The 72,089-nt window shown below is 33.3% G+C and overlaps 6 protein-coding genes, 1 non-coding gene and 1 pseudogene across 9 annotated transcripts; 5 read left to right on the plus strand and 3 right to left on the minus strand.

Annotated features, from left to right (window-relative positions):
- Positions 1-465: 465 nt before the first annotated feature.
- On the minus strand, positions 466-9,206 carry LOC107958925 (FIP1[V]-like protein; annotated as a pseudogene).
- Positions 9,207-16,652: 7,446 nt separating this feature from the next.
- Positions 16,653-20,991, plus strand: LOC107958927 (trafficking protein particle complex subunit 5). 2 transcript variants are annotated; one of them, XM_016894844.2, is made up of 9 exons: positions 16,653-16,799; positions 17,983-18,057; positions 18,526-18,614; positions 18,780-18,843; positions 19,178-19,255; positions 19,428-19,504; positions 19,605-19,671; positions 19,754-19,861; positions 20,719-20,991. In XM_016894844.2, exons 2-9 carry the CDS (start codon positions 17,986-17,988, stop codon positions 20,746-20,748), a joined length of 585 nt encoding a protein of 194 aa, XP_016750333.1. In that variant the 5' UTR covers positions 16,653-16,799; positions 17,983-17,985; the 3' UTR covers positions 20,749-20,991. The 2 variants fall into 2 exon arrangements, with proteins under 2 accessions (XP_016750333.1, XP_040968900.1); XM_041112966.1 differs by having other exon boundaries at positions 16,726-16,799; positions 17,939-18,057.
- Positions 20,992-21,172: 181 nt separating this feature from the next.
- On the plus strand, positions 21,173-21,246 carry TRNAT-AGU (transfer RNA threonine (anticodon AGU)). The gene has a single exon. It is a non-coding gene; the product is annotated as a tRNA-Thr (tRNA).
- Positions 21,247-21,311: 65 nt separating this feature from the next.
- Positions 21,312-23,231, plus strand: LOC107958928 (40S ribosomal protein S12). The gene is made up of 5 exons (XM_016894845.2): positions 21,312-21,460; positions 21,618-21,654; positions 22,165-22,453; positions 22,805-22,870; positions 22,998-23,231. The coding sequence occupies exons 2-5, from the start codon at positions 21,647-21,649 to the stop codon at positions 23,049-23,051; spliced, it is 417 nt and encodes a 138-aa protein (XP_016750334.1). The 5' UTR covers positions 21,312-21,460; positions 21,618-21,646; the 3' UTR covers positions 23,052-23,231.
- A 1,513-nt stretch (positions 23,232-24,744) lies between these two features.
- Positions 24,745-27,611, plus strand: LOC107958926 (NADP-dependent glyceraldehyde-3-phosphate dehydrogenase). The gene is made up of 8 exons (XM_016894842.2): positions 24,745-25,180; positions 25,483-25,676; positions 25,780-25,908; positions 26,012-26,131; positions 26,231-26,367; positions 26,443-26,598; positions 26,688-27,183; positions 27,277-27,611. The coding sequence occupies exons 1-8, from the start codon at positions 25,036-25,038 to the stop codon at positions 27,388-27,390; spliced, it is 1,491 nt and encodes a 496-aa protein (XP_016750331.2). The 5' UTR covers positions 24,745-25,035; the 3' UTR covers positions 27,391-27,611.
- A 14,353-nt stretch (positions 27,612-41,964) lies between these two features.
- Positions 41,965-45,226, plus strand: LOC107958930 (bHLH transcription factor RHL1). The gene is made up of 7 exons (XM_016894846.2): positions 41,965-42,715; positions 42,832-42,939; positions 43,045-43,206; positions 43,350-43,415; positions 43,738-43,803; positions 43,994-44,062; positions 44,514-45,226. Exons 1-7 carry the CDS (start codon positions 42,233-42,235, stop codon positions 44,910-44,912), a joined length of 1,353 nt encoding a protein of 450 aa, XP_016750335.1. The 5' UTR covers positions 41,965-42,232; the 3' UTR covers positions 44,913-45,226.
- A 1,962-nt stretch (positions 45,227-47,188) lies between these two features.
- Positions 47,189-48,545, minus strand: LOC107958931 (cytochrome c oxidase assembly factor 6). Of its 2 annotated transcripts, XM_016894847.2 has the most exons (4): positions 48,334-48,545; positions 48,082-48,219; positions 47,897-47,972; positions 47,189-47,535 (listed from the first exon to the last, which is right to left on the minus strand). In XM_016894847.2, the coding sequence occupies exons 1-4, from the start codon at positions 48,415-48,417 to the stop codon at positions 47,528-47,530; spliced, it is 306 nt and encodes a 101-aa protein (XP_016750336.1). In that variant the 5' UTR covers positions 48,418-48,545; the 3' UTR covers positions 47,189-47,527. The 2 variants fall into 2 exon arrangements, with proteins under 2 accessions (XP_016750336.1, XP_040968901.1); XM_041112967.1 differs by having other exon boundaries at positions 47,189-47,972.
- Positions 48,546-65,447: 16,902 nt separating this feature from the next.
- Positions 65,448-67,313, minus strand: LOC107958932 (CBL-interacting serine/threonine-protein kinase 6-like). Its single transcript, NM_001327682.2, has one exon. It carries the CDS (start codon positions 66,909-66,911, stop codon positions 65,616-65,618), a length of 1,296 nt encoding a protein of 431 aa, NP_001314611.2. The 5' UTR covers positions 66,912-67,313; the 3' UTR covers positions 65,448-65,615.
- Between the last annotated feature and the right edge of the window lie 4,776 nt (positions 67,314-72,089).

Genomic DNA, 72,089 nt, shown 5'->3' on the forward strand with positions numbered 1-72,089 from the left:
TAATTTTATAATATTTTTTAAATTTTTGAAGTTAAATTCAAGATCAGATTGATAAATTTTGTAAATATTGTGAGTAAAATTTATTAATTTTTTTATAATTAAGATTAAACTAATCGAATATATAAAATGTTAAAGGACTAAATTTGTTATTTCACCGATCAAAAAATAATTGCGTCATTATTACAAGTAGTGACAAAAAAATATAAGCCTTAACTTATCTATGGAAAGTGATTAAAATAATTTTTTTTTTTGAAATAAATGACCATGTAGAGGTTAAAATCAAACAATGTAAAGATGCAAAACAAATCCCAAAGTCAATGAAATATTTTATGGTGCAAAGGTTAAAATCAAATTAGAAGGCCCCAATTGTCAAATTTTTAATTGAATTATAAATTAATTTAAAAAATTCCAAATTTCAAATTTAGTTTAAATCCAAATTCACTGAATTAAAGAATTTGGCACAACTAATTTGAAAGCCTCTCTATTTATTTTCATTCTGACAAATGGAAGTGTTTATGAATATGGTTTAGTGGTTTACATCGCAATAGGAAGACTGAACACTGCCTATAATTGGATCTAAATCACTCAAAACAAAAATATTCCCCTTTTATCACTTTTTCTGTAAGCTGTTTCTCAAGTACAAAAGGAGGTCATAAGAATGAAAAAACAAAAAAGGGCAAGTGATTAGGATCTACTGAAGCTAATAGTACCAACCATTCATCCATCTTCTCCAAGTGTCTTCACAAGCCATTGTTGCAAATGTAAAGCATCTCATATGCTCATTGCTGGGTAGCACCAATTTTTTCTTCAAAGCTGCATTAAGCATAGAAAACAAGTTCCTCAATTAGCCCCTGAAGCCTTCAGCTTCTACACAGGTGACGGGGCCAGAAGAAAAGGGACCTCCCTCATCACACCCAGAGTTTATATCATATAATCTGAGCAGATCACCATAATTTTACACTAAATGGAATAGGTGCCACCATTTGTGATTGGTTCAGTGTTACATTCTCATGTTATTGGGGGAAAAAAGCATATGGTGGCAACATTGTTAGGATCATTCGTGATACGACTAAAACCTTGGTTCATGCCTATTCCTGGATCCCTTATGGTAACCATTTCAAAATATATGGTGTAGCCGAACCTTTGAGGTTTCCATAGTTGAAGAATCTGGGCTGCTACACCTTGCAACACAGACAGCAACAATGTAAGCTACTAATTCCAGTATTAGTTGCTGACCCACCTTCGTTTTTCGGGCTGGCCTCTCCTGTTTAATATCTGAATCGGAGGGAGTTCTTTCAGTCTTGGCCGAAGGCATCGCCTCGCTCTCCATCCTTTTTATTGCAACCGTATCTTTTTCATGGGCATTGGAAGTTTAAACCTCTCACTTCGTTTCTTCAGCTTCTCAACAGTGTCAGATGGTCTTGTATCAGCATCCCTAATTTCTAGCTCACAAACACCATTATCGTCCGACACAGAATGATGATTCTCAGCAGGTTCAATAGACTTACTGGATTCATCCGAGATTTTGTACGATCCTGAAGATCCCACATTATTAATATTTTCAATCTCCTTTAACTTCGAGGAAGTTGATGACTTGCTGTTGATATTGTAATCCCTCTTCTCATGGCTTGTCCAACGTTCCAATTTGGAGGGCCCTCGTTTCAACTCTTGCTGTTCACCATCTGAAGATGCATCTTCTCTATGTTTCCGGGAAGAGTTATACACTGGGTTCTCACTCTTCTCAGCACTTTTCAAGCCCTAACCAAGGCAAATGGTAATAATAATGATAAAAACAAAATATAATTGTTATAACTATAATAACAATGTTAATAGATTTGTCCTGCACCAAGGTCATTCCATGATTTAATCGAGAAGGGATGCTGCAATATAATACACCATCTTTATGTTTATGATGGCAAAGGGAAAGCTATGTTGCTCGGACTTTTCATTTTCACGCATGTATGAAACCAACATCTAACATATGATTCTCCAAATATAAGAAAATCGTATAAAAAATTTAATATACCCGTATTGGATACAATACCCATATCCAAACATGGATATGAGGTATGATTCTCCAAATGGCAACTTTCATCTGAAATCCAGCCTACCGTCAATATAACTTATTAGTTTCTCTCAAAAGTACAACTTTTACACATTAAAATGGAATGCCAAAAGGAGAGTAATTTTTCAATAGAGTTAAAAAAAGAACTTCTAAGGAATCCTTTCCCACCAAATCCCCCTGATTTGGAAGGTTCAAAAAAATGAAAAGTTGAAAGGTCTTCCCCCTCCCCCTTCCGAAACAGGAGAACAACAGAATTCACTTTGCAAGCCTAAAAAATAACAGAGATGATTACACCAGGTCTACGGTAAATTAAAAATATTGCTTGCTGAAACTGTTGCCCAAACTGATTGCATGATCATGGAAACAGGGATGACATGGTGTGTTCTTCTTGCAGCATTGTGAAAAAATTGAAAAGACAATAGAGCTAATGACGAGGACGATAAGATTGGTCTCATAGTGAGACTAATGCTACTTGTTAAATCCTCAGCACATGTATCAAGGATGGAGTAATTGAAACCAGGATCTCTGTTTTCGAAGAAACTGCATCAACTTTCAATAGACGATTTATCTTTATATAAGCATGCACATGTATAGGCTCATTTCCAGAAATTTGCTGCATATTTTTCTCCTTATTACTAAAGAAATATTATGTCCTTGAGTCTATAAAACATACCGTTTCATTGTTGAGACCACTTAAATCTTCATTACTTCTCTTGGCAGAACCAAAAGTGATTGGACCTCCACCTTCAGATTCTCTAGTCTTCCAAACATTTTCTTTACGTTTCTTCTCATGCCCCCTTCGGCTATCAGAACCATTGACGGCATGGTCACTCCGAGTGCTTGACCTTTCCTGCCTGGACTTTATCTCATCATTACTGAATTGATGTCCCTGTGAATATGGATCTTCGTGCCCTCTGTGGTGCGAGTAACCTTCATCATCATTCCGATCCCTTCTTTTTACCTGTTCACTGTTGCGTACTGCCTCTTTAAGTTGGTATTCTTTTTCAGAAACTCTATGTTCATCCTTTTCCCTAGTATGGCCAACCCATGCTTTGTCTTCCAAACCACAGCCACTCCTGACAGTACCCCGAACTTCTTTCTCCTGTTTTGATAAACTTTTGTCATGTGATTGCTTTAGCTTGTGCCATTCATCCCTCTCCATCCGCTTCTCAACTCTCTCTCTGTGCAACCAGACCTCACCTTTGTGCCTAACTGAATGGTGTTCGTCAAAATTGTCTCTAATTCTTTGTTGCTCATCTCTCTTACGCTGGTCTAAAATTTCATCCCTTTCTTGCTTTTTGCACCTGCTGCTAGATTCTCTCTGTCCGTGCAAGATCTCCTCTTTGTCAGCATTGACCCTCCTCAGATAATCCTCATCTTTCCTTCTTTTGTTGTGGTAATCATCGGCTGCATGATACCTACTCTTCGAATTATCATCTCTTTCCCTAAGTCTTGTACTAACATCCTTATCACGATGAACTTTATAACTGCCATTAACAAACTGTTTTCTAGAAGGTGGATAACCATCTCTTTCAGTCCTTTCATTTCCTCGAACCTTAGTCCTGTTCCTAGAACCCATTTCATCATCATGTCCTCTCTTAAAGTCCTCAGATCTATTTTTTCTGCTGTAAAGATCATCTTCTCCCCATTGCCAAGTACCATCAGTGTTGTCACACTCCCTTCGCCTATCAAAACCCTCTGTTTTAATGGGAAAATCATGTGACAAGTTAGCATCAAAGTCTCTAAGAGGATAAGAATCCTCTCCTGGAGTACCTGTCATGCGATTTCTCTCAATCTCAAGTCTCCCATCACAATATTTTCTCTGGGAACTATGATCATGTTCATCAAGATTCTTCCTGACATTCCCAACACGAGATGAATGTCCACCCTGAACGACCTCCTCCTCAGCACTCTCTGGTCGTTTCTGATAATCCCTGCTGCTGCCAGATCTTGTTTTGCTGTGTTCACTACTTCTTGCAGCCCTAGAATCCTCACCATCATCAGCATTGTGAAGCTTCCTTTGCTCCAGTTGAAAACGATTTTTTCCATTGTTCAAGGGATTGAGTGAACTCCCATCTTTATAGGTGCCATTTAACAGCTCCTTTTCAACAGGGCTTCCATCAGTTGGCTCAAGCTCATCATCAACACCATCCATACGCTCCACACTTATCTCCCTAGCATCTCTAACTAAGAAAGGAGATTTACCATCCATGCTTTCAACAGATTCTTCCTCATGTCCATCACTGAACTTATCCTGTTTACCTTGAATACGTGTCTCATGAGGGGATATTTCACCTGCTCTTCCCCGTCGTTGCCTGTGTGAAAAAGAGGGTTAATGGCATTATTCATGACAGTGTACTGTGTAGTATAAATTACCACCTCAAAAATAAACTAAAACATCAAGGTAATGAAAACCATAAAAAAGAGTAACATTCATACTCAATGTCACAACAAGCCTTTCACCCCAACTTGTATTTCTCACTTACTAACTATGAAATATCATAAAGGCATGGGATTCATGAATGTAATGGGCTCATTAAAAACAAAAATGTGTTAATGATGGCAGCAACATGAATTCATTTCTCTTCACAACCAAACATCTAGGAAATAATCCATCTGCTTAAAGGAAACAAACAATGTTGAAAACAACTACAGCTAAATATAAGTCAAAGACAGTAAAAGCATATCTATGTAAAAGCTTCTTCTTTTTTCCTACTTGAAAAATGCAAGCGGAAAGCTTATAAATCAGAACACAACCAAAACTAAGCAAATGTAGGGTCTTCAAGGTGGACAATACTTCACTACTCCACTTGAAGTAGCGTTGTAACACTCATGAGAATATTAACTTTATCCAAAAGAAATGATAATAAATTAATTCAAGGTTCATACCTCTCTTCGGGAGGAACCTCAAAGTTTCCACTAGGATGCATAGGACTCTGACCCCTAGATCCAGGACCATCTGGACGCAATGCTTCTGCAGGGAAGGGCAAAATCTTATCATCTTCAGGCACATTACTCTGGGCAGAATTAATAGCCCTCTTTCCAATTAATTTTCTCTTTCGACTATTATAAGAATCTGGAAAACCATCAAAACATTCATTATCTTCATGTGCAACTTCAGCTTCAGATACAAGATCTCCTATAAGATACTCCCTTGACAGTTCATTTTCTGTTTGGTCTTCAACACCATTCTGTGTGGAGGAATCATTGTCTAGAGTATCCTGACAGATAATCTGTTTACACAACTAAGAGTTAAACAATTTTCCAGTCTATCAATACTAAATAAGACTTGGACTAAGTGCAAATGAAACAAGGTTGACAGCTAACCTCAATAATTGCATCTAAATCACGGAGACGAGGTGGCCGTGTATCAATGGAGGGGAGGCGTTCCCCACAGCCTCCCTCCACTTGTATTGCTCTCCCAGTTGGCTGGTACAGTAAATTGAGAAAAAAAGTAGTTATTGAACAGAAAGAAATAACACAACCGGTCTAGAATACATGGAATTGTTCAGTACACTCATAAGCAAAAAGTTAGTTAATATTGGAGAACAAGGGTAGAGAAGATACAGACACAGATATCTAGCAGATATCTTAAAGCTAAGATATCAAAAAGGGTAGAGATGATACCCATAAGTATGGTTGAAGAATCAACATCTAAAAGGATGCTTTTACAATTATAATGCATGTACTATAAAACTAGCAACTGAAGCTTACAAGTGGTGGTCGAAGTTAGTTAATATTGGAGAACAAGGGTAGAGAAGATACAGACACAGAGATCTAGCAGATATCTTAAAGCTAAGATATCAAAAAGGGTAGAGATGATACCCATAATAAGTATGGTTGAAGAATCAACATCTAAAAGGATGCTTTTACAATTATAATGCATGTACTATAAAACTAGCAACTGAAGCTTACAAGTGGTGGTCGAATTCGAGCAGTTCCTTTGGTAACGTCATTTTGTCCGCCATCCAACTTTCCAAGATTAGCAGCACCAGCTCGAACCTCTTGCCCAGTTGCTGCTGCCAATTCTGGAGGCAAATCAGGATCATAACCCTAAAAGAAACCAAGAAAATTATAACAGAACCGCAGAAGTCATACCATACCATTATCCAAGTATTTAAATATTAAATGGGAACATTTTTTCAGATATTCATAAGCACCTACTTACCTGCTCTGTTCGCCCACTTTCATAAACGCGAATTTTGCTTTGCATGGTCGTCTCCAAGCGGTGTTGTTCCTACAAGATTTTAAAACCCAACCTTCTTAGACCTTAGTTCCTACAAGCATGAATAAGTTATCATTGAAACAATTACCAGTTGTTTGCAATAGTCTTTCCAGCCCTCCTCATTTAGACCAAAGTTGAAGAAGTCAGACAGATCAACACCAGAATGCTTCCATGGCTTGTCCTCAAAACTATCAATGTCAACATTGAATATGGTTCTGGAATCCACAAGGGTTAATAAAAAATTAGTCCTGCTAGAACAAAAAATAAATAAATAACTAGTCATGCAAAACCAAAAATTATGTTAAAACAGTCTGCACATGATACTAGAAGAATAAAACATAAGAAAGTACGACTGAAGCCAAACAGCATCCTGCAACAAGCAATTTGTCTCCATTTTCAGCTTCCACAAGCCATAATAAATTGGATATAGTATAAGATAATTATAGATATTAATCAATTACTTGTGAGAAGGAAGTGTAAATTCCAGCCCTCCACGCCCTGCCATATTGTTAACCCCTCCAGGCATTCCAAAACTAGGATGGAAACCTTTTTGCATAGGAGTACCAGTTTTCATTCCATGTGGTCTCCAATCACCTCTACCACAACCAGCCGTAACACTCATGATTGGACGAACCTGAGCTGAGGCAGATCCAGGACCACTAGCAATGGTTCCAGGCATTGATGCTGCACCAGGTCTTAGATACTGCATGTTCCAGAAAAGAGATTACGGCATTAATCAGAAATCCAAGTGAACAAGCATTGCAATTTTAATCTTCTACTATAAAAATTGCAGTTTACAACAGAGTATGGGACCAGTGACATATATGCAGTGAACTTTCCACTGGATAACACAATCATGAATAAGGTAAAGTTTTGCATCATATCACCAAATATTAATAAGAGACTGATAAATCAGGAACTTAAGCTAAATGAAAATAAGAAATCCACTTCATAGTATGCACCAAGGTAATAAACTAATCAAGAAACAAGGATATCGAATGATGCACTGATCATAAGACAATTGATAAGGTTGTAGTACACACACGTGCAACCAAAATGTCAATTACAAGAACAAATCTCAAGCTGCAAATAACTAAAACTCTGTGATATAACCAATTACTTGGGTTAAGAAAATCGGATCAAGTGCAAAAATGAGTTAGAACAAGTATAAGAGAAGTGTATTTCCAGCAAATGTTATGTAGTTGATGTCGCATTTCAAGAAACAGAAAACATTGTGTGTTCAATTTGCAGAGTATAACTATAATGTTATTATGCAAAATTCCATCTCTTTTAACAATATATTGATTGCACTTCTCTTTGCAGTAGCATCTGGATTTCTGTTTGAGCACAGATTACTTGACGGACATATAAACAAATAGTTTAAAACATAATTGTTTGTATTCAACAGCTCCTGCAATGAATTATTGGTGTAGGAGACACGTGAAAGATCAACAGACATATCTTCACGTATTGCATAAAAAGAAACACATTAACTAATGTGTACCTCGTCTTCAAAGGGATTACCATTGAAATAATTAGCTAATGTACCCCATAACGTTTGAAAATCAAAATTTATGACCAAACCCTTGTTTTTTTATTGCATCAGCCAACAATATGTGGAAAACTTTTGACCCGTTTTGTAAGTGAATTTTCGAGTGAAGCAATACCACTCTGGTCTTGATATTCATAGACTTCTGATCACACTACAAGCACCATCATAGGCTGGCCAAACAGACCGAAGGATTGTTTTACGGATAATCATGGTGACTTCTGAGTGCAACTTTATGATCTTCGATATTCAAATATAACATCAAAATATAATCTCCATTCGAATATTTGCCACTTGGCCAAAAAAATGGAAGAAGATACAAATGCTGTATACATCATTTCTTTCAGTACAAAGGTTACAGAAAAATAACTGTACTATATCCTAATCATTCATCAAATAATTGGGGCATATGACAAACAAAAACCCCATTTTTGTCCAAAATTCTCCAAATTGTTTGATTCAACAACAACATCGACATGTTAACACACTGACCTTAAACTGAGAATGGAACGGATGGTACCCATGATCGCTGTAACCAATTTTCGGCGCAACCACACTTCCTCCTCCACCGCAGGCGGTGCCAACCTTAGCTGCTTCTCCCCCTTCTTTCTTCTCCCCATCCGCCGCCTGGCATCCTTCTTCACCCCATTCATGCTCCTCCGTCCCTTGGTTTGCATCTGCGTCAGCCACTATCACAAGTGGGTCCTCGTCTTCGTCGTCATCGTCATCTTCGCCAATCATTCCTCCCCTTTCCATATCCATCAAGCCGAGGTTGTTGTCGTTCAACACTATCTGTAGATCATCTTCACTGTCACTATCACAACCATCGCCTTCATCGGCTTCCGCTTCACCGCCTCGAATTCCAATACCACTTTCGTTAGCATTCCATCCGGACTCTTCATGAGGAACCGGTTCGGTTAAACCCGGGAATATCGGGTCATCATAGCGGGTAGCTTCAATTCCATTACTACCCCCTTCTTCGATATCGAAATTAACGTCTTGGCCATCCGCCGGTTCGTGTTTAGAATCGAGAAACATTGGTGCAGGAGCTGAACCGCGGTTGAGATCGATTGGATGGTGGAGATGTGGGGGTGGAGGGAAAGGGTAGTGAGGTTGGGGAGCAGCGGATGACATCGTGGTAGTTGATGAGAAAGGGTGAAGAACGTCGGAGTAGAGATCTCCGAACTCATCGTCATCTTCCATTGGAAGATGAAATGAAAGTAAAGAAGAGAGGCTGAGATAGATACAAATAAAAGGGAGGAGAGTGTTAGGGAAAGGGTTTTGATTCGATCTCGCTTTTGTTATTACGATTTTACATGCATGACTTCTGTTTGTCCCTTCTTTCTTCTGCTTTTTTATCCCATATGTTTGATGTTTTAATTTAATACACCCTGCCAATTTGATTCAATGGGTAATGCATATACTTTTTTACATAACCCTTCAATTTTATAAAAAAATTATTTTTTAATTTGTGTTTTTTTATTAAAGTAACATGAAAAGGTTAATGTTATTTAATTTTAATGGCATGCATATTGATTTATTGATTGATATATAGGTATTTAATTAAATTTTAAAAGTTAAAAAATATAAAAGTATTTTTTAAATATTTTTAATAATTTAATATTTTAATTAAATGTTGGCATCTCATTCATATGACGATCTATGTGAATGTTCAACAAAAGCTAATAAAATATTAACTTTTCTATCTATTTTTTATGATTTGACAAAAAATACAAGTGTAATAAACTAAAAGAGATAAAATTTTAAATAAATAACTAAAATAATATTTTTTTATAAAATTGAAGGGCTAAAAAATCCTTTATGCTATGTTTTTCTTATCATTTTCTCTCTTCCTCCTTAACATGGTAAAAAGATGTTTAAAATTTTGTATACTCAATACATGCTTACTTGAGTATTGTGTGATTAAAACATCCATATTTGAGTATTGTGTGATTTTATTTAAAGTTTATTGGTTTTGGTTTGAGATTTTTAATTTTATTTTTCAAAATTTTTTAGTTATTTTCATGATTTTTTCTTGTTTTCCCTTCGAAGAAATTAAGAAAATTGATTTAATTTATAACTTTGAATTCGTGGAGTTATGAAGAGATTGTCATGCATTGATAGTGAAGATGATGAACATGGGATCCGAATCCATATCACATGTGATGAAGACTATAAATATCTGTTTTTTGTCACCAATAGTACTGACAATGGTATTGAAAAATAGAAGCATTCCCTGCAAAAGGGCTTCTTGAGCGCATCGTTTTTAGGTAATAACAACCACGATTTGGGATAACTTCCATATTAGGAAAGTTGTGGGGTTAAACCTAGTAAGATTAGTAGGATTCTTGGATTTGCCCCACTTTTAAGATGTCTTAGAAAGTAAAGTTTGGAGGCTTAAATACGTGTATTGTTAAGAGGTCGTTTCGTAAATTTTCTCTAGAAAACATATGTTTCCTCTCCCTCTTCTCATAAAACAAACAACACATTTGCATTTAAGTGTGTAAAGTAACACTTTTATTGTCAAAATGTATTACGTATTCATAACTCTCATGTAATTTGTAATAGCTCAAATTTCAGCGATGTCAAAAATAGTGGTTCGAGACCACCAAATTCGAAAAATGAACTCAGATTATATTATTTAATATTTATGAGCCAAATGTAGTTTTTAAAAGATTTTTGAAATAGTAAATTATGTTTTATAAAGATTTATTTGGTCAAGAAATTGAGAAAAAAAGTATCGAGATCTCGGTGTTATAAGCCGAGTCATAAATATTTTTATAAATATTTACGGAGTGCCAATAAGGTAGTATTAAAATTTTGTTAGAAAATTTTGACGTTTGGGTGATTAATTAAATAAAAAGAACTAAATTGAAAAAGGTGTAAAAGTTGCTAGAAGGATTAAATAGCTCAATTGTCAAATGAGGAAGAACCTAAAGTGAAAATAAGCCCAAATGAGATATTTTGAGTGGCAATAACTGAGAAAAATCAGGAAATGGGTGAAATAAGGGCAAAATTAGAAAGTTGCCAAAATTAGCTAAATAAAAATGGGACCAAATTGGAATATCTAGAATTCTCTTCATTTTCATCAGCTGAAAAACAGCCATGGAAGAGGGTTCAAGCTGTTTTTCATGCTTTAGCTTCATGTAAGTTTAATTCTTGCTTTCTCCTTGAAATTTCTAAGATTTCGGACTTTTACAATTGGGTCTAACTTACTATGTCATTAGTTTTTTATTCCATGGCTAATTTTTTAAGTTGCTATGAATGAGTGCTAGAAGCATATGATGAATAAATATAGAATTGGAGCTTTAATTTTGATATATGATGATTTTATCAAGTAAAATTGATGGAAATTGATTTTAGGACCTAATTATGAAAGAGATTGGAATTAAGGTCTAGTGCTAAAGTTCTGATTTTCAGGGGTTATGAAGTAGTTTAAAATGAGAGACTAAAGTATTAATTGAGAAAAATTAGCTCAGTTGAGGGGTTAATTGAGCAAGGACTGAATTGTATGAACTATGAAATTTGGGTAAAATGGAAATCAACATTTTGCATTTAAACTGTTTTAGACAGCAACAGTAGTCTAACTTTGAAAAATCACCAAAAATTGTAAAAATTAAATGAGAGGATGAATAAAATATGAAATTAAATCTTATTGAGTCTAATTTCTTATAGAAGAAACAATGTAAGCAATGGAATTGTAAATCATAAGATGTAATAAATTTTGTGAGATAATGTCAGAATGATTTCTGGTTCCGCTGTTCTAACTTTGGAAAATCATAAAAAATTGAAAAAAAATAATTATGGGCTTAAATTTATATTTTTAGAATCCTGAATGAGTCTATTTTCAAGATAAACAAACAGAAACATTATTCGAAGGGTCGAAACTGTTAGACAGTAGAACAAGGGTGACTTTAAAGAATAAACTGTACTTATTGGCTAAACCAAAAATTCTGAAAATTTTATCGTAAGAAGATATGTAAGTCTAATTTCAGGGAAAATTAGTGGATCTTAATTTGGAGCTCCATAGCTCAAGTTAAAAATAATTTAGTGACCATGACACGAATGGACAGCTTTGGAATATAAATATAAGTAAATAGTGAAATTATAGATAATGTTACTTATAAGTGTGTTATATACATTAAGGATGTGGAATGGAGAGGAGGAGGAGGAAAATATGTGAGTGACTTATGCATAAATTGATAATATGCTCGATTATATTTGGTAAATGTTAAACTTTGTTAAAATGAAAAATGTTATAAATTCATGTTTGAATTAAATGTTATATATGTTAAAGAATAATTTGAATATTTGATATTGCCTAATAAATGAATATCCGATATCGCTTAGTAAATGTCAAGCCAAATATATATAATAATAATAATAAAGGTTATCAGTGGAACATGTGTGAAAGAATGTGGTAAATATTTTCATGGTTATTGTTGAACTCATTCACATGAATCTGTCATTTGAAATTGTGATAGACAGGAAGATATAGTGAATGACATGCTTATGTATGGTTATATATTTGATATATGGAGACATGAGACTATGATATATGAACATGAAATATATTTTATAAATGTGTTCGTTCATAATTATAAAATTGTGCAACTCAAGTGTACTATTTGTATAAAGATAGTATTTCAAATGATTTGATGAATAAAGCTCCAATGTGAGATAGTCCGAAATCAAGACAAATTGTTATGAAAGCGTATTTAAAATACATAGATATGATTGTTATAAGTTATGTGAATAAATGATGTGTAAAGATATATGCATATGAGAAATTTAATGAAAGTTGAGCCCATACATGTTTCTTGATATTTATATGAATTATATGACAAATAATGTGATAAGAATATGTATTAGGGCTCATGATCAATACGAATAATTATGCTTTGCATAATTATGTTGAATATAGAGAAGCGGTAAGTTAATTACCATGTTATACGAATTTATTAAATATTACATGTTTATTTTGTTTTACTTTTTTCCCTAATTAATAATGATTCGATAAGCTCTGGTAATGCCTCGAGCCTTGTTCCGATGACGGATATGGGTAGGGGGTGTTACATAATTTGTTATTATATTTACTTATTATATACTTTTCTTCCACTATTTGTGTTCAAATAACTTCTTTCTCTTCCACTATCCATTTTTTGTCACTCATTCACCTCATTTCCTTAATAATTTTCCTTTGGTTACTTCATTTAAGGTTATAGATAAATGACCAAATGTTTAATCTCGGGTTTTTTTTTGAGATATATTCGAAAAGTAAAGTATTCTCTAAATTATTTCATAACTTCCATTTTTTTATCATACATTGCTTTCATCACCATTGTTGATATAAGTGTATGATAAATGGAAAGAAAGTGGTGGTAACAAAGAGGTTAGTTCACTTAAATAAGCAGAAAGTTAAAAAAGGAGGGGAGTAGAGGAGGAGTAAAGGTGATAGAGATTGAGTGTAGCAAGCAAGTGCTTAGGGTTGCTGAGAAGGCGAAGATCCTTTCCTCATTATTCTTCTAGGCATTTATAGGGAGGGTCGCGTGCTCAATTTCATGCCTGGTGATGCCACCTCATCGAAAATATCGACGATGGCCTGCTTGTGTGGTAAACTAGGTGACAAGTCGATTGTCCTCAAATGTGGTACTGTTCTGATATTCTATTAGTTAATATAGTACTAGGTTCTTATGTAACGTTCCCCTACCCGAGACCGTTGCCGGAGTCAAGCAGGAGACATTACAAAACTTATCTTAGCACTTAAACAGTTTTCGTAGTAAACTATCCATCTGCGTCATGGTCGTTAAAAAATCATATCTCGAGTTACGAAACACGAAATCCAATTCCGTAAATTTTTCCTGAAACTAGACTCATATATCTACTTACTAATTTTTTTCTAGAATTTTTGGTCAGGCCAATTAGTACAGTTTATTAGAAGAAGTCTCCCCTGTTTCAGGGTTTGGCTACTCTGACCCTTGTGCACTACGAATCAAATTTCTTCCTGTACAGAAATCCAATGACTATTCCATTTGTTTCAATTAAAAATAGACTCAATAAGGAATCCATACAAATAAAGTTTGAGTCCTAATTCTTAATACACAATTTATGGTGAATTTCTAAAATCAGAACAGAGAATCTAGAAATTGTTCTAACCCTGTTTCACCAAAACGTAAATATCTCATAAAATACAACTCTTTTACCTAATTTGTTTCTTCCATATAAAAATAGATTCATTAAGCTTCAATTAAAAATTTTATTCATTATCTAATTCACTTTATACTATTTTTGGTATATTTTCAAAGTTGGACTACCGCTACTGTCCAAATCTGTTTTAGTAAAAAATGTTGATAATTAAGTTTATAACATCTTCATTTCTTCTCTCTACAACATTTACCAACAATTCCTCTTATTACTCTCCACTAACATATCAAAACATACCATACTTAAGGTTTTGGTAACATTTACAAAACATACCAAAATATCACTTAACAACTTAGATACTTTCAAAATGACCAAAAGACATCCTAGGTACAATGCCATTTTCCAAAAAGATAGAAACTTCACCAATTTGAGTTCGGGGATCGGCTTGTATGCTGAGTCCTTATACTTTCGTACCTAGCCTGCGCACGGAAACAAACCGTACGCTGAGAATACTCTCAGTGGTATTTCTATAAACAATAGCTTAATCAACTTTAAAACATGGTAATTCAAACACATTATTGCTATTATTCAATATCAATCAGTACTTTAATAATCTTTACTTTATTTACCCTTATTAACATAACTCGGACACTGACGGATACACGGATCCAACCCACGCTCCGGGATAAGCACATAGTGCTTCATCGGAACAAATCCGGAACTTTAACATTATAGTACACAAAGTACTTTATCGGAACAAATCCGGAACTTTAACAGTAGTCGACACATAGTGTCTCATCGACTCAATGTCGGAATATCCCAATACTTTCAATTCCTATGACATGTCAGCTATATCCGACTAGCCCGACACTGCTAATAGGGCATTCAAAATCACATTCATTTCAATATGGTAAAAATACTTACCTCATTCACATTTTAATACAATATAAATATCAAATATAGCAATAACGATTAAGCTCGGTTTATAGAAATACAAACCACTATTTATCGAATTTAATCGATATCTTCGTTCACTTTCTCTTTTCCCTTCTTTGATGACGTATCCGGTGCTACGTTTGCTACTAACAATCATATAATTAAAATCATCAATATACTAATTCATAAAACACATTTTCACTTTCTATCAAACTTTTACAAAAATTCCAATTTCGTCCTTTTTCCATTACTAATCTTTTTTTCTTTAACTTAAGCTTCATATTCTCTTTTAATCAACCCATTAACAATTTCTAACTCATAAAATTCATTATAAAACATAAATTTTGAGCTCTATTCAACTTAATCCCTATTTAAACTTAACTTAAAATTCTTTTAATAAATCACTCAATTTTCACTTCTAACTTCAATTTCTATCAATTTAACCCATAAAACCTCAAATTATTCAACTAAATCAATATCTAAAAATTTTCTATTTTTCTTCATTTTAACCTCATACATGTAGAACTTTGAATTAGGCATCCATAAACATAAAAATCATAAGAAAATGAGCTAAAACAACTTACCAATTAAACTTTAGGGCCTTAATCCTCAAATTTTCCTTTTCTATTTCTTTCTTTCTTTCCTTCTTTCTTTCTCACGTTTGCTCTCTGTAACTTTTCTATCTTTCTTTCTTTCTCTTTTTTTTAACTTACTCATAAATCTATATTCAATATAATAATATTAATAATATAATATAATTCTAATAAAATAACTTAATCTATAAGAAAAACTACTTTAACACATTTAATATCTTTATCAACTATTACACATGTTATTCAATATTAACACACACATGTCACTTAGGGTCTAATTGCTAGATTAGTCCCTTTATTAATCTTTAATCTATAATTAAACTTTTATACCGTATGCAATTTAGTCCTTTAAACTAAATTCAAGCTACTTCACTTAATTAAACACTAAATAACCATTCAACTATAATTCATAAATATTTCTAATAAATATTCATGAATTAATTTCACGAAAACAGTACTCAAGACTCAATTTCCGATACTGTAACTTTCGGTTCATTACATCTTATGTCTTAGTGGTTTCTGGTGGTCCATTCTTGGTAGTAAGTGTATTCATACTAAAATAATGTAGCTTGGTGGGCGAGACATAAGGGTGACCAACTAGTTGATTGAAGACACAATACTATCTAGGTTATCTTCAAGCGAGGAGCTAGATGACTGATGCAAGGGCCAGGCTGGGCCATGGCTCGGTTTGTAAAAAAATCAAACCCAAGCCTGTTTTTGAGTCAGCTTAGCCTACCCAAAAGTCCATTTCACTATTCAAAAAATAATAAAATATTAAAAATGATATTTTTAATTAATATTTTATATGCTTTTATAATTAACTTTTTAAAAAAATTATTTAAATTGAATTCAGGTCAACTCGCCTCACATGCAAAAATTATTGTCTAAATTTAATCCTAATTGAACCAGGCCTGCTGAATCAGGCGGGCTATCGGCCTTGAACATGTCTAGTAGTACCACTTGTCCGGGTAAGAAAGAAAATTAAAATGCATTCTTATATTAATCCATGCATATATTTTGTTTACCTTCATCAGTTCATTTTTTAATAATATTTAAAAAATAAAAGAACTATTTCTTAAGCCCTAAGCAAAACGACGAGGCCCAATTGATAATAAATAGAGAAGGCATGAGGCTTTCTTTAAGCGAGCCCAATTTAATTTCCAATATTTTTTTATTATAATAAAAACCCTTTTTCTTTTAGTTTTTTCATACTCGTAGTACATACAAATCGATCGATTCCTGCTCCTCAGATCGTTAAGAAATCTGAAGACCCATATGCTATAACAGGTACCCATTCTACGAAACAAATCGTTCCTGTTTATCAATTTGTAAATGTACTTATATATTTTTTCGAGATGAATTACTGTTCTTTGCAGTATTGTCGAAATTCTCTATATGAAGTTTTTATCTCGAATTTATCGGTTCCTTTGGGAATCCCAGAAAAAGAATACATTTCTTTGCTAGATCGTGATGATATTAGTTTTGTGGGTCATCTTTGGTTACATTAGTGACCATTTGATTGGGAAAGAATAATTGGGTTGATCTTGCTTTCGATCACTGATGAGTAATTACTAAATATCTGAATTGTAGAATCAAGTTATGTGTTTTTATTTGGTTAATTTTACTGGTTTGAAATGATAACTGTGGAGCTGGAATTGTAGTGTTTCATCACTTTGATCACAGCCGTTTCACATACAGAGTCTGGTGATTCCTTCAGCGTCTGTCTCCCTTCTGTTTTATGTTTCCGTTTCAGCTACCAGTAGCCCAAAACTAAATAAGTAATACTAAGGCCATGAAAATGAGGTGGTATCCTTTGTGGCTTTTCCAGCCAACTTATATACTTATTTAACAAGGAATGCTTAAATTCACTAAAAATAAGATCTGATACTCTATTCCTCAAGGCAAATAAGTTTCCAGCTTCTACAGATAACCATTTGAGATTCAAAGCTGATTTCTCTGACTTACTGCCTCCCATGGTGTAGTCCAATCAACAGAGAAATGCTCATCTAGAGATTTCTTTTCAAAGAATTCAGCTTTTGTTTTGATTCTTGTGGTCTTAGTTATTTGGTCTTGGTCCTAACTCCTGAGTGTCGATTGTCAATAGCCTCACTGTTCTCATCCCACCATTACATTTAGTGTCAGAAGTTGGAAATCTTGGAGTTTTAAACCTGCTTTTTACCCAATCAGCTGATTTATCACGATTAAATTCTTCAATTCGAAGGGAGAGATCCGAACTTGGACCAACTGCTTTGGAAAAAGGGCTTTTATAAACAAATGCCCTAGGGTCCCAGATCTTTATTGCAAGTAAATAAATCCAATCAGCTATTATATCACAATTAAATTCTTCAATTGTTCAAAATGGACTTCACAGTGAAGTACTTGCTCGATGTTTCACATACCTGATAGCTGACATTTTTGTCCCGCAGTTTTATAGCAGCCAAACAGAAAATAATATTTTCTTTTCCTGTAGACAATGATTGGAGTTGGGAAGATAAAGCAATACTCAAACATCCTTGAGAAGCCCCTTAGCAAGGGCAAACAAGAGGTTCCTTCACTCTCTCTTGATATCTCTTCCTCTTATGTTATGCTGAAATGCATCAGAAAATGATAAAGTTTAAACTAGAGACTTGCTTTTTCTTTTCCCTTATTTTATTTAAACTGTAAATTCGTATTCTTAGCAAGCAACCTGAGTTTCAGATTGTTTCAATAATTCACCTTTTTCTTCTTGTTACAATATTTGACATCTATTGAGTTTGTTTCCTTTAACTTTTATTTTCTCTTTGAATTATTTGATTTATCCATTAAATTAGTCGAGAAATTATGATCAAATGAGGCAAATTAGTCTCAAAATAAGAAAAAAATAAATCCGTTGAGATCTTATTACTTTAGAAAATAGAAAAGGTGTTTGCATAAACCAAAACTAATCAAATCAATAGTAGCTTTTATTGAGGATTTGTTTTAAATCAATTTGGAGTCTAAATTTGAACTGTTGAATGTTGTGCTTCCATTTCAGGTTAGCTTGAGTGCCTTTACATTTTTGTTCTCTGAGCTTGTTCAGTACAATCAAACTCGGGTTGACAACATTGCTGAATTAGAAAGAAGGTACTTTTTCTTAATGTTTTATAGTTGAAGCTCATCATTGCTGACTGATCTTGAGATCTGATTATTTCACATTAAAGCTAATATTGGGATTTGGGATGATGCTTAGTTCAGTCAATGGCTCTTCTTTGTCAATGAATCTAATATCTTTCATGGGAAATGGATCAGGCTGGAGGATGCAGGGTATGCTGTTGGGGCTCGAGTTCTTGAACTTTTATGCCATAGGGATAAGGTACAACACATTCATAGACTATACCTCAGATTGCTATCACAACAAGGTTCTCTTTTTTATTTTTCACTAGCATTCTTAAGGTGCTACTTGCAAGTTGGACATCTACCACTCCTAGTTTTGGTAATGAGGTGAGAAAGTTTTGATGTAATACTAGAATGCTGGCCTAACACACCTTTTATGCTTGGTGGTTGTTATTTCAATTATGTTTGCATTCATATTTTTTATCTGGGTTTAGCAATGTGTTTGCATAAATGTGTGCTCATTTGTGTGTATACTTATGCTCTTATATGGTGTCAGCGCCAGTACTATGAACCTATGCTTTTTTATGCCTCAGGGGAATAGAAGGGAGACACGATTGTTGGGTATTTTATCCTTTGTGCACAGCACTGTCTGGAAGGTGTTATTTGGAAAGGTAAGTTGCAATCTTGTCTGCTGTTGAAACAATTGAAAGTTTGATGATACCGTCATATGGAATTTGGCTAGTTTCTTAGAAGCCTATAGGCATGAGAAGTTTAGCTGGCATTTGCTTAAAATCAATGTAGTCTTAATGCTTCTCTTACCAGCTTTTTTTTGTACCATGTTAGGTGGCTGACTCTCTTGAGAAGGGCACTGAACATGAAGACGAATACATGATCAGTGAGAAAGACCTCCTTGTGAACAAGTTATGCATTGCTCATCACTCTTAGTTTATAATGCCATTGTTTCAATTAACTTGACCTCTTGTCCTAGATAAGTAACCAACTGGTCTGTTTGCATTGTAGGTTTATTTCAATTCCAAGAGACATGGGGACCTTTAATTGTGGGGCATTTGTTGCTGGAATAGTGAGGGTAAGTGTTGCCTTCATTTTGTGTATAAAATGAATGATCTGGTGGAAAGAAGCTCTTATAGGCTCTCTTTGTTGGTTGGAAGGGTGTTCTTGATGGTGCAGGATTTCCAGCAGTAGTAACAGCTCATTTTGTACCCATGGAGGGGCTGCAAAGACCTCGGACAACTATTTTGATAAAGTTTGCTGAAGAGGTAGGCACCACTCGTTTGCTATTGTAAAATGTATTTGATGCTTGGTCTGATGTGTATGATTCATTAAATATTATCTAGCATACTTTTTTGTTTATGATTGACAAAATGTATAAAGGCGTCTATTCATATGTTTAAATCTCTATGGGATCAAAATCTGTCTTACCCAAAAATAAAATGATATACAGGTAAGACTATCAAAATACTATTGAGACTGTTGCTCCTGATGTGAAAGAAGAGTTGGTTATGCTAAACAATCAGTATATAGAGTTCAGTTTTTCATAATTTATTTTAGTATAATACAATATGTTTATGTTCCCATTTGCTAAACAATAGTCAGCTGGTAATGCAACTCTCTTTTTCTTGTACTTTTAGAAAAAAAAGTTGCGACACTGCTGCTATCCATTTCAAAAGTAACATATTTCAATTCCTATCATCATCATACTTGCTAAAGGATGAAGGTCCAAATATGTTTCCTGTTCTTCTTCTGTTATATTTGAAGAATGCTATGTTGTCAGTCTGATACTGGTATATGACTGAAATGGATATTTATATATATATTTTAATATCCTTGAAGAACTATAGTCTGTATCATGTTGGACATGAATACATTGGACTAAGAAGAGTTGGAGTGACTTAGGAAAGAGGCATTGAGGCCCAAAATGCAACATGTAACTACTAGTTTCTCTTAGAATATGCTGTTATTACTGTTTGTTTTGCTTAACATTCTGTGTCATAGTATATCAACTTGCTACATCCATATTACTGAAGACGGTTTTTCAAATTAGTTCTGAGTTGATGTGTACATGTATATACTGGATTTAAGATTGATCCTGCTCCATTATTGCTGCTTTAACCAGGTATTGCAAAGAGAAGCGAGATTAGGTTGATTATTATGCCTGGGGTTCTCTTGAGTTGTCCATGTACTGCAAAATCGTGAAGGAAACACTGAACACTCCGGATGCTTTGTTAATCTAATAACATGGATTAGTGATGGTTTGTGTATTATGGCAACAATGGTAGAAAAAGATTATTACATTTAAAAGTAAAAATGTCATCTTTACTGCTAGTTTTTTCTTGATATGACCTCAAATGGATTATTACCGAGAATACGAATTTGCTTGTTTTGTGGATTTTCTTTTTAAATGAATTTTGTTGCTTCGAAATTTGATAATGAATTATCTTTCGAATTTTCTATTTTTTCCCAGGGAACATTTTCTTGATACAGAAGTACCTATCGTACGTTTGACATATGGTGGGTCCATTGTGTATGTAAAGAATAAGTTGTAACTAAAAAAGTCACCTGTCAATTAAGCTTTCATAGCTCAGTTGGTTAGAGCACCCGTTTAGTAAGCGGGAGGTCTTGAGTTCGACTCTGAATGAAAGCATTGGGCTTTTTATTTTACATCCGTGGGCTTTAATATGGGCCAAGTCATTGGTCTTGGGTTGGATCATGGAAGCAATTGGTTCGTTGACGTTTAATTTCTTTCTCACCTTCTGTTTTTATTTTAACCCTAAAAACCAAAAACCCTAAACATTCCTCCGCCACCCAACAGATCAATTCGTTGAGGGCTCCCCGCTCTTCATTTTCTTTACTCTCAGGTCAGCGCCTTAATCTTCGTTTCCTCCTGCTGTTTTTCTTACATTGTCATCTAACGTTTCCTTTGATTTCTTCACCCAAAATTACTGAACGAATTTTTTTTTTTAGCTGAAATATCTGCTTGTTTGACTTTGTCTCTTTTTTTTTTCCTGAAAGCAGAAGCCCCGATCCCATCTTCAACTCCAAAAATGTCGGGGTAAGTGACAACTCTATAAAGATTCAAGACCATGTTTAGTAGAATGTCGGTGTTTTTTTTTCCCCATGAAATTTGTGCAAGCTGTACTTATTGGATTTGTTTAATTACCTACGTATGGCTTCAAATTGCTCAAGTTTTCCCTACATAGACTTTGGGCTTCGTTTGCTTTTGTGCGGGATGAATTGCTATGATATCTGTGAATGCTAGTATAGATTGCACAGTGTGTGTTTTTATATTGTATACTTGCTTCAGTTGTTGTTTGCTTCTTCTTTTTTTCAGTATCTGTTAGAAATACTTAGTATCTTAAGATCGTATTAACTATATGTTTCTGCATTGCTAGGAGTTGTAGATAGTATTTCAATTTTGTCCCATTTTGAGATTACATTCCTAACTCGTCAGTCTATACCCTAGCTTTTATTTCTTTGACAGACTTTGTCTTTATCACTCTCATATCTCTCTTTATAATGTCTGCATGTATTTATTCTGTGCTCTTGCCTATGGCTTTTGCAGAGAAGAGGTTGCCGTTGCCCAACCAGAGGCACCCGCTACTCTTGGTGAGCCAATGGACATCAACACAGCCTTGCCTCTTGTGGTGAGGAAGTCCCAAGCTCATGGTGGGCTTGCTCGTGGCTTACATGAAGCTGCCAAGGCAATTGAAAAGCACAATGCACATCTTTGTGTTTTGGCCGATGACTGTGACCAACCTGATTTTGTTAAGCTGGTCAAGGCACTCTGCGCTGACCATAATGTTAAGGTGCTACGTGCACCTAGTGCAAAAGCTCTTGGCGAGTGGGCTGGTGTAAGTCACATTTCATTGTTCATTAAGTCACATTTCATTGCTCATTCGTGTTTAATTTATTTCCTTGCATATCTGGACATGCTGAGAGCACCAAATGATGTTCTAATATCGTGCATGTTCCCAGTATGACTTGTTCTTAGTTTAGGTGTATCTTGTGAAATTAGTATCAATTTGTTTTTCGTTAAGACTTTATTCTTAACCTATGAACTTGTGTGTTTGTATGGCATGGAACATTGAGTTATTTATCTCCTACAAATCCCTTTGACCATGTATCCCGAGTGAATGTTACTACATATTACTCTGACTCTGTCCTATAAAAAGAGACTAATTGCGCATCGCCTCTGCATGCAGTTGTGTAAGATAGATTCTGAAGGGAAAGCACGGAAAGTAGTTGGTTGCTCTTGCGTAGTTGTGAAGGTATGAGCATATACATGAATCACATATTTGCAAATTTCTATTTTAATTGTTTCATCAACCCTATATCTAGAAAATTTAGAAAGGATTTATGATTCTTGGGATGATTTTATTATTCTTTTTCCTGCAGGATTACGGTGAACAACACGAGGGTGTCGAAGTTGTTCAGCAGCACAAGGATTAAGTAAAGAGGATGGTTTCTTTGGTAGAATCAGAGTTTAATTTTGGCCATTCATGATATTTGCTTAAGTAATTTTGTTTTTTCAAAGGCAGAACTTCTTGGTGTTTCTTATGTATGCTACCTTTCTCATTTTAAATTACTGGCAAACCATTTGGAAATCCAACAATTTTTAACTCTTGTTTCTGTTTGTTTGTCTTTTTTTTTTTCACCTGTCTCTCGAACAGTTATTTATTTATCTATTTGGGGGTTCAATTCTCTCAAACGTATATGAGTTAGGTTTTCTTTGGGCCTAACTAAGTTCGATGCAAGATGTCTCATGTTGTTCGCTGGCTTAATTAGGTTTGAGTAAATTCATTATTTATTTAGTAAAAAATGAAATTGATTTTCATGTTTTGAGCTAGATAATTTGTTTACAACTTTGAATTCATATTGAAGTTTCGTTACAAATAAAAAAGGAAAGTCTGATTTGACAGCTTAAGTTGTAAGGGGTCAGTTTGATAATTAACTAAATTTTAGGGTCTATTTAATAAATCATTGAAAATTTTTAACATGACAATTTCAATAAAAAATGTACTGAATTTCGGGCATGTGAGGAGTACAAATACCATACTTAAACCCAACTAATTCCGTAGTCAATTTTATTCATTCACATCATATGATCTCTAAATTCTTTTATGCTGCTTGAAGTTATTGCCATAGCATTAAGTAAAAGCTTGGTGCGGGCACCAAATTGTGGGCTTTTTTAGACAGGCCAGCTCCATGAGTATGATTGGATTAGTGAGAGTGGGTGAATTGGCTTTTATTAGAATGGTCAGGTCTTGTGGTCCATCTGCTACCTACTCTGTTTTTGTGGCTTGTGTAGTAAGTTGATCCTACACCAGACACCCAACATGGTTTCTCAACCACTACTACCCTGATTTAAAATTTCAAGCTTCTGTGCTTCTTGTTCCAGCTACCTTTCCCCATGATTGAAGGCTAAAGCTACTCGTCTTTTCAGTTTGTTATTTGGGGTTGTCTCTTTCCTTCTTTTTACTTACCTTGATTCAACAATTTAGGAAATTTCACCACCAACTGTAAAAACAAATGGCAAATACTCGTGGGGTTTCTTTAACAAGAACCAAATATGTTTTAAAAAGAACATTTATCCGCTGCAAATACTGTGTTTTAAATACCGTTGAACACCAAACTGAGGGTTGGGGCATCTTGGTTGAACACAGTATAGTTTATGCTTATGATTCAACTGAATCTTTTAGTAACAAATCCTGAAGGAGAGAGATTTAAAAGTATCAGCAAATCGACATAACCTTTCCATCATTTTATAAATAAGAAAGGAAATCTTTTCAGTAATCCAATTTGGACCAACTCTTCTATGATAATATCATGTTTTGAGTGTTACTAACTCTATTTTGTACCATTGGATATTATTTTATAGCTTCATCATCAAGTCATTATACCATATCTGATTCAGTACCAATTAATTTCCAAGTCTACATTTCTTTCCACTTCTTACATTAACTTCATTTCTTTCACTGAATTAATGATTTCATGAAGTCAAAGTCAATGTAAAACAGTTAAAGATCAATAAATTAAATGAAAGTAGTAATATCTTCAATCGTGTCTGCTATTTTTTATGCAGGGTAAAAGAGTAGCAAAAAACCAAAACAAGTTACAATTTTTAACTTGTACAAGCTATTGACTGGTCAGCAAGAGTGAAATTTCGATAAGAAAATTGTTAGAATCATTTACTCAAACTTGGCAAAATCTGAACCACCTAAACCAAACTCATTTTTTCCATCTGCAACCAAAGGCAATGGCTGTGGCTCACCTTTTCCCTATATATGTAACCGTATGGCATCATAACCCATACCAGACACTCGTTGCCTCGTCTTCCACTCCACTCTGCGTCACTTAGTTTCTTTGTTTTTTGCTCTTGGAGTGAGGAAATCCATAGGAAACAAGTAGGTTTCATCTCTTTTTAATTTTCATAATGGCAGGGACTGGAGTGTTTTCAGACATATTGGATGGAGATGTTTACAAGTACTATGCTGATGGTGAATGGAAGAAGTCTTCTTCTGGAAAAACTGTTGCAATTATCAACCCCAGCACCAGAAAAACTCAGTATAAGGTTCAAGGTTGGCCTGCTAAACTTGTAAAACCACAGTTTATTTTGCTAATCATGTAAACCATATATGCATGCTTTTGTTTTTCCCATCAAATCTTGTCTTTTTTGTGTGGAAATATTGAGGTGTTGTTCTTGATTCCTTATGAAACTGTGTTTGTCTTCGTGGTGATCTAGATTAATCAAGGTGCCTTTGAGACCATACTTAACTATAGCCCAAATAGTTGAATTAGGGGCTGAAATCATATTAATGGCTAGTTTGTGCGTCTTGGTAAAATGATGCCTGAGGTGATTTTATTGTGGTGCTGCAAACAGCTTGTACACAAGAAGAGGTGAACAAGGTTATGGAATCAGCAAAAACTGCACAAAAATCATGGGCTAAGACTCCACTTTGGAAGAGAGCTGAGCTCCTTCATAAAGCTGCTGCTATCCTAAAGGAGCATAAAGCACCAATTGCTGAATGCCTGGTTAAAGAAATTGCAAAACCAGCCAAAGATGCCATTACCGAGGTATATAATAATCTGCTCCAACTTTTTTCGTGCAATTGTTTAATTCAGAACTGAACAACAACTCATCTCAAAGAAAACTGGTTTTTGATATAATTCCATGAAGGTTGTGAGGTCCGGGGATCTTATTTCTTACACTGCTGAAGAAGGGGTAAGGATTCTTGGTGAAGGGAAATTCTTGGTATCTGATAGTTTTCCTGGAAATCAGAGAACCAAATATTGCCTCACGTCCAAGGTAATGTTTCATTCATTTGATTCAGCATATGAAAAATTATATACAGAATCCTGTCAAAACAATCTGTTGCTCATGATTTATAGCTGCAATTCAATGTATACAGATTCCGCTTGGAGTGATTCTGGCCATTCCACCATTCAATTATCCAGTTAACCTGGCTGTTTCAAAAATCGCACCGGCTTTAATTGCTGGAAACTCCCTTGTACTCAAGCCACCGACACAGGTACTTTTTACATGCATTCATGCTGATAACACATTTTGTCGAAACATATAATGTGGTCGAATTTGATAGTGTGTCCTAAAATTAGTAATCTTCTTACAGGGTGCTGTTTCTGCTCTTCATATGGTACACTGCTTTCATTTGGCTGGTTTTCCCAAAGGGCTAATTAGCTGTGTGACAGGGAAAGGCTCCGAGATCGGGGACTTCCTCACCATGCATCCTGGAGTTAACTGTATAAGGTAGTTCCATGCCATAGTGGACACTTCATTTGCTATGACAATATAGTGTCTAACTTGCATTCCCTTTTTCCTCAGCTTCACTGGTGGAGATACCGGCATTACGATCTCAAAGAAGGCAGGAATGATCCCTCTGCAGATGGAATTGGGAGGAAAAGATGCATGTATCGTACTCGAGGATGCCGACTTGGATTTGGTTGCTGCAAACATAATAAAAGGAGGATTTTCTTACAGGTAAAAAAATAAGACTTGCTTGTTCTCACTTCTACTAGACATTTAACATGGTGTTTAACTCTTTTTTGCTTGTACAACTACTACCACAGTGGTCAAAGATGCACGGCTGTCAAGGTTGTGTTAGTGACGGAATCTGTTGCTGATGTTCTGGTGGAGAAGTTGAAGGCAAAAGTGGTGAAATTAACGGTTGGGGCACCGGAGGATGACTGCGATATCACTCCTGTGGTGTCGGAGTCGTCGGCTAATTTCATCGAAGGACTGGTGAAAGATGCCAAAGAGAAAGGAGCTACATTTTGTCAAGAGTACAAGAGAGATGGCAATCTTATATGGCCATTGTTGTTAGACAATGTTCGACCCGATATGAGGATCGCATGGGAGGAACCGTTTGGTCCGGTTTTACCGGTTATAAGGATCAACTCCATTGAGGAAGGTATCCACCACTGCAATGCTAGCAACTTTGGACTCCAAGGATGTGTCTTCACAAAGGATGTCAATAAAGCAATATTGATCAGTGATGCAATGGAGACGGGTACGGTTCAGATAAATTCTGCACCAGCTCGTGGACCAGATCATTTCCCATTTCAGGTAAACAAAATCTATATTGCATGTCCCAAATTGGATTACTTTCTTGTTATATCAGCAGCATTGTAAAATTATTGAGAACTGGGTTGCAAACAGGGTTTGAAAGACAGTGGAATAGGATCACAGGGGGTTACCAACAGCATTAACATGATGACAAAGATCAAGAGCACAGTTATCAACTTACCAACCCCGTCTTACACCATGGGTTAGGCATTTCATAAATATCAGAATAACAACCAGGGTTATCTTAGTTAAGATAGTATTTGTGTTTTAGAGCTTATTTCCATATGATGTTTAGTGAAAAAGGATAAAAAATGGAGACAAGCAAATAAGGAAGACAGTTACATATGCATAATATATTGTCTCTGTTATCGAATGTATCAGAGTTTCTTCGAGTGATGTTTTGAAGAAATAGCAGAGCTTTTAATGAACATTGGTTTCTGGGTTTAGCCTATCCAGTTTAAGCCCAAAAATAATCATCAAAACTGACAGAATTGGGGCTAAAACCAGACAAGTGCCACTTATGGGTTTGGGTTCAAAGTTGAAGGATTTCTTAAAATAAAACCCAGGCCCATTTTATATGGTATAATTTACTCTTTTTTTGTTCTCTGCTACTGTATGGTATAATATATAATTAGCATACACACATGATAGAATTAAGGAAAATTTATGTTTCCTAAAATTAATAAACTGTTAATAAAAATTTTTACTTCCACAAAAAAGAAATTAAGAAAAAAAAAGATAAATGTTGTTAGATTATATATATAAACACTTGAATCTCCATGTATGAAAAGGAAAATCAAATGATTAGTGTCTCTCGAAGCTTAATTACCCAATATAGACCATCTCACTTTCTTAGTATAGTAACATTATATTGTTTCATGAATAAGAATAAATTTATATATAATATTAGTATTGAAAATGTATATATAATCATTTTGTTCATACCAAAATTTCTCATTTTTTATCAAATTAAAATAGCTATTTTATTACGGAGAGCGATCTACTTGTACAGGGTATAAAATTAAAGTAATTTTATACACATCTGTAATTACAATAAATTACAACCTTAAACCTCATGTTGTAATTTATTAATCGGATATTTTCCTTCTCCAAAAACAAAATCACAATTATAAAAAAAAATACAAACTTAAATATATATATTAAAGGAGGCAAAGCTAAAAAAAAGGAAATTACATGCAATGATAACTATCATAACGTCGCCTAACTTATCACAACTACAGTAAAACTGTCATTTTATTGATGGACGAAATCTGTTTATCAAAGCATCAAAGTCCGTCACTATAAGTACAAAAGATAGGAATAACCGTCGCTATAGGGGTATGTCTTGGAACCCTATGCCCTCCGTTGGTTCGTTAGTACACTTCTGTTGGATGATAACTTTTCAACTAGACTTTTACTACGGTTCTTTCTGGCGGTACATTTTATGGGCTACAGTGACGGGTTTAAAATGACTTCCGTAAGTAAATGTAAATTACCCAAAAATTAAATCTGTCAGCCAAAGCTGATGAGAATAATATCAAATTAAAGTTACCACATTTTCAGAATTCAATTTAATTTTATCATAATAGTGGTTATTGAAAATTTAGTAAATGTGAAATATAATTAAAACCACTTATATAAGCGAAAAAAATGGTTTTATATAATTAATAAAGTTACGAATCATCAAAATTGTATGTGATCTATTTTATTAAAAAAAATTATACATAATTTAAAATTTTTCTGGAAATCAAATATGTTATGAATCGTAAGATACATGCAATCGATGGAGCACAAATCCAAGGTTACCAAACTTAACCACATTTCCATTCCTTATCAAGCGGCACTTAACTCATTACCACATATAAGAAAATATTTTGCACAAAAGTCTTGCATTACAAAAAGCCACTAAAACTTTAAATTTAATGAGGTCTTTCCAAGAGGGTCACATACAAAATCATCTTTACTTATCCCCAAACCATCCACCTTTACACATCTAAGCAGAAGCATAAAACAAAAAGAAAACCCAAAGATGAGAGGTCCAACTCAAAAATCCAAAACCCAAAAGCACCCTAAGAAAGAAGCAAAATTCATGAACGTGCATCAATCTTTAACAATATAAAAACATTAAATTCAATATAAAAGAGAGCCCATATACTAAAACCAATAAAAAAACCTCAAATCAGACCCAAATTAGTAGGCAATAACAATTAACTTGAAGAACAAAGTAGCAAATTTAGAAAAAAAGTAATAAAAAGGAGGAATTGAATTGGTGGAATATTCACATTTCCATTTTCCATATTTAAAATGTTTGAGAGTACTTGATGTGCTTTAAGGCTGATTTATTGTGTGATGTAATTATTTATATATAAGATTGAGTTATCTTATTAGCAAAGAAAAAAGAATCAAAATAATTACTTTTTTGTCTTAAAAATAAATTAGAGAAAGAGAAGAAAAAATTCGGCCCCGGCACCCTTAAATAAAATTTTTTTCATTTAGGCCCTTAAATTTTTTTATTTTTTTATATTAGTAAAAGTAAAATTTTACTTTGGCCCCTCTTAAAAATGATAAAAATTTAATTTAATCCTTTAAAAATTATAAAAATATAAACTATTAAAATAATGAAATTATATTTTTATTAAATAATTTAATTTCTACCTCCTAAAAAATTTTCACTTTCCGGTAAACCATCACTAGAAGAAGGGGATCTAAAGGGAAGCTGATTGCTTATGTGCTTAAAACATGGGTGGTTTTCAAATTATAAAACCCTACACAGTCAAGAAAGCCTTTATCCAATAGTATATGTGAAATGTAACCGAGTCCTTAAAGCACACAACTATCTGTATTTTCCAATCCACTTTTTGGGATCAACGAGACTTCATCAGCCAACATTGAGCAGAATAGGAAAGAAGCAACTACAGCAGGCCAAGTAGGAAAGTTAGCTACAGATTAAAACCCCAACCTACAGTTGAAGATGTACGGAAATTAAGAGAAAGCACAATCCCACTTCTTATTGTTGAAAAAGACTCGAACTTCTTACTGTTTTTAATAGCAAAACAAAAACATTTAAGATTGTGCAGCAGTGATTTTAAGGATAAAAATCCAAAGCCGATATGGTGAAAATCCCTATGAGTTACTACATGGATTCAAAAATCACATACTCCTCTTTGTTCTTTCCTTTAAAGGTTTCCCCAAATAATGTTTACTATAAATCACAAAAACTGAAGAATAAAGTCAGATTGTTCAGAGTAATCTAGTGTTGAAATATCAAATATATTACGCAACTCAGTTGAATTTGGCATAAAGTTGTCGTTTTGAATGATTGATTGAACGTAAAAGGAACTGGAATTTTCTTTTTTCCAAGTATGAAAGTTTTGATGTTTCATCCCTCACCTCATATGCCTATATACCTCGTTAATTATGGCTTCAATTTTCTTTCATTTACGAGTAAAAGTATAAATTATTATTAGTTGATTAACTATAAAAGCGGAATATATTCACCATCTCATTTAAAACAATTTAATAAAACTCAAAAGCTGAGTCATCAAAATTCCAGCACCTCAAAACTTGTAGACATTCTTAGCTATTTATAACTTCATTTACCAAAATAAGCAAATTCAAAAGCCTAGAATATTATCATAAACATTATTACAAAAAATTCAAGGCACCCATTAACGTGTGACATCAGCAATGTAGATTGATGGGTTTTTCTTTTTTGTTCATTACAATGGGTTTTCTTCTTCTTTTTTTTTTATCAAACAGCCATATTATTCCATCACGATATGCTTTTTAAAACAACATCATTTGTATTATAATCAACTTGTTGCCTTTGCACCTCATCTTTATTCTATTCATTGTTGCAAAACAAAATTAAAAGCTTAATTGCTAACTTTCTTGGTAAATGATAAAAAAAAGCACTGTTAAATATATTTACAATGATAAATTCAGTAATTCATATTGAAAACTATTATATATATAATTAAATTGGGTAGGGTAGATAAAATGTGTAGATTTGTGGGTGGGTAAATTTAAAGTGTAAAAGTGAGCCAAATTAACCGAGGAAAAGTGGGATATGATTGGTACAAAAGACAAAGACATTTACCTACAAACCCAAAATTCCTTTTTTTTAACACAGACAAGTGAAAGTCAAAATCTAAGAATAATATTTTAAAAATTGAAACTTAACAATAACAACAGTTTAAAAGTCCAAAACAACAGCGTAATTAAACTTAAATTACACTTAAAATAATGAATACTTTAATCATTAAGTCATTATATAAAGTTTAAAATTAACAGTAATTAATTAGTCAAAATTAATTATATTAAATTAAAAGCAATTAATGAAAAGCCAAAATGGGGGTTTCAAGAGAGAGATACTCAGTAGAAATAATTGATTTGTTTTGTTAAAAGCCAACCAGCAATCTACAAGAAGACAAATTTTTTATGCTTATTATTTTTGTAGTTGATTTCCTAAAAGAATGAATTAAGGGAGATCCTTTTTAATGGATGCCACCTGTATGATGCAAATAATGAAGGCATTTCTGAATTTTAGTTATTGCTGCGTCTATTCATCTTTGGAAAATAGCACAAAAGGGAGACCCTTTTTAATGTGTACTTGAGTTTAATTAATAAAAATATACAGTACATAGATAGTCTTACATTAATGCCTAAAACCCTATATGTCACATGTCTTTTCCATAATCTCATTTAAACAACTTATGGAATATTTATTTATATTATATTTAATTTTTTTAATTGAGTTGATATTGTAAATCGATGACATAATTTAATTAAATATTTTTAAAATTTATATAAAATCAATAAAAATAAGTTATGATAAAATTTGAATTTAAAGCACCTGATTATTAATTTTTTAATTTTTATCGATGCTTCAACCGAAGCTTTATTCAACTTTTAATAGATAAATTTTTTACACCCAAAGCCTTGGTGTGTCAGAATTTAATATAAATAGTATAATCTTGATTTGATCTGGTTATTAATAGATCTGATTATAAATTTCATCAATCCACTTTACGAATATTAAGAAATTAGTCTCTCTATTTTAATTCATCAAAATCTAATTATCATATTTTATATAAATTGAGAAATTAGTTCAATTATGTAATGCTATTAAACCTTCTGTTAAATCATTAACCTAAAAACCAACGCTTCAATACTTCAATAATTTCTATGCAAACAATTAATTTTTAAAAATAGATAATTGAAGAATTTATATGTATCAAACTGATAAAAACCAGTTTTTAAATTAATATGTTTACCTATAATTAAACTAAATTTTCAAGGACTAAATTTTGACAATTTATTTTGAATTTAAAATTTGATTTATAATATTTGAAATCTTCTTCTCTATCGTAAAACTAGTGTTACCTTTATACTAAAAAAGAAAAGAAAAAAATCTAAACATGGTTCTATGGCGGAAAATGAGTCTCGAGTCTTAACTCATTACCAACTTCGAGACAAAATGTTGGTTGAACTTGTTCCTTTGTCATGTTTCCTTCGAGTTCATGTCCTTAAACAAAATAATTCGAGGCACATTAAGTTTTTGATATGTTGGGGCTTTTCTTTTTAACAAATAATTGGAGAAAAAAATACTCATAGTGCTACGTATATTCATCAAACCAATTTAATTTCTTTTTGGAAAAAGGAAAGAACAAATCCCAGTAAGAAATGGAAGAAAATAAATTATCTTTCGATTATATATATGAAAGGTGTTGATGTGCATGCATGGCTAGATTTATTCACATATTTTCCCATAAATATATATAGTTAGCTGGAAAATGAAGCGAGGGCCTTCCAAGAAAGTTCAAGGGGTACATATTTATGATGAAAGATTGCAGAACCTATCATGATTTTTCTATTAATAGCCCCATATCTTCATCTTCAGCTGAAATTTCAAAGGGTATCATTAATACAACTAATTAGATAGTATGTTATATATAAATTAACAACACCAGAATATATTCTAATATATATATAGTACACTATATAACCAACCCAAAAAATAAAAAACAATGTAATCATGTTCTTTGATGTTACTTGTGGTTCAACAGACAAGGTTTGAGACTATACATATATATATAGGAAATGAGACAAAATAAAAATACTATTGATTATACAATGAAACTGACTATCATCATTGATCGAATTGTATCAGAAACCAATTCAGGCATTATTCATATGCATAACTGTGTGAGTGTCATGATTCATGAGAGGTCTTTGAATCTTTGGATTTTCTTTTGTACGTATACATATAATATAAATGAAAGAGGGGTAAGCTGTGCAGAGATCCTAAACGAGTTGTTTTTATTTATTTATTTTTGTGTTTGTTTATTTACTGTAATCAGATTTTCATCATTGGGAAAGCAATACTTTTAAGTTAGGACTAAGATATATATATATCTTCTAGCTTTGTTTGATACCATTAATATGTATACACGAAATTTAATGATGATATACAATATTGCATGTTATCATTCCCAGCATCTAGGATTCAGCGAAGAAGCAAATATATATAGAATATTTTATAAGCGTTAACTGATATGCTGATTAATGTGATAATTAAGAAAAAAAAGCATAATAAAAAAATCAGCTTTGATTTAACAAAAATGTATTAAATATAAAATTTTTAAAACTATTATGCTAAATTTATTTAATTTATATATTAAAAAAAGTAAAAATACATCTGAAGGAATACTTTTAAATTCAACAATTTAAAATTTTTAATTTTTAAAAAGAATAAACTAATTAAAAATAATTAAGGGAATGGAAGGGAAATGAAAGCCCTATTCGCTAGCTGTCAGAGTAAGGGAAAAGAACTCGCTTCTTGTGGGCAACATGTAATAAGTTGTTGGTAGGATTAGAGAAGAGTTGGTGATTTTACATTTAAGAGCTTGTTTTTGTCCCCACTAATGTCGGTTTGGGAGATAATTAGCCGCGTGAGATTACAAAAAGTAAGGGTGGTTTCGACAATTCGTAAAGTGAGAAGATAGCGAAACTCTGGTAGTGGATACGGACGCTAGCCGACTACGCGAGACCTCGGAGCTTATTTTGCCGTGACATCTCATTCACCTTGCATTCAGCTCACGTATATTAATAAGGTTTAATTCTTAACAATTTCAATATTTTTAGATTAATTTCGAGTAATAACAAAGGAGCGAAAAGCATATTCCAGCGGAAGGCATAACTGTACACATTCGTCTTCCAACTTAATTTTACATTCGCAAAAAGTAAGAGCATTTGTTCAATTAGAGTGGCCATCAACTTTTAAATCAACGGTGTTAACATTAATGGAAGACAATTAATAATGGTTGCCATTAATATTAATGGGAGACAATCAATAATGACAACCACCAACTTTGAAAAAGTGGCAAGGGATAATTTTTTTTTGGTCCTTGAGATAATGGGCTATTTATTGTTTGGTCCTTAAACCTCAACTATAAATAGGCATTCTCATTTCTCATTTCAATTCATCCCAACCAATCTTTCTCTCTTAGTTTTCTTTTTCTCCCATTTGAGAATTCTTAAGGAATTCTATTTGTTTGTAATACTTTGAAGATAGTAAAGTTATCATCTGGTGTTAGTGCCCGAGGACGTAGGTATAATTTACCGAACCTCGTTAAAACTCTTGTGTTCTTTCTTGTCCTATTTTTCTTTCAATATTTGAGGGTATAATAGTAGTATTTAATTGTGCTATTAAATTACTATAGAAGGGATATTCTGTCTAAGGAAAGACTTGGTATTTAAGAGATCCATGTGATCCACCTCTCTTCCCTGGGAATTGAACTTTGTGTGATTTTTTAGTACAATAATTTACACGCTTCCGACCCTATTGGAACAACAAGTGGTATCAGAGCCGAAGGTTAATCGTAGTATGCTCTGTGGTTGCAGTTTAAACTGATCTTCCCCATCAGAAAAGATTTCCTTAGGTATATTGAAAGATTATGGAGAAAACGGTCGGTGTAGGAGCTTCAACATCGTCCATGTGGACAAGACCGACAATTGCAAATGCAAGATTGGCCGTGGAGATCTTTGATGGCACGGGCCATTTTGGTATGTGGCAAAGTGAGGTTCTAGATGCCTTTTTTCAGCAGGGTCTAGACATTGCCATTGATGAAGAGAAACCAGATGATGTACAGGAGAAAGATTGGAAGGCGATCAATCGGTTGGCATGTGGCACAATTCGATCATGCCTTTCTCGAGAGCAGAGGTATGCTTTTTCAAAGGAGACTTCTGCAAATAAGTTGTGGGTGGCACTTGAAGAAAATTTTTTGAAGAAAAACAGTCAAAATAAGCTCCACTTGAAGAAAAGACTGTTTCGCTTCACATACGTCCCAAGTACCACAATGAATGATCACATCACCAAATTTAATCAGTTAGTCACTGATTTGCTGAATATGGATGAGACATTCAAAGATGAAGATGTGGCTTTGATGCTGTTGGGGTCACTTCCTGAGGAGTTTGAGTTCCTAGAAACTACTCTACTTCATGGCAGGAGTGATATATCTCTGAGCGAAGTCTGTGTGGCCTTATACAGTTATGAACAGAGAAAGAAGGACAAACAGAAAAACTCAATCAGAGATACAGAAGCTTTAGTAGTCCGAGGTCGTTCATACACTCGGAAGAAAACTCAAAAGGGGAGATCAAAGTCAAAGTCCAGACTCAGGAAAGATGAATGTGCTTTTTGTCATGAGAAAGACCACTGGAAGAAAATTGTCCAAAGCTGAAGAATAAGGGAAAAGCTGCTGTAGATGCTTGTGTTGCAAAGCATGATACCAGTGACTCTGAACTATCACTGGTTGCATCATCATCATCGTTCCATTCAGATGAGTGGATATTGGATTCGGGTTGTACCTATCATATGTCCCCTAACCGGGAGTGGTTCTCTGATTTAGTAGAACTAAATGGAGGAGTTGTTTATATGGGCAATGACAATGCCTGTAAAACTGTTGGGATAGGTTCAATCCAATTAAAGAATAAAGATGGATCAACCAGAGTTCTGACTGATGTTCGGTACGTGCCCAGTTTGAAGAAAAATCTCATCTCATTGGGAGCCCTGGAATCCAATGGTTCAGTTGTTACTATGAGAGATGGGATTTTGAAAGTGACATCTGGTGCACTTGTGATATTGAAGGGCATCAGGAAAAATAACTTGTATTACTACCAAGGTAGTACAGTTATTGGAGCAGTCGCTGCAGCTTCCGGCAACAAAGAATTGGACTCAATACAGTTGTGGCATATAAAGTTGGGACATGCCAGCGAAAAATCCTTGCAAATTCTGGCAAAGCAAGGATTGTTGAAAGGTGCAAAGGCTTGCAAATTAAAATTTTGCGAGCATTGTGTTCTCGGAAAGCAAAAGAGAGTGAAATTCGGTACTGCTATCCATAATACAAAAGGTATTTTGGAATATGTTCACTCAGATGTGTGGGGGCCTTCCAAGACACCTTCATTGGGAGGAAAACACTACTTTGTTACTTTTGTTGATGACTTTTCCAGAAGAGTTTGGGTGTATACCATGAGAACTAAGGATGAAGTGCTTAGAGTTCTTCTTAAATGGAAAACTATGATCGAAAACCAGACTGGCAAGAAAATCAAGCGGCTTAGGACGGACAATGGAGGGGAATATAAAAGTGATCCGTTCTTCGATGTGTGCCAAGAGTATGGTATTTTTCGACACTTCACAGTTAGGGATACACCACAGCAGAATGGATTGGCAGAGCGTATGAATCGAACATTGCTGGAGAAAGTTCGATGTATGTTGTCCAATGCTGGGTTGGGCAAGCAATTTTGGGCTGAGGCTGTGACATACGCTGGCCATCTTGTTAATCGTTTGCCATAATCTGCATTAGAAAGAAAAACTCCTATGGAGGTATGGTCTGGAAAATCGGCTACAGATTATGATTCCTTACATGTGTTTGGAACCACTGCATATTACCATGTGAAGGAGTCAAAGTTAGATCCGAGGGCAAAGAAAGCTCTCTTTATGGGAATCACTTCTGGAGTGAAGGGATTTCGTCTTTGGTGCTTAAGCACAAAGAAAATGATCTGTAGCAGAGATGTTACCTTTGATGAATCTGCGACATTGAAAAAGGTAGCAGATAAAGATATTCAGACGAGCAATACTCCACAGCAGGTGGAGTGTACTCCAAAACAGGTGGAGTTTGAGCAGATGGGGATTTGCCCAGTTAATAAGTCTAATTCTCCAGCCACAATGGAGGAATTAGAGGTTGAAGAGGTTCTGACCTAAGAACCACTAAGTACACCAGAACCAGTTGCAGTTGCAAGGCCACGGAGAGAAATTCGTAAACCTGCTCGATTTACTGATATGGTGGCCTACGCCCTTCCCGTTGTTGATGATATTCCTATCATTTATTCAAGAAGCAATGCAAAGCTTAGAAAGTGATAAATGGAAAAGCGCCATGGATGAAGAAATGCAGTCTCTCCGGAAGAACAATACTTGGGAGTTGGCGCAATTACCGAAAGGTAAAAGGGCAATCGGATGCAAGTGGGTATTCGCAAAGAAAGATGGATCTCCTAGCAAGAAGGATATTCGCTACAAGGCAAGATTGGTAGCTAAAAGCTACGCTCAGAAGGAGGGAATTGACTACAATGATGTATTTTCCCCTGTTGTGAAGCATTCCTCCATTAGAATTTTGTTGGCCTTGGTAGCACAGTTGAATTTGGAGCTAGCTCAACTTGATGTTAAGACGGCTTTCTTGCATGGTGAGTTAGAAGAGGAGATCTATATGACTCAGCCCGAAGGATACACAGATACTGGTGGTAGAAATTGGGTTTGTAAGCTGAACAAATCGCTATATGGATTGAAGCAATCCCCGAGGCAGTGGTACAAGCGATTTGATAGCTTTATGAGAAGGCAGAAGTACACAAGAAGCAAATATGACAATTGTGTGTATTTGCAGAAGCTGCATGACGGATCTTTCATTTATCTACTCTTGTATGTTGATGATATGTTAATCGCTTCGAAGAGCCAAAAAAAGATAGATAAGCTGAAGGCTCAGTTGAATCAAGAGTTCGAGATGAAAGATCTAGGTGAGGCCAAGAAGATTCTCGGCATGGAGATAAGTAGAGATAGACAGAGAGGCAAGCTTTGTTTGAATCAGAAGCAATATCTGAAAAAGGTATTACAATGTTTTGGTGTAAATGAAAACACAAAACATGTAAGTACCCCACTTGCTTCTCATTTGAAACTTAGTGCTCAATTATCTCCGAAAACTGAAGAAGAAAGAGAATATATGGCGAAAGTCCCATATGCTAATGCAGTTGGGAGTTTGATGTATGCGATGGTGTGTACGAGGCCTGACATTTCACAAGCTGTTGGAGTTGTGAGCAGGTATATGCATGATCCTGGAAAAGGACATTGGCAAGCTGTGAAATGGATTCTACGGTATCTTCGAAAAACCGTAGATGTTGGTTTAATTTTTGAACAGGATGAAGCACTTGGTCAGTTTGTAGTTGGATATGTTGATTCCGACTTTGCTGGTGATTTAGATAAACGTCGTTCAACTACGGGGTATCTGTTTACTCTTGCGAAAGCCCCAGTGAGTTAGAAGTCTACCTTACAGTCTACAGTAGCTGTGTCTACTACAGAGGCAGAATATATGGTAGTTACAGAAGCTGTTAAGGAGGCTATTTGGCTTAAGGGATTGTTGAAAGACTTAGGAGTTGTTCAAAGTCACATAAGTTTATATTGTGACAGTCAGAGCGTTATTCATTTAGCGAAAAATCAAGTCTATCATTCAAGAACCAAGCATATCGACATAAGATATCACTTTGTGCGGGAAGTCTTTGAAAAAGGAAAAATTCTACTTCAGAAGATTCTGACAGCAGATAATCCCGCAGATATGATGACCAAGGTGGTAACAACAATCAAGTTTAATCATTATTTGAACTTGATTAACATCCTGAGAATTTGAGCACCTTCAGGTGTATAGCGCTCGAGAGCGCATTTGTAGGCACTACAAAAGATAGCTTTATCGAATTTGGGGAGTTGAAGGAAGTGTGTGAAGATGTGATTATCCTAATCAAATCTTCAAGGTGGAAATTGTTAACATTAATGGAAGACAATTAATAATGGTTGCCATTAACATTAATGGGAGACAATCAATAATGACAACCACCAACTTTGGAAAAGTGGCAAGGGATAATTTTTTTTTGGTCCTTGAGATAATGGACTATTTATTGTTTGGTCCTTAAACCTCAACTATAAATAGGCCTTCTCATTTCTCATTTCAATTCATCCCAACCAATCTTTCTCTTTTAGTTTTCTTTTTCTCCCATTTGAGAATTCTTAAGGAATTCTATTTGTTTGTAATACTTTGAAGATAGTAAAGTTATCATCTGGTGTTAGTGCCCGAGGACGTAGGTATAATTTACCGAACCTCGTTAAAACTCTTGTGTTCTTTCTTGTCCTATTTTTCTTTCAATATTTGAGGGTATAATAGTAGTATTTAATTGTGCTATTAAATTACTATAGAAGGGATATTCTGTCTAAGGAAAGACTTGGTATTTAAGAGATCCATGTGATCCACCTCTCTTCCCTGGGAATTGAACTTTGTGTGATTTTCTAGTACAATAATTTACACGCTTCCGACCCTATTGGAACAACAAACGGAACTATGCATTATTATATATAAATCGATCTCTTTTTGCCTGCTGCATAATTAATGTGCGTAATGTGGAGAGGGAAAGCGACGGGGAATATATAGTGAGAAGTGAAGGCAATACAAGACATTAATACAAACGAGTCATATATCTTTACAGAAATTATGGCATATAGAAGCACCTAGTAAAATTAAAATTACAAATTGGAGGGTGTTTAATAATTTTATCCCAACCCTCAACAACCTAGCCTTCAAGAGACTAGGGAATGAAACGACATACCCCAAATGTGAAAATGGTTGCGAAACTTTTGAACATGTGTTCCGGGATTGTGTAACTGTGAAGAAAGTATGGGATAAGTTAGAGATTGGGTGACTGCAAAATCTTTCCGTAGTCGAATATAAGGAATGAATGACATACCTACTGGAGAATGGAACAGGTGGGTAGAGGAGCTTAATAATCAGGGCTATTTGGACAATCTGGACATCTAGGAATCGAGTCTTGCATGAAAGACAAAATCAACTGACTCAAGAAACAATGGAAATGGTGAAAAAACATACAAAAGAATGGGGAGAGGTTAGACAACGCTTATATGTTAGAATTTTTGTACCAAAAGGATGGAGACCACCAGTGTCAGATGTTATCAAAATAAACTTTGATGGAGCTCTCCAAAGGAGCACAAAAGAGTCTTGTACGAGACTAATAGTGTGAAGGCCTGAAAGGACGGTGGTAGGCTCGAACATAATAATAAACAAACATATTTCATTGGTGTTTGCGACAGAGGCAGTTGGATGTCTCCAGGTGACACAGATGGGAATAGATCTTGGACTCCAACGGGTTGAGATTGAGGGAGATGCTCTCAGAATAATAAAAAACAAATTTCATCAAGAGAGATGAACCAGTGATTAGTGCCTGCATCGAAGATATCAAAAAACTGAAGGAAGCTTTCCATACCTATTGTTTCTCATACACTACTAGAGAAAGAAATGGGTTGGCTCACATCCTAGCAACGGAGGGTTTGAAGAGGAAAGAGCAAATCTATCTGGTGAAGCATGGGGCAAAGATATGGCTTAAAGGGTACCTTGGGGAAAACGATGATCAATTCTTCAAGAAGCTGAAACGGAAACGATAGAGATGAAGAGAGGAGGCTTTCTGGGGTCAAACTAACTGGTTAATTTTGGGGTCCCTAAAATACTATCGATTTTAGTGATTTTCAAAGTAGACGGTTTTATTTTAGTTGGCTTTTTATTTTCTTTTTTGGTTATTGTATAATTAGAACTTTAATATGTTTGTTTCTTTAGTTTTATTGACTCATCTAATAAATCCAGCTGGTTCATATATAATTTTAAGAAAGTTAAATTTATCAAAGGAACAACTTAGGATTTGACTTGAAAAATAAATGGGATGTCGAAGTGAGTCAAAGAGGTTAATTAAAGTAGTTGGAAAGTCCAAAATTTTTCAGGGTGTGAAAATTCAGTTAATTGACCTCATTCTGTGTCCCCAGTGCTTTAAATTTCAAACTAATCTCGACATCACTTAGAAAACACACTTAAAAAATTAATTCTGTAGAAACATAGGAATAATAAGATATAAGGATGGTAATGAAGTATGGAGGATGGATAAATATTAATTGTCAAATTTTTTATCATTTTATATTTTATATTTTATGTGACGAATGCTTGACATTAAAAATCATTATCAACTTTATAAATATTGGATGTATTTATTTTTTTCAATACTGTTAAATTTCAATTTAATTTTTGTTTATTATTTTTAATACTTTGAAATTTTTTAAACACAAATAACTAAATATAATTTTAAAAAAATATATTTAAATGTAAAATATAAAAAAAGTTTAAATAAATAATTATCATAATCACTCTTAAAAAAAAAGAAATTCACCCTACAACAATCCATTTTTTCAAAACAAATTCACTCTAGAACAATGCAAAATCCGTCTAACAACACTAATAAAAATTCATAAAATGTTTAAAAAATAATATTTGAGAAATAAAAATCAAATAATGTGTTAAATGTTAAAAGGGGAAAAAAATCCTGAATAGAAATTAGATAATGGTAAACCAAACCCTAAAAAAACAAACGCAAGTTATATAATAAGAAAGATGAGGCGCTGGCATTCAATGGGTCGTTGAAAAATAGGAGTGGAGATTTTGCTAATTACCATTGCTCAGGGATGATAATGATGATATGATGAAGAAGCATTTAAGTAATTAAACTCATAACAATGCCCCTCCCTCTCTCTCCTCTGTCTATATTTAATAATCCCAACCCTTAGAATTCCCAAGTGAAAGAAGACTCCTCCTCCCTTCATCTTCACTCTTCGCCAACCCATTGACACAAAACCAAAAATCATTCCTGATCCTAAAATCCCCTTTTTATTTACAACAGTTGAATTATGCAGCCTTGTAGTCGTGAAATGCAAGCAATGAACTCTCTCTTAAGCCCAACGCAACAAATCCCTCTCCAAGACCTTCAACCCAACGGAAACAGCGGCACTCACCAGGCGCAGATCCACAACCCACAGTTCGATCCCACCTCCTCCCACGATGACTTCTTAGACCAGATGCTCTCCACTCTCCCTTCTTGCTCCTGGTCCGACCTCAAGTCACCTTGGGACCCGCCTAAATCTGATGAAACGCCGCCTTCTAATCATGACAATAATGTTGGGTTTCACTACGACGAGATTCTAGCCTCCAAGCTTAGACAACATCAAATCAACGGCGGCGGCGGAGGGACTACTGCAGCTATGAAGATGATGATGCAACAGCAGATGATGTTACCGGGAAGACCCATCGCCGCCGCAGGTGGAGGAGGGTTGACTATGCCGTTGCATAACGATATCGTTGATGGGTCTTCGTTTAAGTCCCCCAATCAACAGGTTGACGTCACTTCTCACTATCTTAACTTGTTTCCTGTTTGGCTATATACTGTAACTGAAATATAGACATAACAACAATGAATGAGTGAGGATGTTTCTGAGTTGTTTTTGTGCAGGGTGGGGAGGGTTCCGTGCAAGCTCTGTACAACGGTTTCGGTGCTGGATCTTTGCATGGGACTAATAATCAGTCACCGAACCAGCCTCAGCCTTTTCACCATCCTCAGGCATACCTTCTTTTCTCTTTTACATTTTCCCCAAAGAATCACGAAGACCCTAAATGGGCTAATGATACATATCCAGTTATTCACAAGTACTTATTTATTGTTCAGGGAGGCAATATGCAGACACAAAGCTTTGGAGCAACAGCAGGGACAGTTATGAACCAAAGTCAGGCAAGCGGATCGACAACGGGAGGTGCACCGGCTCAACCCAAACAAAGAGTTAGGGCTAGAAGGGGTCAAGCTACTGATCCCCACAGCATCGCTGAAAGAGTAAGCAATCCCTTTCTCTTAATCAGTACTTGGTTTTTGCCTTATTGTTCATGAAGATTTGTTTGTTTTTATCGTAAAATACATTAGGGAGCTGAAAAGATGATTTGATTCGATCCGTATACTGAAATGATATGTGTTGGCAGTTACGCAGAGAGAGAATTGCAGAGAGAATGAAAGCTCTTCAAGAACTGGTTCCCAATGCCAATAAGGTACACTTCGCGCCGGCCCTCCGGCTTCAAATTCTTTGACTATTCTCGACGGTCAAATGTTAGGTATCAGAATATAAGGGCAGGTGTCAGTTAGTAGGATTAATTAATAGTCACAGTTGTGTAACTTTAATGCTATTTGGTCCCTATCCCGAACCTTACTCCTAGAAAAGAGTTGAGTTAGTAACTGAATTTTTTTTTCAATCATATCATATCATCTTTAACAATAAAATCAAACTGTTATATACATTAATTAGGAAAGTTAATTAATGCATGTTAGCATATAATTATATTTGTTTTTGATTGTGTGTGTGTGGAATGACAGACAGATAAAGCTTCAATGCTTGATGAGATAATCGACTATGTCAAATTCCTCCAGCTCCAAGTCAAGGTGTCCACACTTTGTCTCTTATTTTTTTTATTCTTTATTCTGAATTAAATTATGAAGGATTCCCCAACCAGGTTGACATTTAATTATTTATTTTTTACTTAATCCAGTTGTAATTATATGTATGGGCCTTTCTGACACTGAAATTCTTTTGCTTTTTTTTCTTTTTTGCTGTTTCCTGGAAATTATACAGGTTCTGAGTATGAGTAGATTGGGCGGTGCCGCTGCTGTTGCTCCCCTTGTTGCTGATATGCCATCTGAGGTAAACCCTAATTCCAAAATCATCCCCTTTTTCATTTTTCACTACAGTTTTCTGCCCTTGTAATAATTTACATTCATCGTAATTTTCTATCCCCCTCTCAAAAAAGAAGAGAAAAAGACCGCCATAAATATGTTGTGTATTTTCCTTTTTTAAAGAAAAACAAATGGAAATGGAAAATTATTACTAAATGTAAACATAAAAAAATAGGCTTCTTTCTTGTCTTGTTTAAATCATTCTGTTTCTCTCAAATCACACCACTAAACGACAAAACAAAAGTAGCACGCTTGCCCCCACTGTCATAGATTCCTCTTTTCCCTCTCTAGAACTTTATTTATTTATTTATTTTTTTGAGTTTGTAGTCGTTTATTTTTTTGTCCAAGCATCTCTTTTGGAGGGCGAGAAAAGAGAAAATGATAAAAGAGTACTCTGTTTTTTTTTTTTGTCATTGCAGGGAGGTGATTGTGTTCAAACGACTGCTGGCGGTGGTGGGTCCCTTCAGAGAAATTCTAACGGTAACCAACCGTCTGCGAATAACGACAGCTTAACGGTGACGGAGCACCAAGTAGCTAAGCTAATGGAGGAAGACATGGGGTCCGCCATGCAGTACCTGCAACGGAAGGGACTTTGCCTCATGCCCATTTCCCTAGCCACCGCCATCTCAACAGCCACGTGTCATTCCAGGAACCCCATGATCAACAAGGGCAGCAGCAGCAACCACCCTTTGCTTCAATCCAATGGCGATGGGCCTTCCTCGCCTAGCATGTCCGTCTTGACTGTCCAGTCGGCTACAATGGGTAACGGCGGTCTTGATGGTTCCGCAAAAGATGCTGCTTCCGTTTCCAAGCCGTGATGACGGCGTTGACTGACTCAAAGCTTAAAAAAAAAGAAAAGGATTTGTGGAGGGAATTCAAAGGCCAGCTTTAAGTCTAGGAGAATAAGGTGGTGAAGAAAGGATACCGTATTTACTTGGACTTTTGGTAAAGCCTAGCTGCTAATCTGACCAAACCCCAACTAAAACAATAACTAAAAGAAGAAGAGGATTAACCCAATCCAATCCTTAAAACAACAACTTACTATTAATATTTTGAATTGTTTCTGGTTTGTTATATGTTATTTGCATGGATTTAAATGTAAAATAAAAATGAAGGGTGTTTTTAGAACAAAGTATGGATTATTTAATACTTTAAAATAATTACGCAATTATTATATGGGGATGATTTTGCTAGTTTTATCTGAAAAGGAGTGGCCCAGCCAGCTTTGATTACTTTATATTTTGTTTTTTATACTAATACTAAGCAAGTGGGGTGTATCTTGTGAGAAATTAGCTTAGAAGTCAACGGGCGAGCAGCTTTTCCTTGTCTTGAGTTTATTATAATCTTACTATTATTTTTTTAAATGATAGAATAGAGATAATGATTTATTTTGGTTGAACAATCTTTACACCAATAATGCCTTCATTTTTAAATCTCGTTGGCGATTTTTATACATATAGAGAAGCCCTGTAAAAACTGGTAACTTAAGTCAAGGGCATTGGGGTCATCAATAAAGTCAAGGAGCGTTGACTCTATTGGGTATTGTACTTAAACCTTGCCATCTTATAAGATCATGCATGGAAATTTGGCCTCGTCACTCGTTATTTATAAATTAATTTAGGTGATATCGTATGTTCTTATTATATAGTAGTAGTAACAAGATCATTTATTATATTAATAAAAATAAGGGGTTGTTAGGTCAAGAAACATCAGGACCACAAGCTAGCAATTAAGTTAAAGTTTGACCAACAACAAATAAAAATTATAAAAAGGAAAGTGGCAAGCAACTAAGGTGAACAACAACAGGCTGCATATATGAGTTCTGTGGCCCAGTCAAAACGCGTAGACTTCACCATCCTAGCAGAGGAACACCATATCAGTTCTTTAACCTATGCTCAATGTAACAATTCGAATCTCAAAACAGCATACCAAGAAATATATAACCCACTTAACCAAGAAACACGACCTTAGCAACACAACATTGCCGGCAAATTTCAAGCATCATAGGTTCGCAACCAATTAGAACAGCACTGGGAACCCATCTTTTAAACCTTAAACAAGGTGGTAAATCACCCAATTTTTGCTTCAACATTCTCAACTAGTAGGATTAATGGTAGGTAGGGCTGAGAATACACTGGTTACCTACAGCATCTTCTTCACATTGACTAGACACCCAACAGCACCTGCAAATATCTCTTCATAATACTTCTTGCCTGCATGAGATAGAGACAGAAAAGAGAGATGCTGCGACTAACTTGAAGCTCAATTTCAACAGATCTTGTTCACATCTAACAAATTTATACATCCACTACAGGCACATGGGAGTATGAAGAGACATGAAGTCCACTACTTTGTGTCAATGACATATTATATCAAGTATTAAATGATATAAAAGCAAGTAAAAGAATATTTTAGCCCATCTGCTCCAACAAGTCAGTAAAAGATACTATTCCAGTCTAAAAAAACAGAAAATTAAATTAAATTAAATTAAACACCATTAAACAAGCTGGTAGTTAAAATTTCAAAATCATATGTATTCTTCTACAGGTACATTCAATAGTTTAAAATATTTATTAGCTGTATTCACAGTTCACACTCATTCCTCTTCTAAGAACACCTCTTATCATGAATTTAATGCTATCTGTGCATGTCTAGAGAGAGTATTACATGACAGACAGATGCCATGTGTTCAAACTCGTATTAAACCTATATAAAAACTTTATTTGAGCATTGAATCAAATCCCTGTTGAATCCAAATTACAGCTTCACTAGCTGCATAGTGAAAAACAGACCACAAGCTTGGCATATTGTAGTTCCATGTAAGAAACGGAGAACCAATAAGATTGTATGAATACACAAGCAGAAGATAAGGATAAAAGAGTTCTTCCTCCATGCGTGAAATAAACTTGGTAGGTTGTAGTTCCAGTCAATGCTTTAGAAGAAACAAAAGATAGATGCGCATAGAGCAAGCAGAGACATATATTTAAGAGTACCAAGTCATGACAACGAGAAGAACAAAGCAATGCAACTCTTACACATAGAACCATAGATAGTCTAGATTTAGAACAAGGAGTTAAAAGGAATGAAAAAGAAGTAAGAAACATATCTCAACATACATACATATGCAGTAAGAGAAAGAAGTCAGCTTAACATTTACATGGTACAAGTACAAGTTTAACTGGGATAATATGGAAAGTCAACAGCTGGCATAAGATGTTCATTCATAATTAAAACCTTACTCAGACATATCTTCATAGGTATGCCTGAATCAACAACAGATAGAATATTTGAAATCAACAAAACCCCCCAATGGCTCAGCAGAATCTTAACTCCAGGTCATTGGAGACACCTCAGCAATTTGATTAAAGGATGCAAGATTCAGCCAATGATAGACCAGGATGGTCCAATCTTCAGCAGAGGCCGAAGACAAGCATTACACCCCTGCCAAAAATAAATAGACTTAACCTAATGAGTACTATTCACTTCAAATTCAACAACAATACCACTCTTAGCACCCAAAGTTATGAGCATATTTAGGAAGCGTTGAGTCAATACAAACAAAGAGCACTGTGATTCATACAAGAAACATGATTGCCAAATTCAAAAACCAATGTCAATTCTTTACCGAATATCCAGTTTCCCATCTAAGCGTGTAATCATTAATGTGATTGTATGTCCTAAAGACTACAGAGATAGCAATTTCATGTAACTAAGGAAGCCCCTAAAAGTCTAAAAGCTTCAGTAGGCATTTAAGCAGAGGTTGGGGGCCTGAAAGTGTAAGGTTGTGGAAGTGACAACGGACCTCTCCTCGTTTCCTTATCATCAAGCAGCCTCTGCGTTCGCTTGGTCTTACAGTACTGCCTATCAAAATGCTTCACCTACAAAAAAAACCCAAAAAAGATGCAGCCCAAAATTTTTTTAAAAAAAAAGTGAAAGATGGAACAATATTTATGGTTAAATAGCTAAGATTAGAGAGTAATCAGTTACCCAAGAAACTCGACAATTCTTAACGTAATCCTCCCTGGAGGGTTTGCATTCAGTGGGATATAAGAGCCCCACTGATCCGATTTCAGTGGGTTTCTTGTCCGAATGTTTTTCCAAGCAAGAGTAAAATGCATCACGAGCCTTTTTTAACCCAACCCCAAATCAATAAAAAAAACAACATTTAGATTAGATTGTTAAGGGTTTATTTTGCAATAAATTACCGAGATTAAAAAATTGGAAATGAAGAAGAAGGACCTTGTAGCAAGCTTGCCTGGCTTGCAAAAGCACGTCGGTGTGGATTTCGTCTTGTTTAGCAGATGCATAAGCTTCCAGCGACATGGCTTACTGGCTTTTACCCAAGAAAACAAGAAAAACAGGTAGAAAGTGCCTGTTTCCTTTACCGAGCTTTTTCTGGTTTCGTTACTTGTTGTGGAGGCAAACGCAAGAGGGCTCCATTCCTCCATTTGGATTTGGGCTTCAATCTGGTAATTTTGTTTTTCTGAAGGGCCCATCATGCAGCTTTAACATTTTGTGATTCTTCTTATAATTATAAACATTATTTTATTTAATTGAATAAAAAATATTACTTGCATGGAACTCATTGCCAACGATGATCTAATTTTTCACTGAAATTGCTCAAGTTTGACCTCATTTCATGGCCATGGTTTGAATCAATTTTATTGCTTTTAATTTTAATATGAAATTTTGAAAAAATTCTCATATTCCTAAATCGTATTTAAAAAATAAACAAATAAAAAATATGACAACTTCTAGAGGCGAAGTCAGAAAAATTTTTTAGAGGGGGCCGGATGAAATTTTAATTTTTTATAGTTTATATCTTTATAAATTTTAAAGGATTAAATCAAATTTTTATAATTTTAAGGGAGGCCAAAGTATAATTTTATCTTTACTAATTTAAAATTTTTAAAAAAAATTAAGAACTTCAAGTTAATTTTACATTTTAGAGGAGGCCGAATCCATGCCAGCCCCGGACTTCGCCCACAACTTAATATCACTAATCACTAATGAAATTAAAAAAATCTGAATCCATTGAACGAAAAGCTTTACTAACACTAATGAAGCAATTATGTACCCTTGAAATGACTCATCTAATCAAATGAAATGAAAGATCCGTCTAACCTTAATCCATTTATAACACACTTCACTTCACCAGACCTTGTTGTCTTTACAACTAATCAGTAGTGGGGGCCCAATGGGTATGTTTTTGTTTCTTGATGTATATTTCTGTACCTGTCTTTAATTTATGTTTTTTCGTTCTTTGTTTACATGTTCTACCGTAGTAGTAAATGTTGAGTTTGTGTTCAAATATGGTTTCTGAAATTCCAGGTTATGGAACTGCATATAAGCGCAAAGAAAGACAATAAGCGAATGGCATATAAAGGTGATTTAAAAGCAGGAGGGGAAAGCTTGCTGTCAAAAGGTAAAAGGGATAAAAGACTTGTAGACTTGGTGGTGTAGGAGGCTGAAGTGATCATTAACCAAAATCGATGTAATTTCTTAGTGTTGAACGAAGCTTAGATAAGGTGTCTGATTCATTACTACTTGTGTTGAACTAGAGATTTTAAATCATTAAAACATGAATAGATATTTTAAACTTTAGAAAATGAGAAAACGTACATCGACGATCATGTTAAAATTTAAAGGCCGCTAATATATATATTTTTTAATAATCTTATTAGAAGTTTTAATTATGTCCACTCTTTTTTACGCTATGTCTAAAATTACCCATAGCCTATTTCCAACTCATAAATAGGAGGACAATGTACTCAAACTCACGTCAATCGAACAAAAATTTAATCGGCTAGAGGCGGCTAATACTTACATTTAGAAAAGCAAGGAAAAATCATAGTCATTTTTGAAAAAAATAAATAAATAAATAAAACTCAATCAAAAATTTTCTTAGAGTAGAGTTGAATATGAATATGTTTCAATTTTATGATATATTAAAATTTAAATAAATAAATAAAACTTTACGTTCTTCATAATGTCAAATAGTGGGCCTAGAAAACTGGGCCAAAGACATAAGAAGCATGTTGTTCGGTTAGGGTTGATGTCTTAGGAGATGTTGACTTAACCCCTCACCAACGATAGCCAGCCTTCCCACTCAAAGCCCTAACCACAATGTAACATATATTACATTGCAAAAAGGAATGTGGTGGGTTAACAAGTTTTTATAGAAATATAGTAAAATATTTAAAAAAATAAGAAACATGTCAATTTTTTAAGACCACTTATGAAATAAATGATTACCTGTTTTTTATTTAATTCTATATAAGAACCATTAACTCTAAAAAAAGAGACATTATTTGATACAGTATAAATGAAATTTTTTAACTCCACAACTAAAATTAAGGCAAATAATTTTTTAAAATTACTCGTGGAATAAAATATATATTATCTATTTACCTTAAAAAAAACCATTAAGTGTAAGGGGCCATCAAAGTCTACCTAACGGTGGGCTGATTAATGAAATTATTATTTAATATGGGCCCAATTCCGTACAACAGGACCCCATTTCCAAAATGAAGTTCAATTATTTCGTCATCCACTAAGTAAATAAAAACAAAACATTGGCGCCCACTAAGGAAAAAGAAAAATCTTTTGTCGTCATAACCATGACTGTAACACACTTGGGAACATTTAGGTCCTTTCTCATCATCATATCAAGTTTAATAATTAAGTTTCTCAATTGGTTTTTAGTTTTAATCCGGGTTAATTTATTATTTACTACTTGAATTTAGTGTTAATATTCAATTTGGTACATAATTTTTTCTTCTTCTTCTTGCAACCTAATTTTAGCTTCCATGTCCACTTTGAAACATTTTTCTTCTTCAATTTGATGCTTGAGTTTTTCTGTCTCGTTTAAGTATTTGAGTTTGACTTTGATATTCAATTTGATACCTGAACTATTTTTGTATTTCAATTAAGTGCTTATGCTATTTTCTTTTACCAGAGTACACGTGCCAAACTTTCATTAGGCCACCTGATGCTATTTCGTTTGTGTGCCAAATTAAATATTGAAGCCCCACTCAAATATCAATTTGAGAAAAAAATTAATTACATACCAAAATAAACATCAAAACTAAATTCAAGTACCAAATGATATATTAACTCTTTTAACTATAATAACACCGTTGAAAAATCCTTTTGTCAAAACCATTTTTATTTTGAAAACGGGGATCGACTTTAAAACAAAAATGGAGTTGCCACCAATCCTTTTTGTTTAGGTTTGATCGGGTCACCTTGTGATCGATCATTTTAATAAAGTATTTCGGTTTATTAAAACAATATTTTTGGTCTACGAAAAACTGAAAAATGGATTCGGGAGTCAGTTACGCGCGAGGAAGGATTAGCACCATCGCAACGCCCAAAATTGGTACCGTATTGATCAATTTACGTCCTAATGTTGAAGCTTTGAAAAAGATTTTAAAATACAATTCCTTTAAAAACATTTGGATAACTTGAATTGGATATTGAGATTCTCTTGCTTAGAAGAAATAAAATATTACGTCCAGCACGATTAGATACAATATTCCGAACCCTCGACACAAGATCATCTCAGGATTTCCAAAACACATGCACTTAAAACTTTTAAAATGGATATTTGACTATTCGGCCCAAACGGTAAACCGAAACCCAGCACGATTTATCGAATTTCCAAATACGAAACATTGCCTCATTTTAATTTGAGAAAACATGGATGGAATTTCAAAAGAATATTCTGTATTTTAGTCGAATGAAAAATCGAAACCCAGCACGATTGGGCACGATCTCTCAAACTTCCAAACACGAAATATTGCCTCGTTTTAAGAGGTTTTTTTTAATGAGGGTGATTATAAAAGCAGTGAAGTACATTTATTCGGTTTATAGAAAAATTTGAATTGAACAATTTAAGATGACAAAGTAAATAGGCTCGATCATAAATCAATACACAGAAATCCAAAAGTAAAGTAACTAATATAGAACATGTACATAGTTAATATATTAAACCATTTATCAACGATATTACAAAGGTGCAGATATGTAAATTAAAACATACAAAAATAAACAATAAACAAACAAACAATACATAAAATAAACTATATGTATACAGACAAACAATACATGCAAAACTTTAAAATTAATTATAAAATAAATAAAAATAGTTAATGCATAAAATACAAAATATTGATCTATCTAAATTAATAATATACATATAATGAAAAACTTATTATAAATATATGTACAGAAATAATAATATAAAACATTTGAAATAAACAAAAATACATCATAAAATAACTTTAAAAGGCATAAATTATATATATATATAGATTTAAAAGGAAATGTATAATCACAAATAGATTTAAAAGAAAATACATAAAATAATATAAAATCAACAATATATATAAAAAATAATAATGTGGAACAATTCAAAGCTGACGATATAGGAAACATTTACATATATATAAGTGTAAGAAATAATTTTGTAACGAAACAGTATAAATGATATACAAAACAATATATATATACAAATAAATAATATACACAAAATACAAATAACTTAATATAAATAATATATATAAAAATAATAATATAATATTTAAAAATGTTCATAAAAGAGAAAATAAATAAAATAGAATTAAAATATACAAAAGAAAATAGAACAAGAAAAAATTAAAATAAGGTGGAATAAATTAACAAAATGTTAAGATAATATGAAAAGGGGGGGAAAGAATGAATGAATTATAAAGAATATAAAAACATGAATTTTAAAAGAACTCAATGGAAATAAAAACAAAATTAAGGAGATAATTTGTAAACAAATAGAATTTCTAAAGCGTAGACAAAGACTAGAATGAAATGTGCCCCAAATAAATAGGGATTTAAAATACAAATATTCTAACTCACAAAAGACAGTATTTAAATGAGGAGCAAATTAAAACGATGCGCAAATCCTTCAAAATAAAAACAGTTATTAAATCGTTATTTTTTTGTGCTCGTATTCAGCATCTCCTCTCCTTTTCTCCAAAAAAACCTCCCCCTTTACAATAGTTTTGAATGGCTTTTATAGCCAAATTTTACAACTGATTGCCCCTTTCTCTTTTCCTAGGCAAGTGGGGTAATGGGGTTAGTGGGGTGATTTAGTGGGGTGATGGAATTAGTAGCAAGTAGGGTGATGGAGTTAGTGATCGGTTTAGTGGTGTGCTAATTGGATGGTTGGTGTTTTGAGCTCTGCTTATTGGGCCCGGGTAAAATTTGGGCTCTACACTTTTGATTTGTGAATTTAGGCAAATACATGGCCTGTGCTGATAATCCAAAGTCTTAATAGTAAATTAAAGGTAAAATAATTTATTTGACCCTCCAATTTTATAAAAAAAAGAAGAAGTCATTTTAGCTCTACATTTAATTTTCCAGTCTTTTTTATTTCTTATACTTATATTTTTTGTAACGCCCCTAACCCGAATCCGTCACCGGAATAGAGTTACGGAGCACTATCGGAGTTACCGATTCATTTATCAGATATTTCACTAATCCGATATCTTTTCTTTTCCACGTTCAAGTCTCGTATTCAAGTCATCCGGGTCTTTATAAAGAAATTTGATCGTCGTTTTCATTTATTTCATGTTATAATACATTCAACTAATGCTCTAAACAAAATTATCATTTTACCCCTAAACTTTTAATTAATGACGATTTCATCCTTAGGTTAAAATAAAATAAAATTATTGCAATTTAATCCTTATTTCCAGCCGTTATTCTCACAAAAATTGATAACAACCTATGAATTCTATAAAATGTCAGAATTTTCCATAATTTCAACACTTTTCAATTTAATCCTTAAAACATGTTTTTCCCTTATCTTGAGCTAAATTAATAATTTCATTCAATTTTGTAATTTAAATAATAAAATAATCCATTTCATACAAATTGGTTATTTCTAACTTTTTTTTACAAAATTGCCCATAAAATTTTACTTTTATTCAATTTAGTCCATGAATCTAAAACATACAAATTAGCCATACTAGCTGAATATTCATACATATTTTCCTCCTCCTCCTCTCCATTCCACATCCTTAATTTATATAACATGCAACAAGTAACATTATCAATAATTTCACTATTTACTTATGTATATTCAAAACTGTCCATTTGCGTCATAGTCACTAAATTATTTATATTGAAATTAAGATCCGAAAATTTTCCATAAAACTAGACTTACTTATCTTATTACCATAAAATTTTCAGAATTTTTGGTTTAGCCAATAAGTATAGTTTATTCTTTAAAGTTTCCCCTGTTCTGCTGTCTGACAGTTCCAACCCTTCACTAAGAATTAATTATCTCATCGTACGAGATTCGGATGATGTTTCTGCTTATTTCTATCAAAAATAGACTCTTTAAGGATTTTAAACATATAATTTAATCCCTTAATTATTTTTCTCAAATTTTTGATGGTTTTCCAAAGTCAAAACAGGGGAACCCGAAATCATTCTGATATTGTCTCACAAAACTTATTATATCTCATGATTTACAATTCCATTGCTTACACCGTTTCTTCTATAAGAAACTAGACTCAAAAAGCTTTAATTTCATATTTTATTCATCCTCTAATTAGATTTCTACAATTGTTGGAGATTTTTCAAAGTTAGACTATTGCTGCTGTCCAAAACTGTTTTAGTGCAAAATGTTGATTTTCATTTTGCCCCAAATTTCACAGTTCATACAATTCAGTCCTTACTTAATTAACCCCTCAATTAAACCAATTTTCTCAATTAATACTTTTCCTAGACATTATAAGTTATTTCATAACTATTGAAATTCAGAATTTCCACATAAAACTCTAACCTCAAACTCTTTTACAATTTAGGACCCAAACATTCACTTTCTATTCAATTCTAATAAAATCAGCATATAAACAATTTAAAGCTCTAATTCTATGTCAAATCATCATATACTTCCAGCACATATTCATATAAACTTTCAATTTCTTTCATAGAATCAAGAACTAATGAATTCAACAAATGGACCTAGTTGTAAAAGTCACAAAAACACAAAAATTTCAAGAAATAATCAAGAATTGAACTTACTTGCAGTAAAAATATGAAAAAAAAAAGATTAAAGAAACTCTTCCATGGTGTTTTTGCTGATGAAATGCAGAAAAATAAAGAGAAATCTAGATAATTCCACTTTAGTCCTAACTTTATTAAGTAAATTTTGCAATTTTCCAATTTTACCCTTAATTCCCCTTATTTTCTTGGTGATTTCATGCTCTTGCCGTCCAGCCCAAATAGACCTTGGGTCTATTTTCCTTTTAAACCCTCTTTCTTTTATCATTTAAGTTATTTAATCATTTCCCACAATTTTGCATTTGATACAATTTAGTCCTTTTTGTTCAATTAGCTATCAGTACTTTAAAATTTCTCGACGAAACTTTAATACTAACTTATTAACACTCCATAAATATTTATAAAAATATTTATGGCTCGATTTAAAATTCCCGAGGTCTCGATACCTCGTTTTCAATTCTAATTATTCTAATATATATATTTTTTGTACATTTCACTATTTCAAAATTTTTCCTAACTTCACATTTAACTTATACTCACTAAATTAATAATATTTCCTACTCATTTGTCGGATTTAGTGATCTCGAATCACTGTTCCGACACCACTGAAAATTAGGCTGACAGAACTCTCCCCCCTTTAGGGATTTTCGTCCCCGAAAATCTTACCAAAAGAAGTTGCTTTCAACACTCATAAAACACATTTACTAACTTCTCAGAATCACAATTTGATTTAACCTCGAATATCTTTTTCCATTCACCTTTGAACTCTAGAACACAATGTTGGAACATACTGTCAAAATTCTAAATTACCCTCTCAGGGATACATATACTCAGCTGATCTGTCAAATGAAAACTCTGTACCTACTGAAATGATCATACAGATCTTTCTTTGTCAAATGAACAACCATAAACTAAATAACATTTTCCTTTCCGATGTTAATGACAATCCCAATTCGAAATCTATAGTCATTCTATCTCATAACACACTAGTATTATCATTGACTGCAATAATCCTAAATGTTCTTAATGTTCAGCTTACTTGCTAACAAATAAACATCTGAACATTAAATCAAAGATATTATGTAACGCTCGTGCAATCACTAGTACATCTAACTCACAAGAAGATAATAAAGATCTTGATAATTTCTCAAAGAAAGCCAGAAGAAAAACACTGCTTACCGACTCTGGACTTCCATCATAACAGAGATAATATATTTCCCGCATGTATAAAACAAAATCATAATCAGTAGAAACATAAGAATAGTCTCACATAAATTTTTACCATTGACTTCATTTCCAACATATTAAAATAGAATTCCAAGAAGATGAAGAAATGACAATCATAAACTGACCAGACCAATAGGGCTTTCATCTAACATCATAATTAACTAGCATTCTCAAAACATCAGAACTCCACTAGAGATTGAACAACCACACACACATATCTCTGAGGATAAAAGAATATATAGAATACCCAGAAAAGATGATCATATTCGTTTCAACTGTAACTATCACACACAGACATCTTTACTACTCAATTATCATTTTTTTTTAAAACTGTATTCACTTGTCAAACTATTTTCAACTCCGTCTGCATTATTAATTATTCCATTACTGTACTCATTATTTTCACATTTGTGAACTTATTCAACATTTTTTTTTAAATTTTCATTATAAAATACTACATTGGTAAGAGGCTGAGGTCGTAAAGCCTCTAACTGAGTTCTCATAAATTCACACATATAACTTAGCGTTTATCATCAACATCATATCATCACAATTACATAATTCACTTCAAGCAAATTAACATACATGATTATGTTACACGAACTTTTCAATTATCCATTTCAAACTAGTGCACCTAAACATACATTCCATGAATTTTGAGTAAATTTACTTATAGCATTTACTTAATCAAACAAGTCAGACACATAATATCATATGAATGCCACACAAACATAGATAAGTTTATCACAATAAAAACTTTCATTTCATTCACGTTTCATCATTTCTCAACTTTTGATTATCTCATTTTGTACATTGTCATATACATATCATGAACTTCTATTCTTACATTTCTAAGTCCCTTCTCATCATAAACACATTTCAAATATCTCAATATCACTAACTCATACTTCTCTTACCATATACATAATTTAAATTTAACATTTAATAATAAATAATTTGAATTATAGTAATACAATCGTACGTTGAGTATGTTTGTACTCAGTGGTATTACCATAATTCAAATTATAAATACTATAATAAATAATAGACATCAAACATGTAACAATATAAGTCATATGTGTTAATTATGCTTTAATTTCATATCTCGGCAATAGTCTTTCATCAAATGGCATCATATATCATCTATATTATCTTTAATCAATTCATGAACCTTTGGTTCGAGCTTTTAATCTCATATCTCTATTTCAATTCACAATTCACATTTCTTTTCATCATTCCACTTTTTCACACTTCCTATAGTTTAATCGATCAAATTCATTCGATTTTCTCATTTCATTTAGTCAACCCTATTAACATAACTCGGACTCAGACGGATACATGGATCCAACCAAACACACCAGTAAGGCACATTGTGCCTAAAACAGTACATAGTACCTGATCAGAATACGACACATAAGTGCCTGAAACGATACACGAGGTGCCTGAAATACGACACATAAAGTGCCTGATCAGTAAAGCCGATAAATCCCGTACACTTCCAGTTCCTATGGCATGCCAATTATATCCGACTAGTCCGACAAGTTAATAGGGAATTCAATTCTCATTTCAATTTCACTTAATATTCATATTTACCCCTATTAACAAGACTCGGACTTTGGCGGATACACGGATTCCATCCAAACACACCAAAATGTCCAACCAAAACACACCAGTATAATCCTACAAAACACACCAGTATCATATAATCCTCCCAAACACACCAGAATAATATAATCCATCCAAAACACACCAGAATAGCACAAAGTGCCTCTTCGGATAAATCCGAAGGATATAAACATCAGCATATCCAAATCTCACTCCAAATCCATTCTCAAAATCCTATGGCATTCCAATTATATTCGACTCAGTCTGGTACAGTTAATAGGGTATTCAATTCACTTTTCAGTTTCCAATCAATACACATTTCAATTAATCACATATTCATATCAATTTCGTCACATTCCGAATCAATAAAAATTTCAAATATAACATATATCCAAAATTCTATTTCCACATCAATCACATATATCCATACAAATTTAATTCAATATTGATACTTACCTTAAAATTTTACTTACTATACACATAAATTTAAATATAACATTTATTCATGCCTTTATGAGTTTCGACTCATCATAATCTACTTTTTCTCACATATATGAGTATCGCTTTCAACATTATCGTTATTACCTCGGTTGGGAAAGTATCTCTATCTTTAAGTAAAATAAATCTCATCAGATGTAACACCCCTTACCCGAGACCGTTTCCGGAGTCGAGCACGAGGCATTACTTAGCTTATCTTACCAATTCGGAGCATAAAAACTAGGTTTGAAATTTTATTTCATTATTCGGGACTTGGATGATGTTCCCGTCTATCCCTCTTGAAAATAGACTCGATAAGGATTTTAAATATATAAATTAAAACACATAACTATTTTTGTACAATTTGTAATTATTTTCTAAACTCAGAACAGGGGACTCCAAAAACAGTTCTGACCCTATCTTACTAAAATTCACATATCTTAAAATATAAATTTCCTTTTTCTACACCGTTATTTTTCCATGAAAATAGACTCAACAAGCTTTAATTCCATATATCATTCACCCTCTAATTCATTTTATACTATCTTGGGTGATTTTTCAAATTCACGTCACTGTGCTGCCTGAATTCTGTTTCTTTGCAAAATTTTATCCTTTCATGATTTCCATGCATAATTTATCACCTAATCTTTCATAACAACAAACACCTTCATCCTTAATCATTTTAATAACCATACATCATCAAATACTTACACATCACTCATTAGCAAAATCATCATTACAAACATACAAAATAACTAAATCCCTATACATGCCATAACTCAAACGTTTTTCGATATAAAATACCGAGCAGTTGTAGTTGATAGTGTGGATGATCTCCGACTTCTTTAGGATCCTTGAAGTAGCTTTACAATACTATAAGAGAAAGAGAAATAAAAGAAGTAAGCATAAAGCTTAGTAAGTTTACTAGCAAATAAATAACAATATTTAACTTAAATAATTAAACTCAATGTCTATATCTCTAGTTTACTCTTTAGTTAATCTCATACTAGTTCTCTTACTTGTTTACTTAGAATACTTGTGTGCATAACTTACTCAATCCTTGCTGCATCGTTGAACATCAATTGATAGTATAATAAGTTCTTAAGTCTTACAACTTACCTGAGCTTGCCATTTATGCTTTAAACTGAACTTTCATGAACATGATTCGTTTACAAGCCCGTTGAGCTACATTGGAATAATAAGGATACAAGGGTCTCTTCTGATAATAACATGCCAAAGCCATGTCCCAGACATGGTCTTACATGGGATGTTCTCGTGATGGTGCCCATGCCATGTCCCAGACATGGTCTTATAGGGGACCTCTCATCTCAGTGCCAACGCCATGTCCCAGACATGGTCTTACATGGGACCTCTCGTCTCGGTGCCCATGCCATGTCCCAGACATGGTCTTACAGGGGACCTCTCATGATCTTAAAGATGCCAATGCCATGTCCCAGACATGGTCTTACATGGGATCTCTTTACCCAAATGTCATGACATTCTTATCCAGTACCATCCTTATGTATCAACGGGACTTTTAAATTTTAATTCTCTATCATTTCATGCTTGGATCATCATCAAATAAATTCATAAAATAAATTCATAATTGCTGGAAATTAACAGCATTAATAATAAATATTGGAATATTGCATTTATTTACCGTAAACTTACCTCGGTACCAATTATAGCCAAATTCACCAACTTAGTCTTCAACTTTATTCTTCCCTTTGTCTAACCTCGAGTTTCGTACTTCTTGATCTAAAATAGTAAATTTAACTTATTTAATAATCACATTCATCAAAACAGCCCTCGACTCTAACTTTTTCAAAATTACAATTTTGCCCCTAAACTTTTACATAATTACATTTTTGCCCCAAGGCTCGGAAATTAAACTTCATCTCTTATTCTTATGTTTTATAACATTCTGAACATTTTTCCCTTCTATGGCAACATCAAATTCCCACTCTAACATGTACTTATGAACATTAGGTATTTTTACCGATTATGTCGTTTTACTCGTTTTCACTTAAAATCGCTTAGCAAAAGTTGTTTAACATAATTTCTAGCTTCATATTCCATCATAAAACATCAAAATAAACACTTTTCACCTATGGGTATTTTTCCAAATATAAACTCTAGGTTAAATTATTGCTAGAATAAGCTAAATTAAGCTACCGGGATCTCAAAAACGTAAAGAACATTAAAAACGGGGCTTGGGATCACTTACTATGGAGCTTGGAAGCTTGAAAACCCTAACTATGGCTTCCCCCCTTGCTGATTTTGTTCATATGAAGAAGATGATGATTTTTGCCATCTTTTTCCTTTTTAATTCATTTTAATTACTAGATTACCAAATTGCCCCTAACTTAAAAATTTTCTATTTCACTTATCTCATGTCCATTTTTGTCTACCAAGTTACCAATGGTATAATTACCATATAAGGACCTCCAATTTAAAGTTTCATAACAATTGGACACCTCTAACATGTAGAACTCAACTTTTGTACTTTTTACAATTTAGTCCTTTTGACTAAATTGAGTACCCAAACGTCGAAATTTTCGAACGAAATTTTCAAAAAATCATTTTGTGAAATTGTAGACCATAAAAATATAAGAAAAATAAAATTTTTCTCATCGGATTTTTGGTTCCGAAACCACTGTTCCGATAACCTCAAATTTGGGCCATTACATCAGAGCTGGAAGATATTAATTCATCTTATCACAAGTTATATAATGGCATTTATTTCTAGACTTCACATATGCTACGTTCGGCCCGAGAACTAACTAAACCTTAGCTCTGATACCAATAAATGTAACGCCCCTAACCCGAATCCGTCACCGAAATAGAGTTACGGAGCATTACCGGAGTTACCGATTCATTTATCAGATATTTCACTAATCCGATATCTTTTCTTTTCCACGTTCAAGTCTCGTATTCAAGTCATCTGGATCTTTATAAAGAAATTTGATCGTCGTTTTCATTTATTTCATGTTATAATACATTCCACTAATTCTCTAAACAAAATTATCATTTTACCCCTAAACTTTTAATTAATGACGATTTCATCCTTAGGTTAAAATAAAATAAAATAATTACAATTTAATCCTTATTTTCAGCCGTTATTCTCACACAAATTGATAACAACCTATGAATTCTATAAAATGTCAGAATTTTCCGTAATTTCAACACTTTTCAATTTAATCCTTAAAACATGTTTTTCCCTTATCTTGAGCTAAATTAATAATTTCATTCAAATTTGTAATTTAAATAATAAAATAATCCATTTCATGCAAATTGGTCATTTCTAACTTTTTTTACAAAATTGCCCATAAAATTTTACTTTTGTTCAATTTAGTCCATGAGTCTAAAACATACAAATTAGCCATGCTAACTGAATATTCATACATATTTTCCTCCTCCTCCTCTCCATTCCACATCCTCAATTTATATAACATGCAACAAGTAACATTATCAATAATTTCACTATTTACTTATGTATATTCAAAACTGTCCATTTACGTCATAGTCACTAAATTATTTATATCTTAAGCTACAGAACTTGAAATTAAGATCCGAAAATTTTCCCTAAAACTAGACTTACTTATCTTATTACCATAAAATTTTCAGAATTTTTGGTTCAGCCAATAAGTACAGTTTATTCTTTAAAGTTTCCCCTGTTCTGCTGTTTGACAGTTCCGACCCTTCTTCACTAAGAATTAATCATCTCATCGTACGAGATTTGGATGATGTTCCTGCTTATTTCTATTGAAAATAGACTCTTTAAGGATTTTAAACATATAAATTTAATCCCTTAATTATTTTTCTCAAATTTTTGATGATTTTCCAAAGTCAGAACAGGGGAACCCGAAATCATTCTGACATTATCTCACAAAACTTATTATATCTCATGATTTACAATTCCATTGCTTACACCGTTTCTTCTATAAGAAATTAGACTCAATAAGCTTTAATTTCATATTTTATTCAACCTCTAATTAGATTTCTACAATTTTTGGAGATTTTTCAAATTTAGACTATTGCTACTGTCCAAAACTGTTTTAGTGCAAAATATTGATTTTCATTTTGCCCCAAATTTCACAGTTCATACAATTCAGTCCTTACTTAATTAACCCCTCAATTAAACTAATTTTCTCAATTAATACTTTTCCTAGACATTATAAGTTATTTCATAACTATTGAAATTCAGAATTTCCACATAAAACTCTAACCTCAAACTCTTTTACAATTTAGGACCCAAACATTCACTTTCTATTCAATTCTAATAAAATCAGCATATAAACAATTTAAAGCTCTAATTCTATGTCAAATCATCATATACTTCCAGCACATATTCATATAAACTTTCAATTTCTTTCATAGAATCAAGAATTAATGAATTCAACAAATGGACCTAGTTGTAAAAGTCACAAAAACACAAAAATTTCAAGAAATAATCAAGAATTGAACTTACTTGAGTAAAAATATGAAAAAAAAGCTTAAGGGAACTCTTCCATGGTGTTTTTGCTGATGAAAATGCAGAAAAATAAAGATAAATCTAGATAATTCCACTTTAGTCCTAGCTTTATTAAGTAAATTTTGCAATTTTCCAATTTTGCCCTTAATTCCCCTTATTATCTTGGTGATTTCATGCTCTTGCCGTCCAGCCCAAATAGATCTTGGGTCTATTTTCCTTTTAAACCCTCTTTCTTTTATCATTTAAGCTATTTAATCATTTCTCACAATTTTGCATTTGATACAATTTAGTCCTTTTTGTTCAATTAGCTATCAGTACTTTAAAATTTCTCGACGAAACTTTAATACTAACTTATTAACACTACATAAATATTTATAAAAATATTTATGGCTCGATTTAAAATTCCCGAGGTCTCGATACCTCATTTTCAATTCTAATTATTTTAATATATATATTTTTTGTACATTTCACTATTTCAAAAATTTTCCTAACTTCACATTTAACTTATACTCACTAAATTAATAATATTTCCTACTCATTTGTCGGATTTATTGATCTCGAATCACTATTTCGACACCACTGAAAATTAGGCTGTTACATTTTTTGTCAAATAATCTTAAAATGGTTGGAAAAGTTGGTAATTTTTAATGTTTGCATCATAGCGGTAGTATTATATACTACTATAGATTTAATTTTTATGTGTTATAAATTACACAATATAGAAAAATAACATAAGATAAAATATTACTAACTTAAAAGCGGGTTAGGCTAAGCCAGTTAAGCCTTAAATATTTAAGCTCGAGCCTAATTCATATTTTAAACAGCTCTATTTTTTTTTTCTAAGTTCATTTTTCTATCCGTTTAATATTTTTATCCAAACACTTTCAGAATTCTAGCAAACCTTTGAGAGAGACGAAAATATTTACTAAAAAATAATAATAGTTTTGAAACAATACAACCAACACACCTATTGGCAAAAACTTGAAGTATATTTTTAGAGATTAGGTTATATAATATAAACGTGCTAGTATGAGGAAATGCTTTTTGTTACAATATGCTTTGATGTTGAGCTTTGTTTCTTAAAATTAAGAGAGGATAATATATAGTTAAATCATGGAGAATCAACATGTAATGTTGTACTAGAGATAAATATTTCGAAGGATTTTTTGCTTAGTGTAATAGGGAAGTAAGGGAATGAAGGCAATATCGGTTATGAAGAAGCAAAAAAGCTTACAACTGGCTTTGGGTTAATGAATTTTCAATCTTGTTGCATAAAAGTATGAAATCCCTGTATCTTAAATCCAGATTGGCAGCGAGAAGTGGTGAAAAAAGCATCAAAGGGGGAACGCCAATTTGCCAAACCCATTATCCCTGAAGGTGGATTAGGAGCAGGTTGTAGTCACCAACCAAATTGTGGCTGATGCTTGCTCTTCCATCATATGAATCCAAACTTGGTTATATAGCCTCCACTGTCTTATTCCAACCTTACAGCGCCTCTTGTCTACCCTAGTTGCTGCTGTCACAGTTTTACGTTGCAACAAATACGATGGTGCAGATCTTTTCATTTGCACTTATTCACCACCCCTGAATGCCATTCCCCGTATTTCCCATTAAAATAATACAGTTTCTGCATTGTCAAATCCAGATTTGGGTTCTTTACTTTTTTTGAATAAAATCATGGGAGATAGATAAATTAGATATTGCTCTCAAAGCACATTGCTAAACAAAACCTAAAAGTCAAGCAGAACACTGGGTTTTTGGTCTGCAAGCGTTCCTCATGGCAAGTTCAGTCACGGGAAGGGCTGCAGGGAAGCATCGAGGACACGGCTAAGACATGTAAAACCATGAATGGTGCAAATTTTAGGGTATCATTGGCTGCTGCTGAAATATGATATCCTAAGGTTAAGCGTCTTCAAGACAGCGAAAAAGACCCATGAGTACGTGCCCAGGCTGAAAACACATCAGCAACAGGGGTATATCAATACCTCATATTTAACTTTATCTTTTTCGAGGAGATGATCAATCTTTGAACACCATTCGATTTCAGGGGAAGAGAGGGGACCCATATTTTATTACCTGTAATAGATACGGAAATCCAGACCATTACAAATTGGACACTGAATCCAAAGATAAACCAGACTATTATAGAGATGCAGTGAAACCAATACGGGCAACTGGCTCGGTAGCAGGACAATAATTGTCCACTACAATGAAATTCGCATCTAAATAAATGTTAAACCCCTTATTAACTCCAGCAGTCAATTGTCACATTGATTTGATTAGCTTCAAATAATGGACAAGGTCTGCTTGCTTAATGAGTGCTTAAATGGAAAATCATGCTAAATCTTGGGAAAAAACAAGAATTAGTGCTTAAAAGAATGGTAATATGGTAAGAAATTGTTGATGGAGGACATATAACTTTAATTGAAAAGACGGGAATACCAAGAAAAAAGGTTGCAGACGAGTTAAATCATAAACTGAAGCCGTCCACTTGCAGAAAAACAACACAAACATGAAAATATTGGCGTAAAAATGGATCATCATCAATGAAGTTAATCGAATGATGCTCGTATGCTTCCATCTTAGACATAATCACAAACGACCAAACCCAGAACATCCTCTGGTTCTGGTTTTCTATCTAAACAATAATAACAACATTATGAAACAATGGACTAGAACATAATAAAAGTCAAGCGACAGTCGAGTTATCGGCGGGCGACGTCCAGACGATGTCCTTAAGCGCCGGTCGGTGCTCTTTACTGCAAAACTGGTTGTATTCAAGGGTATCACCATGGTCTTTTTTAACTTCCACCACCAGAAACGACGGTGTCAATGCGAAAATGTCAGCAGCGATGGCTAATTTCCCTTTCCGTCCACATTCTTGACCCTGCAGTCGTACACTTGACTCGCTCTTCTTGACGCTGAAATTCATCGACTTGGCCACCTCTTCCAGTCTCGATATTACACTGCTCGCTGGCCTTGTTGTAGCGAATCTTAGCTCCTCTTTCTCTTCTCTCTTCTTCTCCTCAAACAACGGTGACAAATCGAAGCCCTCGGATAAGGAAATGATATGGAAAGCGTTCAGAGTCTCAGGCTTGGATGATTTCTCGCCATTGAAGGCTTCAAATTCTAGGTCCTCCTTGGTTCTAATAGTCTTGGGTATTGATTTCTTGAACCAAGACGAGTCCATCACCTTTGAAGTGGTGATTCGGGTATTTGGGTTGGGATCTAAAAGCTTAGTAATTAATCTACGAGCTTCAGGGGAAAACCAAGGTGGGCACTTGAAATCTCCTCTGTAAATCTTCCTGTACATGGCTACCATATTATCATCTTGAAATGGTAAGAACCCAGCGAGAAGCACGTAAAGGATTACCCCACAAGACCAAAGATCTGCTTTAGCTCCGTCGTATCCTTTTTTCCCAATAACTTCAGGAGCCACATAAGCCGACGTTCCACATGTGGTGTGCAATAACCCGTCTTGTTTCAAGTGCTCAGAGAAAGCGCTGAGACCAAAATCTGTAACCTTCAAGCAGCCATCTTCATCCAAGAGCAAATTCTCCGGCTTCAAATCACGGTGGTAAACCCCACGGCTATGACAGAAATCGATAACGGAAACCAACTGTTGGAAATAGACTCTTGCCAAGTCTTCCTTGAGTCGACCCTTGGCGATTTTCGAGAAGAGTTCACCGCCTCGAACAAGTTCCATGGCAAAGTAAATCTTGGACTTACTCGCCATGACTTCATGCAACTCAACAATATTGGGGTGTTTCACCATCTTCATGACGGAAATCTCTCGCTTGATCTGCTCCATCATCCCAACTCTAATCACTTTCTCCTTGCCAACAACTTTCATGGCAACACTTTTCCCTGTCTGAAGATTCCGAGCATGGTAGACTTTAGCGAAAGTTCCATGGCCCAACATACGACCAAGCTCGTATTTTCTATGTAGCAAAGCTGGGTTTTCACTTCTAGTTTTCTCTGCCATTTTTCGTTACAATCTTGAGAAATACACACTACAAGAAAAGCTTTAAATCTTTTTTTTGTTTGTTTTTTATCAGAATTCTATTATATACAACGCTAGAGATAACATAAAATAGTAGAACATTAAGAACAGAGATTTTTTCTTTTTCTTTGTAAGAGTGTACAGGAAACGAATGAATCACCCGTCTTCAACGTGTTTACGGTGGCAATTCCTGCCGCCGATGGACCGCTTACCGTGTCCAAACAGCTCAGGCCTTGTCAACGATGTCCTCCTCATCTCTCTGCATTCCCCGCAGGGATATTTTGCCCTTTTTAGTAGATTTTTGTTTTTTTTTTGGGGGGTTTGAACGCAAAAGCTTTGCTCGGAGGTCTGAGCAAACAGATGCTTTGGCTTCTCCCTTTTTTTTTCTGGGTTTAATTCATTAAGGTTCCATTTTATACAAGTTTATGTAACCAAAGAATTCCCATTTTATCCTTTAGTTCATCAGACGGTTCCGATTTAAATCGAGTGAATGAAACCTACGTGGCATGTATTTATGAAGAGCTGGGTTAGTGAAACAATTGGATAGTTACACGTGGAGAGCACCAACGTCAACTTATGAAATAATAATATAGTTTCCTCCTCGTTTGTTCCTTCCAACTTACTTCTTGGTTCTTGCCTGTCTCGTGATTACCCCATACGAACTTTAGAAAAAGAAGTCAAAATATAATGCCAATATATAAATTTATTTATTTTTTAAATTGAGGTTAAATGTGATGAGAAAAACTTTAACCACAAAGATCCATTCTTATTTTGATTATAAATCAACACAATGCCAATAATGGATGATTAAGAAAAGAATTACAGTAAATATTCATAGTCCGTGTCCAGGTTAGGTTCTCAATAATTCTGTGGGGTCCACACTTGGTAGAAAAGTGTGAATATTGAGGATGATGAATCATATGATAACTTATTACGCCCTTCGATTACTGATACGGCGTCTGTAAAAGTTGAGTTGTATTTGTAACCCCCCTTCTTTTATTTTACTAAAACAAATCATTTTAGTTATAAGCGAAATTAAGTGGTAAGTTTCTTCTGCTCTTCTTTTTCTATTAATTTTTAATCCCATAAATACTGATTTACCCTCCCCAATCATTCATTAATAAATAAAATATTTTAGGAAAATTTCTTTTTACAGTTTAAAAGTTCTAGAATTCATAATAATGCTTTATTACATGAGTAAAATAAAAATCAACCAAACACATAAAAGTGGGTTTAATCTTTATATCGCCGCAGTCAACCTTTCCTTGACAAAATACAATGTAGGCAAATGAGTTTAAAGATTTTAAAAAATTAATTAATTTTTTATTAATAAAAATCATTATTATCAATTAACAAATATTGATATAATTAACGAATGCGATAATAAATTGACATGCGATATACTACCTATCATTTCAACATATACTTCAAAAATTACTATTTTTTTTCTAACATAAACTTCAACTAATTAACTTCCAAATCTAAATTCATTTGGAGGTGGGCAATCAATCATTATTTTGTTTTTCAGTTCACCAAACACTGAGATTCATTTCATTTAGGAGCGAAGTCAGGGGCTGGCATGTAAAATTACATTTTAGACCTTTAAATTTTTTTAAAAATTTTAAATTAATAAAGGTAAAATTATACTTTAATCCTCCCTAAAATTATAAAAATTCAATTTAATCCTTCATAAATTATAAAAATATAAACTATAAAAAAATTAAAATTTCATCCGATACCCCTTAAAAAATTTTCTGGCTTCGCTTTTGTTTTCATTCAATAAAAAACTGAAAAAGCTTATTCCCTTTTATATTAATCATCTTTCTGGTTGTTATTATAATAATAATGTGAATTGACTGCATATGAATACATATTACAGCCAACTCTCTATATAATTAACCACACAAATTGTCCACCAAAATTTGGATGTATAAAGAGGTTGTTGTCCAATATGTTAATAATATTATTAATTTGTGAGATTTAGACTATATCTTTGATAAATTTTACAAATGTTATTTCATTTAATAAAATATGATTAATATATTTATATATATAATTTATTCATTGAAGATTATTTTAATTTAATAAAATACAATTAATAGTTTTTTTTCTTGAGAAAATTAAATATTTTTATTAAAATAATATTTTAATTAAGATCATTTTTATTTAATAGACTATAGTTAATACACTTATGTATATGAAATAGTTCTATTTTTTATTTTGATAAATTACAATAACAATGCAAAACTCAAATAATAAACACAATTAGCGCGATTCAAACCTAAGCCACACCTGAAATAGTGAACACATTAACTATTAAGCCATCACATGGAGTTTAAAATTTTAAACATGTTATAAAGAACTAATTTAACAAAAAATCAAAATTATGAATGTTGTTATTAAAAATACTTGGCTATCATAATGAAATGTGATTATTAAAAAGAAAAAAAAAACGGTAACTGTCGAGTATTATTATCTAAACAGAGGTATCATAGAAAGAGGTAAATATAATTCTTCAATGTTGTAATTATCCAATTCTCTTTCATTTAATTTTCTTCAATGACGTAAAAGTACATATAAAATTGGTTTTGTTTGAGGCATATGTAGATCTAAATCTCGCATAAATTCAAGTTGTCATAAAATACTAATAGGACTTTGCATTTCTTAATCAAATACTTCCAAATTTTCTTTGACTTACCCATTCAAATGTATATTCAAATGAAAATGATTAACAAAATATTAAAAAATCTTGAATTATAATAAGTTCTAATTAAGAAATTATTATAAATTCATTGATAAATGAACGTTTATAAATTTTTTAAATTTATTCTGTTGTAATCGCTTTATAACCTTTAAATTATTTATAATGTACTGTAATAATGATTTTTAATGCTTTGTAACTTATGAATACTTGAAATTATGTAAATAGAAGGAATGTATAAGCTTATTGTATTTTAAGTGAAGATTGAATTATTCTTTTATTTTTATTTTTAATTTTATTTTTCTCACAATCATTGTATTTTTTATAATAAAAATTAATTAATTAACAAAAATTTTCCACATGCAAAATTGGCATATTTTTTATGAAGAAAAAAAGAAGAGAGAGAAAGAGATTTCTTAGCAAGCATTGATATTATTTTTTTAATTTAATGTATAGTTCATGCTTTGAATCCAATCCATTTTTTTGTCAGTTTAGCATGCGGTTAATGAACCAAATAGTATTTGTCCGACATAAGAAGATGAAGATGACGACTTGATAACTGCATTTGTAAGTCCATAGAAGAGCATAGAACCAACAAATTTTAGATGGCTAATGACCAGTGGAATTGGTGGATCTCGTTTTCAGTCATTACCTTTGGGAATTGTATTACAAAAACTACGTCATCTCTTATTTTTTAATATATAATGATGTATTTTAGGTAGATTTATTTATATATCGGGTCATTTGGTTCGACTTGAAGGTCTGTCTGAAATGTAAGAAGATTTGGATAAAAATATAGACTTGAAAAATAGGCTTAGACAAAAAAATAATACCTATTTAAAAAACAGGTCAGGTCTGGGGTAAGACATTTTTAGTCCGAGTTCGGCCCAAATTCACTAAAGGAAAAAAAATATTTTTTAATATTATTTTTTTATTATTTTCTTCCTATTTTGCTACCATCTTACTATTATTTTACTATTATTTTGTTGTTATTATTTGGATATTGTATAAAATTTATTTTATTGTTAAGTTTGTTATTATTGTAAAGGTATTTGCTTGTTAAGTTGCATCTATCTGAATGTTATTTAACTATACATATTTTTTAAAATTTATTTTTAATTTATTAGGAAATATTTATTTTGATGTTTTAAATATTTTTTGATGTATTATATATATAAATTAATATAAAAATTAATATGGGCAGGCCGAGTCAAGCCCAAATTTTAACATTTTTGTTCGAGTCGGGTTTGGACAAAATTTTAGACCCATTTTTAACCCGACCTAACTTATGCACGCCTGTAATTTCAGGATTTTTTTTGTCATCTATAAACAGAATAATTATCCTTTGTTTTTAAATAAATAAATTATATATTTTTTTTAAATGAATATATTTTCTTCCTTGTGTTAGTGTAGATGCTGTTTGTGGAATATGAAGGTTGGAAAATGGGTGCAGCGTGCGTGAGATTAGTCAAATTTAGCAGCTAATTTTGGTGACTGGCCGCCACGCTCGTCTCATACTTGGAATTACTTCCTAATTCCTCATTCATTAATGTTTTTTTATTAATTGCCACCGTGCTCATTAATTTTTTTAAGAACAATGTTGTTTTCTTGTTTCTCTTGCAAATCTACCAACAAGCCAAAACATATATTAAAAAAAAACCCTTTTAGATTCTTCAATTTTGTTTAATCATTACGGGAAATGGCGTCATTCTTCAAGCAGTATAGTTTAAATTTTCGAACCTTAAAGCCAAGAAAGAAAAGTTGGTCGTCGGAAAAGAAATACAATTAGGAGGAAAAGGCAAACTTTGATAATGTTTAATTTTTTATATATTACATATTAATTTTAGGAGTTAATTTGAACCCGCATTGTCTTAAAATGTTTTATATTTTTTTTATTGTTTAATAAGTCTTCAATTTTAAAAAATTTTGTTAATTTTTGTAACACATTTTTAGTCTTACTTATACATGTTGTTTTACTTTTACAAGTAATTTTAGAGATTGTTTTGTCGTTGTTTTCTTCAATTTGGTGGATATTTAATTCTTTTATCATTTTGGACTCTCATACTTAAGTTGTGAAAAAATTTATTACTAATGTAACACAATGTTCATTTGAAGATGATAATTTTATTGTTATAGAAATTATCCTTCATCACTTGTAATAATATTTCTTTTTTTCAAATTGTATGATACCATTAATAAAATAAATTAATGAATTTATTATTAAAAAATAACATATCAATAATTAAGTTTTTGGTTAGCATAAAAAGGTAAAGAAAAGCATAGTAATTTTGTCATTTTCTAAAGAAGAGTTTCTCGCATAATCTAAATTTTAGGTAGTCTATATACTTAATATTTCTCCCTAAACAGAGGTGTGTACTTTAAAAAAATTTAGGAAAATGGATAATAATCTTACATGTTAAAAGATAAAGTTTAGCGACCTTATATAAGTAATTTTGTCG

The sequence above is a fragment of the Gossypium hirsutum genome, chromosome A05 (genome assembly GCF_007990345.1).
Source record: "Gossypium hirsutum isolate 1008001.06 chromosome A05, Gossypium_hirsutum_v2.1, whole genome shotgun sequence".
NCBI classification, from domain to species: domain Eukaryota; kingdom Viridiplantae; phylum Streptophyta; class Magnoliopsida; order Malvales; family Malvaceae; genus Gossypium; species Gossypium hirsutum.

Bases quoted from the DNA above. Each gene is read 5' to 3' on its own strand.
- LOC107958927 (XM_016894844.2), top strand. From the start codon at position 17,986: ATGATTGGAGTTGGGAAGATAAAGCAATACTCAAACATCCTTGAGAAG. The intron at 18,058-18,525 runs GTTCCTTCACTC...CTTCCATTTCAG, and splicing joins TTAGCAAGGGCAAACAAGAG to GTTAGCTTGAGTGCCTTTAC. The intron at 19,256-19,427 runs GTAAGTTGCAAT...GTACCATGTTAG, and splicing joins GGAAGGTGTTATTTGGAAAG to GTGGCTGACTCTCTTGAGAA.
- LOC107958928 (XM_016894845.2), top strand. The intron at 22,454-22,804 runs GTAAGTCACATT...CTCTGCATGCAG, and splicing joins CTCTTGGCGAGTGGGCTGGT to TTGTGTAAGATAGATTCTGA. The intron at 22,871-22,997 runs GTATGAGCATAT...TTTTTCCTGCAG, and splicing joins GCTCTTGCGTAGTTGTGAAG to GATTACGGTGAACAACACGA.
- LOC107958926 (XM_016894842.2), top strand. From the start codon at position 25,036: ATGGCAGGGACTGGAGTGTTTTCAGACATATTGGATGGAGATGTTTAC. The intron at 25,181-25,482 runs GTTGGCCTGCTA...TGCTGCAAACAG, and splicing joins AACTCAGTATAAGGTTCAAG to CTTGTACACAAGAAGAGGTG. The intron at 27,184-27,276 runs GTAAACAAAATC...GGTTGCAAACAG, and splicing joins CAGATCATTTCCCATTTCAG to GGTTTGAAAGACAGTGGAAT.
- LOC107958930 (XM_016894846.2), top strand. From the start codon at position 42,233: ATGCAGCCTTGTAGTCGTGAAATGCAAGCAATGAACTCTCTCTTAAGC. The intron at 42,940-43,044 runs GCATACCTTCTT...TTTATTGTTCAG, and splicing joins AGCCTTTTCACCATCCTCAG to GGAGGCAATATGCAGACACA. The intron at 43,416-43,737 runs GTACACTTCGCG...GTGGAATGACAG, and splicing joins TGGTTCCCAATGCCAATAAG to ACAGATAAAGCTTCAATGCT.
- LOC107958931 (XM_041112967.1), bottom strand. From the start codon at position 48,417: ATGTCGCTGGAAGCTTATGCATCTGCTAAACAAGACGAAATCCACACC. The intron at 48,220-48,333 runs GTCCTTCTTCTT...GGGTTAAAAAAG, and splicing joins CCAGGCAAGCTTGCTACAAG to GCTCGTGATGCATTTTACTC. The intron at 47,973-48,081 runs GTAACTGATTAC...TTTTTTTTGTAG, and splicing joins AGAATTGTCGAGTTTCTTGG to GTGAAGCATTTTGATAGGCA.
- LOC107958932 (NM_001327682.2), bottom strand. From the start codon at position 66,911: ATGGCAGAGAAAACTAGAAGTGAAAACCCAGCTTTGCTACATAGAAAA.